The 60,948-nt window shown below is 56.9% G+C and overlaps 5 protein-coding genes across 15 annotated transcripts in view; 2 read left to right on the top strand and 3 right to left on the bottom strand.

Annotated features, from left to right (window-relative positions):
• Positions 1–1,382: 1,382 nt before the first annotated feature.
• On the top strand, positions 1,383–8,238 carry CTSW (cathepsin W). Of its 4 annotated transcripts, none has more exons than XM_073351656.1 (11): positions 1,383–1,431; positions 3,655–3,721; positions 4,195–4,308; positions 4,523–4,656; positions 4,907–5,006; positions 5,602–5,682; positions 6,246–6,368; positions 6,825–6,889; positions 7,015–7,105; positions 7,253–7,311; positions 7,877–8,238. In XM_073351656.1, exons 2-11 carry the CDS (start codon positions 3,670–3,672, stop codon positions 7,988–7,990), a joined length of 933 nt encoding a protein of 310 aa, XP_073207757.1. In that variant the 5' UTR covers positions 1,383–1,431; positions 3,655–3,669; the 3' UTR covers positions 7,991–8,238. The 4 variants fall into 4 exon arrangements, with proteins under 4 accessions (XP_073207757.1, XP_073207754.1, XP_073207756.1 ...); XM_073351653.1 differs by lacking the exon at positions 1,383–1,431 and adding an exon at positions 2,767–2,988; XM_073351655.1 differs by lacking the exons at positions 1,383–1,431; positions 5,602–5,682 and adding an exon at positions 2,767–2,988.
• BBS1 (Bardet-Biedl syndrome 1) lies at positions 7,490–19,395 on the bottom strand. Of its 6 annotated transcripts, none has more exons than XM_073351646.1 (17): positions 19,276–19,395; positions 18,217–18,293; positions 16,213–16,247; positions 15,595–15,867; positions 15,323–15,369; positions 14,920–14,958; positions 14,089–14,161; positions 13,688–13,819; positions 13,424–13,530; positions 12,881–13,001; positions 12,411–12,569; positions 12,067–12,136; positions 11,613–11,771; positions 10,898–11,031; positions 9,200–9,334; positions 9,035–9,121; positions 7,490–8,825 (listed from the first exon to the last, which is right to left on the bottom strand). In XM_073351646.1, exons 1-17 carry the CDS (start codon positions 19,308–19,310, stop codon positions 8,739–8,741), a joined length of 1,770 nt encoding a protein of 589 aa, XP_073207747.1. In that variant the 5' UTR covers positions 19,311–19,395; the 3' UTR covers positions 7,490–8,738. The 6 variants fall into 6 exon arrangements, with proteins under 6 accessions (XP_073207747.1, XP_073207749.1, XP_073207748.1 ...); XM_073351647.1 differs by having other exon boundaries at positions 8,738–8,825; positions 9,200–9,467; XM_073351648.1 differs by lacking the exon at positions 9,200–9,334.
• A 2,944-nt stretch (positions 19,396–22,339) lies between these two features.
• DPP3 (dipeptidyl peptidase 3) lies at positions 22,340–37,221 on the bottom strand. Of its 2 annotated transcripts, none has more exons than XM_073351644.1 (18): positions 37,194–37,221; positions 36,230–36,512; positions 35,900–35,989; positions 35,456–35,593; positions 32,363–32,437; positions 31,973–32,066; positions 31,593–31,723; positions 31,103–31,233; positions 30,781–30,839; positions 30,144–30,338; positions 25,942–26,054; positions 25,554–25,646; positions 25,272–25,334; positions 24,814–24,938; positions 23,919–24,039; positions 23,531–23,710; positions 23,122–23,284; positions 22,340–22,561 (listed from the first exon to the last, which is right to left on the bottom strand). In XM_073351644.1, the coding sequence occupies exons 2-18, from the start codon at positions 36,497–36,499 to the stop codon at positions 22,410–22,412; spliced, it is 2,193 nt and encodes a 730-aa protein (XP_073207745.1). In that variant the 5' UTR covers positions 36,500–36,512; positions 37,194–37,221; the 3' UTR covers positions 22,340–22,409. The 2 variants fall into 2 exon arrangements, with proteins under 2 accessions (XP_073207745.1, XP_073207746.1); XM_073351645.1 differs by lacking the exon at positions 37,194–37,221 and adding an exon at positions 37,024–37,167.
• A 10,947-nt stretch (positions 37,222–48,168) lies between these two features.
• Positions 48,169–56,572, bottom strand: PELI3 (pellino E3 ubiquitin protein ligase family member 3). Of its 2 annotated transcripts, none has more exons than XM_073354830.1 (7): positions 56,389–56,572; positions 52,696–52,848; positions 51,813–51,942; positions 51,395–51,496; positions 50,640–50,837; positions 49,780–49,968; positions 48,169–49,214 (listed from the first exon to the last, which is right to left on the bottom strand). In XM_073354830.1, the coding sequence occupies exons 2-7, from the start codon at positions 52,845–52,847 to the stop codon at positions 48,543–48,545; spliced, it is 1,443 nt and encodes a 480-aa protein (XP_073210931.1). In that variant the 5' UTR covers position 52,848; positions 56,389–56,572; the 3' UTR covers positions 48,169–48,542. The 2 variants fall into 2 exon arrangements, with proteins under 2 accessions (XP_073210931.1, XP_073210932.1); XM_073354831.1 differs by having other exon boundaries at positions 48,171–49,141.
• Positions 56,573–59,100: 2,528 nt separating this feature from the next.
• LOC140914251 (actin-related protein 2-B-like) overlaps positions 59,101–60,948 on the top strand; it is a 10,305-nt gene continuing 8,457 nt past the window's right edge. The window contains exon 1 of the mRNA XM_073351643.1: positions 59,101–59,275. Within this exon, the coding sequence (XP_073207744.1) occupies positions 59,228–59,275 (48 nt within the window). The 5' untranslated portion in view covers positions 59,101–59,227. The remainder of the gene's footprint in view (positions 59,276–60,948) is intronic.

Below are 60,948 nucleotides of genomic sequence, written 5' to 3'. Positions count from 1 at the left end.
GGGGTGCAAGGGGGGAGGGTATCACTCCAGTGCTGCCCCCAGGGGGAAGGGACTAGAGGGTGGGGCTGTAGGGTGTGTTCCAGCTGAGAGGGGAGCAGAGGGTGTCACTCAGATGCTATCCACAGGGGATGCTGGGAGCCCTGTGCTGGCCTTGACCCAGGCCATCTGCAGCTGCCCCCCCCCTCAGGCCCTGGGATCTGGGGGGCTCAGTCCAGTCACAGCAGCCAGAGAAGTGAAGCCCCTTAGACAACACAACAGTACTACAAAGCAACATAACACGATCTCCTGCACTACAACACTGCTACACAACTGCACACCACAACAACACAACACTGCTACACAACATACCACAGCTACACAACATACCACAGCTACACAACAAAAACACCACAACACGAGAACCTACCACAGTACTACTACACAACATAAACAATCCTGTGCAACACACCATGGCTACAAACAGTGCAACATAACTACACACCACAACCACCACACAGCCTTGCTACATGACTACACACCACAACACTATTATACAACATACCACAATACACAACACAACAGTTCTGTACCATAACCCCCTACACAACATCACAGTACTGCTATACAACATCATCCTCATGGGGTGAGGGCCTACCCCCTGCAGCTGGAGAATGACAACATAACACTGCTACACAACTACACACCATAATGCCCCTACACAACACAATACAGCACAGCTACATAAAAAAACAACTACTCAGCACCCCCCGCCCAGCACATCTCTGCTACATAAAAACACAATACCCCCACCAGCTGGGGAGAGAAAACTGTGACAACACAAACACACCAGAACTCCCTACACAACACAACATTCCCCCCCCCCACACACACACACACTTGGGCCTGCTCCCTGCAGCTGGGCAGACAACACAAGAACAGATGTCCCTCAATCCCACCCCCGATCCCAGCCTTGGGATCCCCCCACTACCTCTGCTGGTGCCCCTCTATCCTGACCCGCAGCCCACCCTGCTTCAGTGTTAGAGGCTCTTTCTGAGTCCAAAATGCCCCTAAAGCTATAAGCTCAGCACCACTCCCTGCTCCCCGATCAGGAGGTGCCCTGGCACTGAGCCCTGGGAGAAGGGAGTACCAGAGCACTGCTGTCTCTGGGGGCAGGAAGGGAGGAGGGAGTGTAGGACTGAGTGATCTGGGCCCTGCAGAGATGGCGATTGGGACCCTGAGGAGATTGCTCTGCCCCACAGGGATTGTGACCCATGTTGGGCTGCAGCAGCAGGAAACAGACTCATCACAATCAGCTGAGACTGGAGTCCCTTGGCTCTGACAACACTTCCCTCCCAGAGCTGGGCTAGAACCCAGGAGTCCTGGCTCCCAGAATTGAACCCAAGCTCCTGGGAGCACCAAGCCATTCCCATCCCCCTTCACCTGCAGTTGAGGGTCAGGATGCTGATATCTGATGGGGCCCCCTGGTCCTGGTCCATGTGGGGAGGGGCGCAGCAGGTAGACCAGATGGCCCTGCACAGCAGAAGAGTGAGCAGGGGCATCATGGGGAGCAGTGGGTACGTGTCCTGGGGGATGGAGAGCAGCCAGGGACAGGGTGTAGGGGAATCTGGGAGTGGGGCAACTGGGCTGGATGAAACCCTTTTATAAGCCACTTCCAGCACGGACAGACCTGACCTTGGCATATTTCACACAGGACTCCCCCACTCCAATAGGGCCATGAAGGGAACATCTGTCCCAGCACTGCTGAACACACCCACCTCCATCCCAACCCACAGGCCCCTGCTCTCCCAGCCCCAGGCCCAATCCTGACCCACAGCCCCCTGCTCTCCAAGCCCTGGGCTCCCCATTCACTGGTGAATCAGGCACCATGTTTCCTGAAGTGACTGAGATTTCAGACCTTTCACACTAATAATCCCTCTACCTTCCCGCACAGGCCTGGGTCTGGGACCCTTAAAACACAGCAGCTGCTCAACTAAATGAGCCCAAGTGGGGAGCAGGAGGAGGGATTGGGAGCCTGGGGTTCTGGGGATAAATGGGGTCTGAAGCTGAGGAGTTGTCACGGGGGGGCAGTGGCAGAGTCAGGGGGAACCCAGGGCTGGGATAGCAGGGGGCTGCTTGTGTCAGGATGAAGCACAGAGCCCTGTGGTGCTGGGTACAATGAATGAAATCTGTCAGGTGATTAGCTGTTTGGAAGCTCAGTACCTGCACCTGTTCAAGGCTGCAGTGGGGTGGGGTGGACTCAGTCACGTCTCTGATCAAGTCCTGCCTGGCTAGCTAGGGTGGGGATTCAATAGGGGACACTTTCCCCTCACAATCAGTGCTGACCCCAGTGCCCTAGTAGACCTGACGGGTCGCTGAGCTGCAGGGGGGCTCAGTAGGGGGTGCTATGTGCCTCATTTCTCCAGTGCAGTGTTACCTGGAGGTCATGGCTGATCCTTTTCCCTGGACTCAGGGTGCAGACCCAGGCATCCAGGCTGGATTCCAGCATGGCCAGGCCAGCCCCTGACAGAGGTTCTGTGCTGTGGCTGCCATAAGCATCTTTGTTCCTGAGGTCCCTGGATTCTGGAGGACTGGTACCTCCCATGGGGGTGGGAGGTCACCAGGAGATGGGTCCTTGGGCTTAATGTAGCAGAGCAGATGAGTGATAGGAATGGATGGAACAATACCCCATTGTCCCCAAATCTGTCCCCCTCCGTGGTGCAGACCCTGAGGGCACAGGAGCAGGTTTGATGCTGCTTGGGGGTCTGAAACCCAACCCCCACCCCCCATCTCTCCCCGTCCCCGGATCTCACACCTGCAGCTCCTCTGCTCTGTGGTTTCCGTCATTCTTCTGCCTGCCCTTGCCTATATAACCCCCCCACAGGATGCCTGGGCAGGCACAGAGCAGCTACTGCCATGGGGCCTGGAGTCCTGAGTCCCTGCCTCCTGCTGCTGGGGGTCTGGGTCTGTGCCCTCCCAGCTGGCTCTGTCCTGCCCCCTGAACTCAGCAAGGTAAGGGATGGAGGACACACCTGGAGGGAGTAGTTTTGGGGCGGAGTGGGCCTGAAAGCCAGAGAAGAACAGAGAAGACACCGCGTGTCTGTGCCAAGAGCCATTGGCTACTGTGCTGAGACCCAGCACCTTGGTGCATGCATGGCGAATCCAAGGACAGGAATTGGAGCCAGCACCCTCGGGACAGGAAGGTCCTTTAGCCATTCCCCACCACTATAGGCCAGTCTGTGCCTCATGCTCCTTGCACACTCACATGCCATCCTCCGCACTCTCCCCCGTGCTCCACGTGCTACCCCCCCAGACACCAACACACACTCACCCAGATGGGTATGTGCCCCCATCCATCCCAGACATCAGTGGGCTCCACTCTACACCCCAAAGCAGGGATAGCCAGGGGCTGGGGATTGAGGGCCATGGGCAGAGCTTGGAGCAAGCGCAGAGCCCAGGGTTAGGCTAACAGGGGGCTGGGGGAGAGGATTGGGGGGCACTAGCAGGGCTGTGGGTGGGGGGAGCCCAGTGGTAGGATAGCAAGGGGCTGTGGGTGCAGACTGGGGGGCACCAGAAGGGCTGTGGGTAGCCGGGGCTGGGAGTGGGGGTTGAGGCAGGGGCACTGGCTGCTGGGATGCCCCTTTGCTGCCCACCATCCTGCTGGTTTGTCCATTTCAGGCTGAAGTGACTGGAATGTTCAAGGATTTTATGATTCAGTTCAACAGAACCTACAGGAGCCCCGCAGGTGACGGACAGGGAGGGGGGGGGGCTGTCGGTGTGGGGGGCAGGCAGCTCTTCCTGGAGGCTGTTACCACGGGGAGAAGGCGGGGGGCAGCAGAGGGATGGATGGGGCTGAGGCGGGAGTGCACAGACCAGCCCGATCCCCTTCTCCACGCCTCTGTGAGCAGCCACCTCTGAGTCTGGCCTGCCCGCGGCTGGTGTGAGCTGCCTACCCTGTGGCCGCATGCTCCCCTCCCTCCAAGTCCCAGGGCCGCGTGAGGGCGGGGGTGCTGCTGTGTCGCTCTTTCCGTCCCTCTGCTTTCACACCCAGCTCCCTGTGGCTCGGCTCTGCAGCTAGCAGCGGAAAGAGGCGCTGGACGGGTGGAAAATTCACGCCCCCGATTTGTGCTGGGGGGTGGGAGGGGCAGGATGTCCGATGCCACTGGCTGGAGTTGTCATGCCCCCCAGTACTCGTGACCCCCCCCCATCTCCCTCCAGAGCAGCACAGACGCTTCGGGATCTTCACGCGGAGCCTGCTTGCGGCGCGGCAGCTGCAGGAGACGGAGCGGGGCACAGGGCAGTACGGGGTGACCCGCTTCAGCGACTGGACAGGTGGGGAGTGACCCCCGACGCCCAGCACCTAACCAAGCGCCGCACCCCTCTCCCCTGCAGCTGTGTACCCCTCCCTTCCCCTGACCCCCACTGCTCTGCACCCCCTTCCCCTGCCCCCCTACTCTGCACTCCTTCCTTCCCTGCCCCCACTGCTCTGCACTCCTCACTCCCCCTTCCAGCACCCCCTCAGCACCATCTTCCTCTGTCTCCCCAGATGAGGAGTTCCGGGGGATGTTCTGGAGCCCCCCGCCCCATACCATGCACCAGGACCCCCGGCGCCCGAGGAAGAAATTCCCTAAGTCCTGCGATTGGAGGAAGACGGGGGCTGTGACCGCCGTGAAGAACCAGGTAGTTGTGGGACGGGTGGGTTGGGAATCCCCCAGACAGACAGTTAGATGGGGCAGGACAGGGGGTGCCATGGGGGGCTTAGTAATGACAAAATCATTCCACGTCCCCTTCCCCACTGCTCACCCCAGTTGTCGTCCCCTCCCTCAGCTGGGGCATTAGGGACAGCGCAGAGGCTGGGGAGAGCGCCCCTTCCTGCCCCACAGCACAGCGCCTCCTAGTGCCACGTAGGGCCTCATCCCTCTCTCCGCAGGGCCAGGAGTGCCGCTCCTGCTGGGCCTTTGCTGCCGTCGCCAACATCGAGTCCCTCTGGAACATCCACTTCCACCAGCCCCGGAACCTCTCGGTGCAAGGTAGGGACTGGGGGGTGCCCCACCCCCTCGACTGGAACAGGGCAGGGCACCCCAGCACTGCTCTGCTGTGTGCAGGTGAATGGGGCACAGAGGAGGGGGCACCTGGGGATGTTCTAAGCGCCTCCCCCTTCCCAGCCCAGAATCCCTCTGTGTGTGTGTAAAGTACCCCCTTCGTTTCCTGTCCCAAACTGGGAGCTTGTAACCCTTGAGGGACCTGGGAGCAGGCTGGGTGTGTGGGGTTTACAGGGACCATGACCCCATGCATTGGGTTTCGTATATTTGCACCCCATCTGCAATCACTGGGGTGGGGGCCTGGGGACAGCCCCACCACAGACTTGCCTCCCTGTAGGCCCGGATCCCCTCCCCAATCCCCAGTCTACTGGACGCTGAGCCCTGCCTGTGGAACTCTCCCCCACCAGATGTTAAAGCAGGGGGTGGCAGGTGCTGAGTCTCTCCATCCAGAGGTGGGTTGATCACCCCACTGGGAGCCGCTGTGGGATGAGCCTGTGTGCGCCACCCAGCAGGAGCAGGATCCCAAGGTCTGACTGGGGTGAGGGGGAGATGGCTTGGTGCTCACCCACTACTTCCCTTGCAGAGGTGTTGGACTGCAGCTGGTGCGGAGTGGGGTGCAACGGGGGCTACGTGTGGGATGCCTTCACTACGGTGCTACACAAGCGTATGTAGGCACTGGAGGGATGTGTGGGCCTTTGCCCTGCAGGCAATAAACCCCCCACATTCCCCTGGACTGTCCCCTATTCACCCCTCACAACTGTTTACTGTGAGGATATTTTAGTGCATGGAGACTCACTCTGACTCAGACTGGGGCCCCGCATCGTGCCAGGCACTGCACAGACCCTTAACCAGATTCGGGCCTGTCACCACAGGTGCTGCACAGACCCCTTGACTGAGATTGGGGCCCCCAGCATTGTGCAGACCTCAGCCCAGTCTGCAGTCCCCATCACCAGACACTGCGCAGACCCTGACCGAGATTGGGGGCCCACATCATGCTAGGTGCTGCATGGACCCTGACCCAGACCAGGAGCAATCTTCCCAATACTGTATATGGAAGGGAGACCCCTCCTCATTCCAAGACCCTGCTGTGGCCCCACTCTTTGTGACAGGTTGAATTTGGGGGGAGGGGGTTTACTCTGATCCTTGAATCCAGAACAGGGGAAGGATGGAGCAGGGAATGAGGCACTCTGGGCCCATCCCAGACCTTTCACATACACTCCCTCCCAGGCGGACTGACCCATGAGACTGCCTACCCCTACACAGGGAGACAGGAGAAATGCCACAACCTCAATAAGTATGAGCCGGCTGCCTATATCCAGGGCTTCCAGACACTTCCTGGAGATGAGGAGGGTGAGGCCTGTGGAGAGAGGGGTTGGGGTGGGGCCAGCACTGGGGACAGGGGGGAGTGGGCCATCTAGGATGGAGTGGTGGGGGCAAAGGGAGCAAGTGAGGGGAGTGGAACAGGATTAGGGGGTAACAAAGGGGACTGGGTGGGAGGGGGAGAAGCAGGGCCTGGGTGGGGGCAGAACTGATCAAGACCTGGCCAGTTTCCAGGCAGCTGTGCCTGGGGTGATGTGTGTGAAACCTACAAGGGGCTGGTTAGTTTCATGCTTCCCCCTGGGGGAGCTCTGAGCAGCAGAGGGGGAATGTGAGGGATGCAGAGGGCCCAGAGGACACAGGGAGGGGCAAGGGCCAATGTAGCCAGTGTGTGGGGACAGCAGCAGCCTGGTAGGGCCATGCCTGGGTCAGGGGTGTTTGTTCCTGGGTCCTCCTCCCCACCTAGTACATTTGGGTTTCCTCTTGTAGAAATAGCTGCACACGTCGCAACTGAGGGCCCAATCACAGTTACCCTGAACTCAGCTGCCATGAAGGTACGTGCCTCCCAGTTGTAGCAATGCGGGAGAAGCCTTCTGGCTACTCAGCCCATCCCATGGTGACCTGCCCACTAACCCCCCTCCCCCCGACTCACTTTCTGCTCATTTTTGTGCCTCTGCAGCATTATAAAAAGGGCATCTCACAGCCCTTGGTGAAGAACTGCAATCCAGACCAGGTGGATCATGTTGCCCTGCTGGTTGGCTACGGGGATGGTGAGTGGAGATGGGCTGTACAAGGGTTTGGATTTGGGTGAGATGGGGTTAAATGAACTGGGGGCTTGGCAGGGGGCTCGGCAGGGGGCTCAGCTGTCAAAAGCACTCTAAGACCACTGTGCCTTTCTCTTCATCAATTAATTGCAGTAAAGGGAAGGCAGTACTGGGTCATCAAGAACTCCTGGGGGGAAGACTGGGGAGAGAAGGTGAGTGGGGAGTGTATGTGGCTGCCCACAGGGCGGTGCTGTCTGTGGGTGCGTGGGCTGGTTTTGTCTGAAGGAGGCTGTGCTGTGGGATCCTACAGAGATGGCCTCTGGGTGGGGTGCAGGGACCATTTAAACAGGGATCTCCTGCCTAACACTAAGACACAGCCACCACTGGGGTGAGATGTGGGCTTTTATTATACACTCCCTGTCCAGGTTCAGACCTCGTTCCAGTTTGATGCAAAGGCTGAGTGAGCGTATGTCTACACTTAAACCACTACCACGACACAGTTGCACGGCCACCTCCACCAATGGCAGGGGTTCTCCTGTCACTGAAGTTCATCCACCTCCCGAGAGGCAAGAGCTAGGCTGATGGAAGAATTCTTCCATCCACCTAGCACAGGCTACTGCAGGGGTAGGTCGGCACTGCTACGTCTCTCAGGGTGTGTGGATTTTTACTCCCCCGAGAGATAGAGCTATGCCAATGTAAGTTCCCAGTGTAGAGCAGCCCTGGGTGAGGAAAGGCTGTACAGCACCATCTGTCCCTAACTGCGTGTCCCCTCGGCAGGGCTATTACCGTCTCTATCGCGGCAGGAACGCCTGTGGCATCACCATGTTCCCTGTAACAGCCACCGTCAACCGCATTGGGGTCCTGGGACATAAAGTCCACTGCCCCCCCTGAAGGGGATGCTGCTGCTGCAGAGATCCTGCTGACTCCCCTGCCACCACCAAGATAGAAATAACTGGGGCCATGGGCCTTCGCTGTGTGATGGGGGAATAAATTCGATACTCAGACTGCTATAGCTTCATACCCACAGGTACCCAGAGCTGGACTTGGCCCTTCCAGCAACACTGCCTCCAAGTGAATGCTCCTTCCCTTTGCTGCAGCAGCAAAAGGGGCCTACGAAACTGTCATTAAACTGATTTTATGTGCTATGTGTGTGGCCCCTTTGACTGGGGGAGGTTGCTGAATTGTTAACCTGAGAGTACTACCCCTGACTCCTCCCACGCTGCACACTCCACACACCAGCACCCTCGGTACAGCAACTGTCCTGGCTTTATTGGGATGCTACGATCACAGCTAAGGGGGTTTCTAGGTGCTACCCCCAGGGCTGTGGATGGGAGAGAAACACCCCATCCTCCAGCAGCTCTTGATACCAAACCAGGCATAAGTCCTCCCCCCGCCCCCCCTGCTGTAAGGAGCTGGCCTGATCCCGGACAAAGCAGCTGGGTCTGCACCCCAGGCTGGGGTGGGGACGGCAGCCCCAACACCCCCTCTACATGGTCCCACATCAGCAGTGTGCACCCTGGGGGCAGCTTGTGGTTCACTGCACAGCAGGGGGCCTCGGCTCCCAGTCCTGGCTCTGATCCAGTGAGGGTTCCTATGGGATCTACTGCAGCTCTGGTCTCCATTGCCCCTCAGAGGCGGTTCAGGCAGCAGCCAGGCCCTCACTCACTGGCATGTTGATATGGGCAGTCAGCAAGGGCATGCTCTGGCCCTCCCGCAACACAAACACCTGCAAGAGAGGAGACAGAGAGCCCCACGCTGAGATGCAGCCACCTCTGGGGTGGGGTGCAGGGACTCTTTATACACAGATCCTTCCCTTGGCACTGAGATGCAGCCACCTCTGGGTCCTACCCCCCCACACACACACACAGCAGGAGGGAGGTGGGAGCATTTTAAAGGGTCAGGCATCTCTCTGGGATGGGGTGTCCCTGTACAAACCTTGATGACGTCCGAGATCCCCTTGTCACTCAGACACTCCACAAAGGTTTCAATGGGGTAGTTCAGTCCCGGGACCAGCATAGGGGCCTGTAGGGAGACAAAGCTGAGTTAGTCAGAGTGCAGGAGCCCATAGGAGCGGTCAGAGGTGTTGTGGAGTGGGGGTACCTTGAAGAAGGCTCTCTTCATAGCATAGAGGCTCTGGTCGTAAAGGAAGCTCACCAGCAGGTTGATGGAAGGGCGCCCAGCTGACGTGTTCTGAATGTGGAGGGTCAGTTTGAAGGTGGGGCCGATGCCCTGGACCTGGGGGTGGGGTGGGGAGGGGGTAGATCCTGAGCACAAGTTCAGTGCAAGGGGGAGAGGAGTCCTTGATCCCACAGCCTGGGGTTGGGGGGTTCTCCATCACAGGAGCCACAAGAAAGGTCCCCCTGGAAATCTAAAGAGATGATTGAATCCCAAATCTCACCCTCTCCGTTCCCGACTTCAGCCCAGATCTGCTCAGTGAGTTAGAGGCACATCGCCTCTGGATTGGAAGCCCCCAAGCGATGGAGAGTTCCCTGCTCCCGTTGTTCGAAGGGCAAATCCCTCTCCCTGTTAAACACTGGCTGTGGCTGATGGTGGCTCCTGGCTCTTGCTCAGACTGTGTCTGCGACCTTCATGAACCCCCTGCTCCCATAAATCCCCCCACCATGCAGAGAGACCGGAATCAAGCCCCCCCCAGGACCTTCTCTCAGAGGAACTCTTCCACCAGGGCTCCCTGAGGCCCAGGGTTTCCAGTCTGGCATTGTTCGCATGGCTCCTCGCTGACCCCTCCCCAGTGGGTCAGTAACCTCGTGGAAGAGCAGCCCCCCAAGTACATGCAGCATCCTGTAGTGGCCTTGCAGGCGCTGTCTGCTGCGCTCCCAAAACCTCCGCCTTGGGCAGCAGAGAAATCAGATGCTTCTCTCCCACCAGTGACCTGCCAAAGCAGGCAGCTTAGTCTAGTGATTAGACCATGAGCTTCAACCTAGAGCCCTGCAGCGGGACTGGGATCCCGAGGGTCCCGCTGCCATAACAGCGGGAGCGGGAGAAAAATTCAAGAAACAATATGGGGGGCAGGATTAAAAAGATATTCCTTCCACACTGCAAACAACATGAATGCCCCGGCCAGCAGGCACCGCTCTCTGGCCGCCCAGCTCTGAAGGCAGCGCTGCCGACAGCAGCAGCGTAGAGCTAAGGGTGGCAGTGGGAACTCTCCCTGCCTGTGCCTGGGGATGGCTTCCAGTCCCCTTTGCATGATGATGCAGGGGCTCTCCAGCCATATGCATGGAGGGTTAGAGGTTTCTAATCCCTGTGTGTGGGGAAGGGGAGATGCAGGGGCTGTTCATCCCCTTGTAGGGATGAGGATTCCGATCCTTCTAAATGGGGGAGTTGAGAGGGTCAGGGGGTTCCCATCCCATTGCACGGGGTACAGGGACTAGAAGGGTGCTGGGGGGGAGACATTTGCTGAAAGCAGCACGTTCAGCCATTGCTGGGGCAATTTTAGAGCCCTGCAGCGGGACTGGGATCCCATGGGTCCCACTGCCATAATAGCAGGAGCAGGATAAAAATTCAAGAAACAAGGCGGGAGCGGGCAGGAGTGAGTATTGCAGGGCAGGATGGGAGCAGGATTTAAAAAATAGTCCACACAGGGACAACCCACAGCAGGGAAAACAGCCCAGCCCCACGCCCGCTAGGCCCCGCCCCCAAGCTGTGGAGAACCCAGGATTCCTGGCTCCCAGCCTCCGCTTGCACAATCCTAAATTTTCTCACCCCGTCTCCTGGCTCCCTCCAAATGCCCCATACCCTTCTCATTCCAAGGGTCTGGTGTCCCCATGACCCACTCACCACTGCATTCATCTTAATGGGCTCCTGCAGTGTGGATGTGATGGGCGCCAGGCTGGACTCCAGCGCCTTGACATAGGCCCGGGCTGCCATGAGCCGCAGCCGGTACAGGTCCATCTGGAACACATGGTGCATGGCTGGTGAGGGATGAAGGGACAGTGAGGACAGAAAGTCAGCCTGCAGCAAGCAGCCAATCAACAAGAGGGATCTCTACCAATCACAATGGATCTTGGTTTTACGCCTTATCTACAGCACAGTGCCCCTTAGTGTGGCACTGCGGCATCAGGGTCAGCACCCGGATTGAGCCCCCAACCCTGCTCCCTGCAGCGCAGCGCCCCCTGGGGCATTGGGGCAGCACTGACTGCGGGAAGAGTGCCTGCCACTGAGTCCCCATCCTGCTCCCTGCAGCACAGCACCCCCGAGTGGCTGGCTCGTGCATTTGCACTAACATGCTGAGTTGGTAAGTAAATCCCAGGCCAGTGGCTTCTATCTTTCCTATAGTGGATGCTCAGAGTGGGACTGGTGGCTCTATGGCTGGGCGCATAGGAAGAGACCCATGTTCGGGGGGGCATGGAAAATGTAGTGGGAGATGCCCCACCTCGCCTCCCACCCCCAATCTCCGCTCCTCCCACTCATTCCCCTACACTCCCAGCTGCTCCCTCCCCAATCTGCCCACAAGCAGTCCCCCTCCTCAACCCACCATTCCTGCCCCACTCACCCACAGCATTCTCGCGTTCCCGCAGAGTCTGGTCCACGTAAAGCCTGGTCTTCTTGGGCACACTGAGTCGGATGCTCTGGGCCACAGGAGGGCCTAGTGACATGTCCTTCTCCTCAAACACGGCTGTGCGCTTCAGGATCTTGATGATCAGCCCCCCGCCTGGGCAGTGGGATAACCAGGATACAGTACAAATGGGCACAAAGCTCCTGAATCCCCTCTTCCTAGATCAGACCCATGGGCCCATCCCCCGTGGTGTACTGTCTCCAATAGTGGCTGGTCCCGTTAATGCCCCTCGCTGCACCGCACTGTCCCACAGGAGTTGAATTCCTTCCTGACCCATCAGCTGGAGCCCAGCTGATGCCTACAGCCAACAGCATCCCCTGCAGGGTGCATTCAGTATTGCACAGCAGCACATGGAACTGAATGGTGCCCACCCAGCACGCCCCTTGCCCACCTTTACTCGTCATGATCAGGGTGTTGTCCTCACGCCCATAGCGGCCAAAGCAAATACTGGTGACCACATCCTGTGGGGGAGCAAAGGGGAGGGGGTAATGGGGTATCAGGCAGCTCGGCCAGTGTCCATAACCACCAGACCCACAATTCTGGCTCCTAGCCTCCTCACTCTAACCCACTAGATCCCATTCCCTTCTCAGAATTAGGGATAGAACCCAAGAGGCCTGGCTCCCAGCTCCCTGCTCTAACCCATGAGACCCTACTCTCCTCCCAAAGCTGGGACAGAGTCCTGCATTAAGAGTCCTGCATTACCCCAGCACTGGCTTTGCCTGATGGGGAAATTACCTGGGTGCGGATGACGTCCACAAGGTTTTTATCCCGGTACATGTGCACCTCCTGGTTGGCCAGACCTACCATCACAGCCTGGAAGCCGCGTGATTTATGATCTAGGAGGCTCATGGTCATCAGTGGGGCTGGCAGATAGACTGTCCACAGCTTCTTCCCCTGTAAGAGAAAGAGATCTGGCACTCAAATGTAGCCATCTCTGGGGTGAGATGCAAGGCTGTTTATCTGACTCTGGGGTGGGGCAGAGGGGCTATTTATACAAGGATCCCTTGTGTGGCACCCCTGTGACACTGGCCCCCTAAGCAGACTAGACTTAGAATAGAGCCATGGAGATCTCCCACTGGCCCCCAGGGAGAGGCGCCTTGGTAACAGGTGGTGTAGGGAGTAGATCTAGGGGCACACAGGTTCCAAGACTTGCCCAGCTGCCCCACCCCTAGTGCCCCGTAGGGGGTGCCCTCACCCACTCCCACCTTCTGTGTATAGCCCTGCAGGGTTTCGTCGGAGCAGCCAGCCACGATATTCTTGTGTACCCGCACCAGCCCCATGGGCTGGGCACTCAGTTCGATGCAGTACTTGGGCCGCTTGGACTCCCTGGAGTGGGAAGGGAGGGCAGACAGGTCAGTGCCAGCCCCCCACTGTGCTTGCTGCCCCACCCAATCCCCTCCTCCAACTCCTGCCTTGTGGGCTCCAGTCACCCTCCCCACCCCCTGCGCCAAGGGAATGGGCACAGACAGGCCTCACCAGCAGGAATGTTACAGCAAAACTAAACCTTCAGGCACTGGGGCCTGGCACTCGTGGCTGTTGGGCAGTGGGGCAGCAGGGAGGCAGAGTATTGGGATGGGCCCATGGATCTGATTGGAGAGAGAAGGGAATACCAAGCTGGAAAGGACCATAGATCTGATCTGGTGGGAGGGGGAGACATAGCAGGTTCCTTATCTGATGTTCCTCAGCACTCCCCTGCCTTCCCCTTTGTCCCATTCCAGCCCCAAGCACCCCTCACGGCTGGCTGTCACCTGCGGAGGATGTAGATGCTCCCATCCCGGCAGGCCACCGTGACCCGGTACTCCACATCGAACTGCCCCATCACGTCCAGGAAGGCTGGCACGCTTGGCAACGTCATCTGCAACAGCAAATGGAAAGCTGGGGCAGCCCCACACCCGTGGGAACGAGCTATATATGAGCAGGGGTCCCTCGCCTGGTGCTGAGATGCAGCCACCTCTGGGGTGGGATGCGGGGACTGTTTATATAGGGACCCCCTCACCTGGCACCCAACTCACCTTGGCCAGGATAGTGAAGGCTTCAGGGTCCAGGATGAGGACATCGGCGCTCTCCGTCCCAATCACCAGGCAGCTGACCGCGTCCTCATCTGCCATGTTCTTCTTCAGTGTGCTCATGCACGTGATGACAGTCTGGATAGGGAGATGGTCATGAGAGGGGTATGGACCTCTCCCCCTTCCCCAGTCTCCCTCTCTACCCAGGAAGGGCAGTGCCAGTCTCCCCAGAGGGTATGCTGGGAAGGAAGGGTACCTGGAAGGCCCTGCTGGGACCCACAAGTCGTCGGTGGGGAACTGGAAATGCTAGAATACTCCCTTTCTCCAACCCCCATCCCCCTGAGTCCCTTACTCTTGGAGGATCCACTGGGGAGTTTCCCGCAGACCTAGGGCAGGGCAGGACCCACCTGGCGCTTGATCGGTTGCCCCTTATGTAGGTTTACAAAATTCTCCATCTCTGGTACATCTTGGGCCAGGAACCTGGGGGTTGGGGAGACAGAGAAGGGGATTGTGGGATAGTGACACAGCTTGCTCTGGTCCACGGTGTCCTCTGTACCACTTAAAACAGGAGCTCTGCTGCTGAGAGCCTTCCAAGCTTTGGGACAATGTCCCCCCACCCGGCCTATGCTCCCTACACCACCTGCCTCCCCCACTGCCGAAATCCCTCCCCGATCACCCAGCCCCCCGGCTTGTGGTCCCTACACCACCTGTCTCCCCCACAGCCGAGGTCCCTCCCAGATCCCCCCCAACTCGGCTTGTGCTCCCCACACCACCTGCCTCCCCCACTGCCAAAATCCCTCCCCGATCCCCGCGCCATGGCTTGTGCTCCCCACGCAACCCGTCCCCCCCACTGCCAAGATCCCTCCCCGATCCCTACCCCGCGGCTTGTGCTCCCCACACCACCCATCCCCCACACTGCCAAGTTCCCTCCCAGATCCCCACCCACCCTTGGCTTGTGCTCCCCACTCCCCCTGCCTCCCCACTGCCAAGATCCCTCCCTGATTCCCACCCCTCCAGCCTGTGCTCCCTACAACACCGGGCTTCTCTGCTGCCAGGATCCATCCCTGACCCCTGCACACCCTCTCCCTTGGCCACCAGCCTCAAGCTTCCTGCTCCAATCCCTGAAAAAGCTGGGTTCCTAGAGCTCCCAGCCCAGGGTTTTGGTGCTAGCCAGGAAATCGCTGGAGGGTGAGGTGCTCATGCCACTCCCTGCCCTCAGTGGTACCATATGGTCTTACCTCAGTGATCGTACCGACAGGGGGATCTCCGCCTTGTCCCTGACACATGAAGATGTTGAACAGAGAGGAAGACATTGGACAGAAACTCAGTATGATACATTCACCATCACAGACCCTACCATCCACAACCCAGAACAGAACACAGGAGTCCTGATTTCTCACCCACTTTACCGTAACCACTAGATCCCACTCCACTCCCAGAGCTGGGGATAGAACCCGGGAGACCTGGCTTTCAGCATGTCCAGCTCTAACCTCAAGGATCTCCCCAATGTCCACACCCAGGGATCGAATGTTAAATGCCTCTGGCATTAGCTCCCATCACTTGCTAAGCCAGGGACCAGGATGGAGTTTCTGGGCGGTGTGGTGATGTGACAGTCCATGGTGGAAAGGAAGAGCCACTCACCGGATCCCCTCCAGCATTTCCTTCAGAGTCAGGGGGTCGATCATGTCCTGGAACGAGATGCAGACAGAGAGAGATGGGAAGGCACATGACTACAAGCTGGGAATAGAACCCAGGCATCCTGGCTCCCAGACTCTGTATTCTAACCACTGGACCCCACTCCCAGAGCTGGGTCTGATGTGGAGTGCCAGGGAGGGGTGGGCCCATTGGTTTGATGTGGGGCAGGGGTGCGGACAGGTACCTTGGGCTGGCCATGCCACCCCCAACCTGCTCACCTCTTTGGCCTGCTCCCAGACATCCTGCTCCAGGGGGTTGGCATCCAGGGGGGGCAGGGTGAATTTGAAGTAGGGCCGCAGGTTCTTGTAGACATAGATGAATGGTCCGGAGGCCACGGCCACGGCAGGCGTGCGTGGCTCATTCTGGTCCATTAGGAAGGTGGTCACGGCAGCCGGCAGGTCCAACAAGGTGCTCTCGCTAGCCAGCCCCGTGCCCCGGTACACCTTCAGCCTCATGGTGTGTCCAGCCATGCCCAGGTCACCCACCACCAGCTGGGGGGTAGACAGAGACAGAAGGGTAGTGCTGGGGGGTCCTCACCCCCCACCCCAGGGCAGCTCCCACCTGCTGGGCTGGGCATGGACACCCTCACTACCCCTTGCCCAGAGAGGCAACTGGCCCAGAATGCTCACCCCCACCCTGAATGCTTTCCCCCACCCCGCCCCAAGAGACACACTCCCCATCCAGATGCTGTTTGCCCCTGGGGGGTTAGCCAAAGCCAGGGTGGAGTATGGGGGATACCAGGCCCAGGGGGCTGATCTGGGAGGTGGTGGAGGGGTGAGATACCAGGTTGGGTAGGCCCATTGCCTGGGGTGGGCAGGCAGGCCATCCTTCCTCACCTTGTACTCTCCATCGCCATGCAGGTCAGCCAGGGCTGGAACAAAAGAGAGATGTGGAGTCAGCATCCCTGATAACCTCCCCCCGGCTCAGCAGGTCCAGCCATGCCCAGTATCTGCATGGGAGACCAAGGGGATGCTCTCCCCTCCCAGTGAATACTAACCACAGTGCCCCAGCATGATGCCAGGGGGCACTGTGCTGCAGGGAGTTTGTGGGGGTGGGAGTAGTAGGAGGTGTTCTCTCCTCGCAGATGTGCTGGCTCATTCCATACCAACTGTGGAGGCTTGTGCTCCAGAGCCATGTAATAATTTGAAGGACTTTGAGGTAAAAGGGGCTCTGGAACCATGGAGTGTAAAAGCATCACTGCGAGCCAGGACTCCTGGGTTCTATCCTCAACTCAAGAAGGCAGACCATCTAGCCACTATGCTCAGTGCTCTGTAACCACAGGGCTGTGTCTATCACTGCTGTGTGTCCGGTTCCCCTCTGGAATGCTCTCAGCAAGGTCCCACAAATGTCCATAGTGGCATGGAAAGTTGGGGGATATGCCCTAGGGGAGAGTGTCTGAGACCTCTGTAATGGGTGGCCCTCCACTGGTCCTAGCTAGCGTGAGCCCAACAGTATTAGTCATTATCCCTAGCAGCACAGCTTCCATCTATCTCCCCTTCCCAGGGATGTTAGTGGTGGACAGGAGGAAGACAAGGTGCCATAGAATTGATTAGAGAGACAAGGTATTGGACCAACTTCTGTTGGTGTGAGAGACAAGTTTTCAAGCTACACAGAGCTCTTCCTCCGGTGTGGGAAAGGTACTCTGAAAGCGTGTCTCTCTCTCTCACCAGCAGAAGTTGGTCCAATAAAAAAATATTCCCTCCCCTACCTTGTCTCGCTAATATCCTGGGACTGACACAGCTACATCTACACTGCATACAACAATTAGAAGGGATTACACAGGGCCCTGGCAGCCGGGGCTGCTTGCTATGCGCTACAGTTAGTTATTTAATTGGAATCCGAGGCAGGCTGGGAACCAAGCTTCTAACCTCAGCTTTGGGAGGTGAGTGGAGTCCAGGAGGTTAGAGCTCGGGGCTAGAACACGTGGCTAAGGGGGGTCCAGTGGTTAGCATACGGGAGGGACTGGGAGCCAGGACTGGGAGCCAGAAGACGTGACCGTCTTCCCAGTTCTGGGAAGGGATAATGTAGACAGTTATAAGGTTTTCTTCCCAGCATTATCAGGAAGGCAACAGCTGCTTTCCAGTGAGTTCTCCTTGGAGGACCTAGAGATGTGGAGCTGGGGTTCTGTCACTGAAGAGAGGGAGGGGGTTAAATCTTTAACGGAGAACACTTTCCTGCCAACCTGGCATCAGGCCTCAGACTTAAATAAGCTTCAGACCATCCCCTTCATTGCCTTTCCCTGCGTTTGTAAGTTCCACATCCTGTTTGCTGTGGCTAGGTGTTTCACACACTCACTGTGAGAGAGAGGCGACTATGGAGAGAACAAGAGCTCCCATCCCCATGAGTGTTAACAAACCTGGGTGGGAGGGAGGGGAGAGTTTACTTCGTATTCCCAGGGTTGAGATCCCATGTATCTGTACATAACTATGCTTTGCCATCTGCCAGCACCACATGAGCTTAAGTGACCTTGAGAAGAGCTTCCTTTGCGAGGTACCTCACTAAGTTATTGATGGAGAATGTGGGGGCCAGATAAGGGAAGGGACTTATCTAAGCACCTACAGAGACAATATGGCAGGAACAGAACCCAGCTGTTTGGATTCTCAGCACCCCACCACCCACACATTATAACCACTGGAATAGAAACTAAAAGTCCTGATTCCCAGTCCCCCTCCAATCTAACCACTAGCCCTCATGCATCTCACAGAGCCAGAACTCCGGGCCCTTTTCCCCCTCCCTCCCCACCTCTAACCACTCCATGGGCCTCCACCCAGGAGAATCCCACTGGACCATTCCCCAGCTCTCTCAGCTAAGGGCACTTTATGGGGGGATCCTGGACTTACCGATGCAGGAGGAGAACGTGTAGAGATTGGCCATGGGGTCATAATGGGCATCCAGCCATTTGGAGTTGGCTTCATTACTGGAGGGGGATGTGGACAGGGTGAGGACACAAAGAGACAGGTAGACACAGAGCGACAGTGAGAAACTGGGATAGATTTCAATAAAAAAAAAGGAACAGAAATTCCAGCAGACCCAATCCCTCCCCATCTGCTCTCACCACGGGACCCCACTCTCCTCCTGGAGCTGGGATAGATCCCACGAGTCCTGGCTCCCAGCCCCTCCCCTATGCTAACCACTAGTCCCCTCTCTCCTCCCAGAGCTGGGATAGAACCCAGGAGTTCTGGCTCCCAGCCCCTCCCCTATGCTAACCACTGGACCCCACTCCCCTCTCAGAGCTGGGATAGAACCCAGGAGTTCTGGCTCCCAGTCCCTCCCGTATGCTAACCACTGGACCCCACTCTCCTCCCAGAGCTGGGATAGAACCCAGGAGTTCTGGCTCCCAGCCCCTCCCCTATGCTAACCACTGGACCCCACTCTCCTCCCAGAGCTGGGATAGAACCCAGGAGTTCTGGCTCCCAGCCCCTCCCCTATGCTAACCACTGGACCCCACTCTCCTCCCAGAGCTGGGATAGAACCCAGGAGTTCTGGCTCCCAGCCCCTCCCCTATGCTAACCACTGGACCCCACTCTCCTCCCAGAGCTGGGATAGAACCCAGGAGTTCTGGCTCCCAGCCCCTCCCCTATGCTAACCACTGGACCCCACTCCCCTCCCAGAGCTGGGAGGAGATCCAGGAGTTCTGGCTCCCAGCCCCTCCCCTATGCTAACCACTGGACCCCACTCCCCTCCCAGAGCTGGGATAGAACCCAGGAGTTCTGGCTCCCAGCCCCTCCCCTATGCTAACCACTGGACCCCACTCCCCTCCCAGAGCTGGGAGGAGATCCAGGAGTCCTGGCTCCCAGCCCCAGCCCGTCCCCCGCTGGGAAGAGGATCACAGTCATTGCCACCCCCAGCTAACCAGGCCCAGGAAAGAGGGGTTCAAGGGTCACCAACACCCCCCTCACCTCTCGCTGCTGGAGGAGGAGGAGGTGGCCGCCATATCCTGCTCTAGGACGGGCAGGATCTGTTGCTACGGCAACCAACGGCTGTGGATGGGAGTTACTGGAAAACAGTCCCCTAGCCAGATACGGTGTCTCACTCAAAAGGGCCCTTCCGGGGGAGACCAACCCTAGCAACTCAGGGTTCCGGATGTGTGGGGACTGTCTCCGCCCCGCCTCCCACCCCACATCTACCCCCAGTGAATCTGGGGCGCGCGGCGACACGGGGCGGGAAGACAGCAGAGCAGCTCCTGCAAGGGAGGAGTCACCCCAAGAGCCTGACTTCCACCTGGATCCAGCCTCCAAGGGAGATGGTCCCCCTAGGAGCTGTGCTGGGACCCCCAACTTGACTGCCCCACAGTACAGGCTCCAGTGCCAGCGTCCCCAGGAGGGGAAAGGCCCTGTAACCCATACCCCTGCACCAGCCAGTCCCTCCCACAGCCCTGGGCTCTGGTCAGAGCCAGCAGCCCCTTCCCCTTCCCCCTTAGCCAGCCAGGCCACTCTCTGAAACCGAGAGGCTGAAATGCACTGGTCTGGCCCCTGGAGATCCCAGCTGAGCTGAGTCCTGGGCCCAGATGCTTCTGCAGGAAGAGGATCACGCCCTGTGACATGATAGGAAAGGGACATGCAGGAGATATTAACCATCCTTTGGGAGGGGAGTGGGGTCTGATGGGTTAGAGCAGGGGTAGGGCATGCTGGGATCCAGAGTCAATAGAATTTAGGGCCAGAAGGGACTAGCACAGAGGTGGGCAAACTACGGCCCGCGGGCCACATCCAGCCCACAGGACCGTCTTGCCCGGCCCTTGAGCTCCGGGCCGGAGAGGCTAGAGCCCGGCTTCTCCCCTGCTGCCTCCCCGCCCCAGCCTCAGCTTGCCGCCATCGCTCTGGCCCGCTACTCCTGCCGGGCAGCTTGGTGGCATGGCTGGCTCTGGCCAGGCAGCGAGCTCCTGCTGCTCTGAGCAGCACGATAAGGGGGCAGGGGACCCCGGGGGCAGGCAGGGGACAGGGAGTGGTTGGGGCGGGGGGCAGTCATGGGACGGGGAACAGAGAGGGTTGGACAGGCATGGGAGTCCATGGGGGCCTGTCAGGGGGCAAGAGTGTGGATAGGGGTTGGGGCAGTCAGGAGCCGGGGTGGAGGGGTTAGGGGCGGCAGTGTGGATAGGGGTTAGGGGGAATCAGGGAGCAGGGGGAGTTGGATGGGAGTGGGGTCCCAGGGGGACAGGCAGGGGGCAGGCAGGGGACAAGGAGCGGGGGGGGGGGGTTGGATGGGGCAGAAGCTGAGTGGGGCAGTAAGTGGGAGGGGGCAGATAAGGAGCGGGGGCCAGGCTGTCTGGGCAGGCACAGCCTTCCCTACCCGGCCCTCCATACAGTTTCACAACCCTGATGTGGACCTCGGGCCAAAGTTTGCCCATCCCTGGACTAGCAGATCATGTAGTCTGACTTCCTGTCTATCACAGGCTGTTAAATCTCACCCAGTTTCTCCTGTATGAGGCCCCAAGATTTGAGAGAGACTAAAGCATTTCAGCCATCAGGAGACTAACCTGTTGTAAGCCCCAGAGAACCAGTGAGGCCCCCCCAATACGCAAATTCCCTGTGATGACAGGGAATTGCTGAGATGAGCCATGCCCAGCTGATCCCAGGAGGCGACCCGTGCCCTATGCTGCAGCCGAAGGTGGAAAAGCCCCAAGGTTCCTGCCAATCTGACTGGTAGAAATCCCTTCCTGACCCCAAAAATGATGATCAGCTGCACCCCAAACATCTGGGTAAGACCCTCAGTCAAGCATCTGAACAAGATTCTCAGAGCCCAGGCCACCCATCCGCTGTCCCATCTTCAGCTGTGGCCACTCCCTGACACATCAGAGGAAAGCGGGGGAAAAAAACCCAGATAAATCTGTCCACTTGTGCATGGAAGAAAAAATTCCTTCTTGATCTACTACTTGATCGACTGGCTGAATCCCTGATTACAGTAATTTAACTGCAGACCTGCAAACATTAGGGGTGTGTTGCAGGCAAGGCTGCTCTCCCCGTAGTCCCTGAAGAAAAGGAATGAACAGGGGGATTCAGAGATTCCATGGCCAAAACTGACTACCATACCCTTCCAGCACACAACGGCTGTATCATTTCTCCCAGGTGCTGGATTAAAGTAAGATGTCCCGTTAAAGCCTCCAAGCAATGGTGAATCCCTCCACTTCCCCAGGGAAGCCCTTCGAATGGCTGTGGAAATTGCTTCTGAGATCAAAGTTAAATCTGTCTAAATTCAACTTCCAGCCATTGGGTCTTGCTAGATCTTTGCAGCAGTGGTGAAAAGCTTCCACTACTTGCTCTCTTTTCCAAGTGTAAGTACCTACTACACAGAGCGATCAAGTCAGCTCTTGCCCTTCACTTTGATCAGCTGAATAGACTGAGCTCATCATGCATCCCCTCATGAGGCATGTTGTGCAACCCTGGCTCATTTTTGTGGCCCTCCTTTGAACGTTCCACACCCTACTGGAAGTGTGTATATCGGAGCCGGACACAGCATTCGAGCAGCAGTTACACTGACACTGGGGGCACAGGCAAGACCATTCCCTGCTACTCGCGATCACGTTAGCCCTTTTGGGCACAGGGCTGCATTGGGAGCTCATATTGAGGCAATTATCTGTGATGCCAGCTACGTCCTTCTGAGTCCCTTCCTGAACCTGCATTGTTGGCTCCCAGACATACTACCTTGAATTTGTATGTACTGAAACTTCTCAGGGTTCTCTGGGAGGGGAGGGGTCAAGTGGTTAGGGCAGGGGGAACTGGGAGCCAGGACTCTTGGGTTCTATGCCCAACTCTGGGAAGGAACTTGTTTTGGTGGCTTGTGTGGGTGGAGGGGAATGGGAGCCAGGACTCCTGGTAGAAAAGTTGTGGGGAGGGAGTCAGACACTAAGGCCCATTAAACCATGTGCCATTTTGCTGAGGCTGTGATGAGGAGCCCCATTAATGCTCATTTGGGACGAGCTCCCCAACTCTTGTTTGACACATCAGACGCAGCAGAAAGAGATGAGAGGCAGGTACAAAAGCTGAGTGTATTGAGTTTCCGGTGCAGTGTGCGGGGCCGGGGTTGGGTCTCCCTGTTCTCAGCCCTGGCTTGCCCAGAAGTGGGCGTCGCTGTCCGACAGCTCCAGCAGATGGCGCTCCAAGAGCTCAGTATCCTCAGGGAATCGCTCAGAGAAGGAGCGGATCAATCCGGCCGCGGTACCCTCGTACTGCACCAGGGTCACATCCTCGCCTGGGAAGAAGCGGGGGAGACAGGGTCATGGCATTGCCCTCATCACAGCCCCCCACCTAACCTTCACTCCCCCCCCCTCTCACACACAGGTCATGTCTCATGTCCTTGCCTCCTGAGGGAAAGGGGGGTAAGACGAGGTCCCAGTGTTTCCCTCACAGCCCTCTGTATTGCACCCACTCCAGCTCCTGTACCCTTCCACCTGCCGCTGCCTTGTCACTCCACGTCGGTCACCCCTCACTGGCTCCAATCTTAGCCCACCATGCCTTCTCGGAGCCCTCTCCACCTGCACCTGGCACCAAGGCCCCACGGGTCTGAACTCCCAGCTGGCACAGGACTGGGGTAAACCAGGGCTCAGCCTGGCCTGCAGCCCAGGGGTCTAGTTACCCGAAGGGGGCAGCAGGGGTGGGAGTTGTGGGGCAGAACTGTACCCACCACGTGAGTGTCACCCCAGAGCAGGGTGCACGGGGCACTGGGGGGACTCCATACCCTCCAGGCAGTGTTACCCCATAGGGGGGGTGGATAAAAACCTGGGGAGTGCCGAGGGCAGGGGGATTCCATACCTTCCAGGCGGGTGTTGGCCTGCACAAACATTTTGCGTGCCTCCTTGCGTAGCAGCACGGTGTCCCGCAGGCTCAGGAATCTCTCAGGCCCCTCGTCTGTCACGGCTGAGAAACCCTCGTAGAGCGCCCGGCCCCCCGCCACATCCGCCGTCGACTTCAGCACCTGCAACACAAAGGGGGCTGAGACCCAGCCAGCCTTCCCCCCCCCAGCGGAACCCCCCCGTACACCCACAACACAGCCACAGTCCCACCACCCCTACCATGATCCCCCTCACAGCAACAGCACTGCCTCATTGAGCCCCCCGTCGAGTAGCGCAGCACCCCTATTGGGGCCAGCACTGACTGTGAGAGGAGAGAGCCCCCTACCGAGCCCCCAGCTTGCGCCCTGCAGCCCCGCCCCGCCCCTCACCTGCAGCCTGCGCAGGAAGCGCTCAATGGCCGGCTTCCCCACAGGCAGGATCTTGTTGCGGTTGAGAGTGATGAGTGCATCGGGTTTGCCGTCAGCGCCCGTGGTGTGTTGCAGCGACACCAGCCCCTCGCCCGCCTCCAGCAGCACCCGCAGGATCACGAAGCGCGCCTGCATGTGAGCCTGGGGGAGAGCAGCAAGGTGCCATGATGAGCCCAGGACTCCTGGCTCCCAGCCCCCCTCCGCTCTAATCCACTAGATTCCACTCCCCACCCAGGGCTCAGATAGAACCCTGGCTCCCCCGAGCCCTGCCACACCCCCCCAGAGGAAGAGTCAAAGGCTGTCCTGCCTCCTTTTAAAGGGCCAGTGCCCCCCTCCACCCCCAGCTCACCTGGCGCCAGGTGCCAGTCTCAGGGGTGTAGAACTCCAGCCCTAGCAGCCCAGCCCGCACCATGTTCAGCCAGTTGATGTAGATCACATCTTCCGCATCCTCGCCTTCCAGCTCAAAAATCCTGTCGGGGGCAGGAGGAGGGAGTGAGGAAGGCCCACTGGGGAACCCCCAAACTCCCCCCCCCACACTTCTAGATAAATCTCTGTATTAAGTATCTTCACATAACTCTCATATGCCTTTGTATTATGCCTCTCCATATAACCTTGTATTAAGCTATTTTCATACAACTTTGTATGAAGTCCTTTGATATTGGAACTTTGTAGCAGATCCCTATATAGAAAACTTTGTATTAAGTCTTGGTCTAATGTTATAGCCCCTAAGGATAGTTAAAGTAGAAGAAAAATGTCTTTTTGCTAGGAGTAGAATAAGATTTCCCCCCCGACTCTTTTTGCCCTGTTGAATGAATGAGGTGTGAATGAGTAAGGCATGAAGGCAAGCATCTCCAGACAGCTGCAACCGTTGGAGAAAGAAAAGGAGTACTTGTGGCACCTTAGAGACTAAAAAATTTATTTGAGCATAAGCTTTTGTGAGCTACAGCTCAGAGGGGGACTTGCTGACAGTGGGGGGCAGCAACAAGTGCAAGGACACCCCCCCCATGGTATCTGCAGGACTGCAGCATTATCCTGAGCCCCAGACCCTGCCATCCCCCCGCCCCCCCGCCACTCTCTCAGTCCCCAGGGACAGCCGCCACCTCCCTACTCACCACCCCCTCCGTACCCAGGTAAAATGAATCCCCCCTATGACAGCCACCCCCACCACTCAGGTGACCCTCCCCATCCACCTGCTGTCCCCAGCCCCTGGCAATAGGCCTTGTCCCCCCACCCAGGCCCCTCACCGGAGCACGTCCTTGTTGAGGCAGAGGTAGAGCCCCACGCACTCAGCCCGACACTCCTCGTAGCTCGACGCGATGGTGGAGAACTTGCTGTCCCATGTCTCACCACCCCGGTACCAGCTCTGGATCTGGGGGGGGGAGGGGAGGAGGGGAGAGAAGACAAAGTTAGGGGGCAAGGCTGGCACCTGAGGGAACCCCAAAGGCAATGTGGGGGTCAGGGCTAGGGGGCTGGGACTGATACCCAATGGGATCCGATAGGTAATGTGGGGAGGAGGGGTCTGGGGAAGACATGCATGGGGATATTATAGGGGTTGGGGTGCAGGGCTGGCAGGTGGGGGGCACCCCAAGGCGATCACAGATGTTCAGTGTAAGCTGGCCCTCCCACTTCCCTTCCCCCATTAAAGATCATTTCTCTCCCCACCCTCCCCCATCGCCACCACTTCCCCTCTCAGCCCCCTTACCAATTCCCCCGTCTCCGGGTTGATCACAGCCTCCCTGTCGAAGTTACAGGTGCCCTTCTCCTCCTGTGGAATGGGGGAGACGTTAGCATCCACCCTCAGCCAGCACTGCCGCGCTGCACCAGCCGTGCTAACCCATGGGGAGAAGCATCATCCCCAACACTGTGTACAGGGATCCCTCGCCTGGAGCGGAGAGGCAGCCTCCTCTGGGGTAGAGCGCAGGGGCTGTTTATATAGGGATCCTTTCCCCCCCCCCCCCCATCCCCTGCCAAGGCGGGTGCTTACCTGCACAAAGAGCTTCCCACTGCCATGCCCCAGCAGCTCGTGCAGCCCGACCTGCACCTCAAATGATGGCCCCTTCCACTTAATGTACAGGTCCTGCAAGAGACCCACAGCCTCAGCCAGCCATGGTGTGCGGTGCCCCTTCCTCCCGACGCAGAGTCCATGCTGTCCCAGCCTTGGCCTTCTCCCAAACTCCCACAGCTCTGCCAGTGCCCCTCAATCCTGACCCACTGGCCCCCTGCTATCCCAGCCATGGGCTCCTGACCAACTCTCCCAGTGCCCCTTAGTCCCAACCCACAACCACAGCTATCCCAGCCCTGGCCTTCCCTCAATCCCTACAGCTCTGCCGATGCCCCTCAACCCTGACCTACAGCTCTGGGCTCCCACACACCTTGTCCTCCTCAGCGAGGAAGGTCAGTTTGTCCTTCTGGGTGGCATAGGCCACTGACAGCACGTTGCCCAGGGACACATTCTTGAAACCTTCGGTCTGGCGGATGTCGTCATCTGGAGAGATGGGGGAAGCAGACACTTGGCTGAGCCCCACCTGCCCCACACTGTGGCCCCAAACCTTCTCCCTGCAGCACAGCGCCCCCTAACACTGCACTAGGGCACTGGGGTCAGCAGTGACTAGGAGAGGGGAGAGTTACACTCCCAGCCCCGAGAGGCTGAACTGTAGTGATCTGACCTCTCCAGGAGATGAACCTCCCTAGAAGCTGCTTTAAACTGTTCCAGGGAAAGCTGCCAGGGAAGATTTCCTTATTTACAAACTCTTTGGCTGGGAGAGCATTAGAGGACCGTCACATGGAGATAAGAGGACTTTTATACTAGCCAAAGGATGGTCTGCGACTCTCTGGGCATTTCTGGGACAAATCGCAGTGAAACTGCAGCAAAATGTCGACTTGCTTTAATCATATGCGTAAGCCATTGCAGGAAGAGTTGGATGATCAGGGACTGTCTGCGTTGTTGGCATTACAAGATAAGAGCATACATTGCTGCAGCAAACGGGGAGCAAATGGAAACAACTGAAGAGGAGAGAGTTCAGACCCAGAGTGCTGAAAAATTTAAATGGCTTGAAATACAGTTTCAGGAAAGCATGAAAGAAATTAACAAGCCAAACCGCTGTGGAAAATCTGCCACTGCCAGCCCAGAAAATAGAACCAGTTCTAAGGAAAGATTTTAAAACAACAGGACAGACTGCGAATGCCAACCAAGAGGACAGGCTAAGCCTAAAGAGTCTGGCTTCTCAAACTGAACGTGGAATTCCAAAGGAGTACGCTGAGGCAGAGACAATGGAAGCAGTGATCAAGGCAGTTTGCCCGGGACTGAGCTTCAGAAGTTACTTGGAGGGGAAAACTAATCAGAGCCTGCCAAAACCGAGGGTATATTAAGATCTTATTACCAGGAAAAGGATGCAACTGAACTTCCCCTGCAGCTCTCAAGAGTAGCACAAGAGGACGTTTCAGGATGTGCTAGTCCCAGCCCTTGATCTGAGACAGAAAGTACCGTCTGCCTCACAAGAAGCTGATTCTAACTGAAGATATGATGCAGTGCTACAGAGAAGGCTTTACTGGAAACCAAGCTACCTGGTATTACCTGAAAAATCCAAAAGCAGGTACATCAAGAATCACACACAGAGATGGGACTTTGAAGAGCAGAGCAAGTAACCAGTCTTGCAAGAGATCAGTTTTATTGGCCACAGACGAAGAGAGACATCAGACATTGTCACTAGAGTCTGTCCACTAGACAAGCAAAAGAACCCTCACCAGCCTACCAGAGCGCCATTAACTCACAATTACAACAGAACCATTTGGGCTTGTATCAAGAGAAGTCTTGCATCTAGACAGATGCAAAGGAGGATATGAATACATCTTAGTCGTAAGGAATCACTTCACTGAGCATGTCCAAGCCTACCCTCCCACCACTGAGTCAGGAAACACCGTGGCAGATGAGATCTTCGGTGACTTTGTTTTAAAATTTGGTTTCCCCAAAAGGATCCAAGAGGCAGAGTTTGAAAATCATTTATTCCAAAGGTCACTGGACTACAGTAAAACTGAAACACCTTGCACAACTACAAACCATCCACGGGGCAAAGGCACATGGAAAGCCTGAATCAGGCTCTGCTGGGTAGGTTGAAAACCTTGCCGGAAGAACAAAAGTCAAATTGGAAGCCTTCCCTTAATAAAGTGATTTTTGCCTATAACTGTACATGAAATGAGCAACACGGTTCTCACCCTTCTGTTTATTATATGGAAGTTCAGCACATTTGCCCACTGACATTGCATTTGGTTGACCTACAAACTCTCAGTCTGCACCTGCGAACCGTAAAGATTATGTTGAGAAATGGAACCAGCAGATGAAAGAAGCTTAGAAACCAGCATCAACATGTTCTCAAAAATCTGCTACTCACAAAGGGAATCACTGTGATTAGAAAGTGCATGGTGCTGCCCTCCTGCCAGCTGCACCAGTACTTGTCCAGAGTCTCCCACAGAGAGGGGGACCAGACAAATTAAGATTGTAGTGGGAAGATAAAAAATCATGTAGTACTTCACAGGGAAGGGGACAGTCTAGTCCAGAAGTAATCAATTATATTTTGGTCAAGGTCCAAATTTCTTGGTCAAGGTATAGTCAAGGTCCAGACTCCAGGGAAAATAATAAAACCCAACAACGATGATAACAACAACAAGTAAATAAAAAGATGTTGGGGTCTGTTCAAAAGCATCTGGCGATCTGGATTGGGCCCGTGATCTGCCTATTGACTATCCCTGGTCTAGTCTATGAAGCACAAGCAGAAGACAGGAAAGGAGGTGTTTGCAGTGAAGAACCCTATCTTCCACTTCCCTATGACTTCCCCTTGGATGTAACACCACTACAGAAGACACACAGGACAAGGCAAACTAGCACCGAAGGAAATCAAAATGAGGACAGGAATTTGGACTCCAGGGACTCTGAAAGCGAGAGTGAAGATGAACTACATTGCTGATGGTATCCGATGCTGCCCATGGCACAGAGACTCTGAATCCACAGATATTTCTTCCCCAGCTGGGAAATGAGGATGCTGTTGACTATGTACGTTTGGAAACTGCTGATCACATTGATGGGACATTTGCAACAGCCATTGAAAGACGGGATTATCAAAATGTGACCACGGAACCTGAAACCAGCAGTGCCCCAGAAGACAAATCACTGACACACGAGGTCGGCTGACAAGGAAGAGTCCTGCAGATGCTGACATAGGAACAGTTAGGGCACCTACTTATCAATATCTAAATCCAACTATTGGACCGGTGAATGCACCAGGAGGGTGTCCTCATATTTGTCACATGCCATATCCAGTGTCTATTCCTGCACCGTATCCGGCATTCTATCCAAGGCTGATGTAAGGGATACTGAATTACACTGTGGATGTTGATCTACAGCGGTTTATGCTTCTGGATAGTTTGTAATTCTGTTCATTTAGTACGTTTTTCTAAGTAGCTTGCCATATGCCCAGTGACTTGGGAGTTACTTGTGATGCCACTGATCACATAGGAACTGTTATTCCATAAGATATGAACATCTTTGGGGACTGAATGTAGGATGACCAGCCAGCAAGTGTGAAAAATTGGGACAGAGGGTGGGGAGTAACAGGCATATATATAAAACAAAGCCCCAAATACCAGGACTGTCCCTGAAATCGGGACATCTGGTCACCCTAATTGAAGGTGTTCAGAACTGACTATTCTGTTGGACAGTGGAACTAAAATTCCCACAGAAACTTTCTGCTGAATTTGAAATAAATGGGAGAGAGCTGCAGAAGGTCCCACCGTCAGTCCCAGAACTTGTGACAGATGAGAGGCTCAAATGACAACGACAGTGATGTGCTGGGACTATTGCTAATAACTCAAATGGATGGACTGGATTAGATTTTGCTCGGGAAGACATTACATGAACTGCGGGGAGCGTAGTACTCCAAAGGGAACGTCAGGGTTAGATTTGCCTGTGCGTGTCCCTTTAAGGATTGAAGGACTGCCGAGGGGGTCCAAAGGGGAAGCTCTGGATGTAGCAATAGCGTCATCTGTGCTCTGAAAGCACTGAGCAGTAATGGGGCTTGTGCAACGTGTGTGGGTGTGTTTGGGTTTTGATACAAAGCTTAATAAAACTCCAGTTTTAAAACTGCTCCCGGACTGGAAGCGTAACAAGAGTGCCTATGGTACCCTCCACTCTGCTCGCTGCAGCACAGTGCCTGCTAGTGCGGCATTGGGATCAGCACTGACTGCAAGGGCAAAGCACCCCCTACTGAATCCTCCCTGCAGCACAGCACCCCATAGGGCCTTGCTAGGGCATTGAGGCCAGCACTCATCATGAGGGGAGAGCAGGTCAAGGGGACAGACCAGTGGGCCTTACATGGGGTCTGGTCTCCCGTGCCAATGGCTGGGATGCAGATGCAGGGGATTCTGGATAGTGCCAGGGTGGAAGAGGATTGTGGATAGCTCCTGAGAGGCACACAGGATTCTGAGAAGGGATGCAGACAGAGAGGATTCTGGGTAGCCCCTGGGGAGGTGCAGAGCACTGTGGACAGGGGCGCAGGCACAGAGGATTGTGGGTATTGCTCACAGTTGGGGATGTTGATGCCAGCCGGGATCCCACTGCCTGCGAATGTCAGCACATCCAGCGAGGTGAAGTCCGGCGTGAGGAAGGTGTCCTTCTCGAAGGCACGGGGCCAGGGCAGCTCCAGCAGCAGCTGCTCAGCTGACTCCACCAGCCGCGCAAACTTGGCGCTCATGGCCTTGTTCACAACGGCCACAAATCCTGGGGGGAGAAAGCGGGTGCTGTGGACGGGGCTGGCTAGTACTGCCCTGCCCCAGCTAGCCAGCCACCCTCTGCCCAACACCACCACAACCCCCCCCCCACTGCAGAATGCAACCCCCCACAAAACACCCCAACAATGACACAAAACTACACTCCTCCCCTACAACTCCCCCAAAGCAATTACAATATATGACCACCATCTGCAAAACACACCTACAGTACACAGTTGCAAGGGACACACAACCACACACCCCCAATGACACTACACGACTACACAACCAACTCCCCTCAGCAGTCAGCCACACCCAAACACGACAGTACAAAAGCACACCCAGAAAAAAACACACACACCCCCGTCCACAGCCAACCCATCCCCTCCCTCCCACTACTGCAACCCCTCCCAGTTCCCCAGGGTTCCTTTGAGGGAACCAGCGTGTTTTACCTTCAAACTCCCCCCGGGAGCCATAGGGGTCTCGGTAGCTTTCAATAAAGCCGATGTAACTGTGGAGGGAGAGAGCACATTAAATGGCCTGGCCTGCCCTGGACAAGAGACAAGCCTCTGGTTCGCTGATCCCAGGAGGCGAATGTCCCTATCAACAAACCCCTCTCCTTTCCTCTCCCAGCTGCCCCCCCGCCTCCCCCAGCTAGCACCTGACTTCTCTCAAAACGCCTGGATGCCAGCCCTCTCTGCTCAAACCCACTGAACCCCACTTCCCTCCCACAGCTGGGGACAGAACCCAGAAGTCCCGGTTCCCAGTTCCCACCTTTCGACAATAGGCCCCTTGTCACGGATCCAGCTGCGGGAACCTTCCTTGTGGGCCGCAATGGAGCCCTGCGTGAAGCTACGGATGTAATGCTCCAGCATGTGCTCCTGGTTGGTGTTGGCAGCATGAGCCTGGGAGAGAAGAGGGGCAGACACCTAGCTCATCAACGACTATTCATCTGGCTTCAGCCATTCCTCTCCCCACCCCACAATAAATTCCTCCTCCCCCATCACCATCTCAACTCCAGGAAGTGAGAACCTAGGGGTCCTGGCTCCCAGCCCTCCTCCCAGAACTGGGAACAGAACCCAGGAGTCCAGGCTCTCAGTCTTTTGGCCCTAAGACTATCTTCTCTCTCTGAAAATAAAAATAAGATTTCCCTTTGGTGGCAGAGTTAGGGTTTAAAACCTACAAAAGCCACTGGGAGAGACACCCCCCCCCGCACACACAACTCAGTGCACACGCAGAGCAGGGGCGGCAGGGACACACATGCCTTGGTGCGCTGTAGGTTTTCCACCACTCTCTCCAGCAGGGGTGCGTAGTCCCCGCGGGTCACGCGGAACGTGCAGCCCTCAAACTCAAAGCAACGCAGCTTGGGGGCCAGCTCATGGTCGACGGGTGCATCTGGGGGAAGAGAGAGATAATTCAATGTGGGGGAAGAGAGTGGGGAGCGCAGGCAGGGAGCTAAGCATGGGGGTGAGATCCAGGCAGCAGGTGAGGGGGGGTGGCATAGGGAGTACGGGTTGGGGGATTGGGGGGAGATCCAGGTAGCATGGGGAGCACAGGTCAGAGGAGCTCAGGGAGGTGGGCAGTGTGGGGAGCACAGACCAGGGGGATCCAAGCACTGAAGGGGCAGAGAAGGGGGAGTCTTACCAGTGCCCAGCACTGATGCCAGCCGCACCTCATAGCATGTCTGCCCTGCCTTGTCCTTCTCCTTGAAGAGCCGCGTGTTGTAGGCACTGATGTTCTGAAAGAGATGAGATGGTGCTGGAGGGGGTGGGATATTTACCCCATCTGACCCCCCCTTCAGTGGGCCCCCTACAATCCTATGCAGAGACACTGGGATCAGAGTGGGGGATGGGAAACCTGGAGGGCGCAGACCGCAGGAGGCCTGATGCTGGCCTTGCCCTATGGGCACAAGGTCCGTAGCAATGCAGATGCAGCAGACACATCCCACGGAGGTGGTCAGGCTTGGGGCTGCCCTGTGCGGGGCTGTCTGGGGGGACCCGGGGAGATGTCCTATGTCAGCACGCCAGCAGGTACCTGCGAGTCGAGGAATTTCTGGGCTAGCTGGGCATCCTCCAAACAGCAGTTCCCGGAGAAATAGGTCGTGGTGCCCTGAGGGGGAGGGCAGAGTGTCACAGAGAGACTGCTAACCCCCTCTTCCCGCCACCAACCGAGACTGCTCATACAGCCCCTCCCCGCCGCCAGCCACACCCACTGACCCCCCAACCTCCCCGCCATGCCCACAGAGACACACACACACCCCCCGCCGCCAGCCACTGACACACACCCCCGCCGCCAGCCACGCCCACTGACACACACCCCCCCGCCGCCAGCCACGCCCACTGACCCCCCCAACCTCCCCGCCATGCCCACAGAGACAAACACACACCCCCCGCCGCCAGCCACGCCCACTGACACACAGACACACCCCCGCCACCAGCCACACCCACTGACACACCCCCGCCGCCAGCCACACCCACTGACACACAGACACACCCCCGCCGCCAGCCATGCCCACTGACACACACACCCCCCGCCGCCAGCCATGCCCACTGACCCCCCAACCTCCCCGCCATGCCCACAGAGACACACACACACCCTGCCGCCAGCCACGCCCACTGACACACCCCCCCCGCCGACAGCCACGCCCACAGAGACACACACCCCCCGCCGCCAGCCATGCCCACTGACCCCCCAACCTCCCCGCCATGCCCACAGAGACACACACACACCCTGCCGCCAGCCACGCCCACTGACACACCCCCCCCGCCGACAGCCACGCCCACTGACACACAGACACACCCCCGCCGCCAGCCACACCCACTGACCCCCCCAACCTCCCCGCCATGCCCACAGAGACACACACCCCCCGCCGCCAGCCACGCCCACTGACACACAGACACACCCCCGCCGCCAGCCACACCCACTGACACACAGACACACCCCCGCCGCCAGCCATGCCCACTGACACACACACCCCCCGCCGCCAGCCATGCCCACTGACCCCCCAACCTCCCCGCCATGCCCACAGAGACACACACACACCCCGCCGCCAGCCACGCCCACTGACACCCCCCCTGCCGACAGCCACGCCCACTGAGACACACACACCCCGCCACCAGCCACACCCACTGACACCCCGCCACCCCCACTGACACACACACAAACACACACCGCCAGCCACGCCCACTGAGACACACACACCCCCCGCCACCAGCCACGCCCACTGTCACACAGGCACACCCCGCTGCCAGCCACGCCCACTGACACACACACAAACACACACCACCAGCCACGCCCACTGACACACAACACACACCCCGCCGCCAGCCAAGCCCACTGACACACACACACCCCGCCGCCAGCCATGCCCACTGAGACACACACACACCTGCCGCCAGCCACGCCCACTGAGACACACACACACCTGCCGCCAGCCACGCCCACTGAGACACACACACACACACACACACACACACACACACCCAATTGTCCAGTGGCCCCACTGGTTCATAGAATCATAGAATATCAGGGTTGGAAGGGACCTCAGGAGATCATCTAGTCCAACCCTCTGCTCAAAGCAGGACCAATCCCCAATTTTTGCCCCAATCCCTAAATGGCCCCCTCAAGGATTGAACTCACAACCCTAAGTTTAGCAGGCCAATGCTCAAACCATGTACTTTTAAAAAAAAGTGCTATTAACTTTTTGATTCTTTGGCTAACTGTTCTTCAATGTGTTTTAAATTCAGTTTGAACTCCGACAGGCTCTGGCGAGGCCAAACCTTACTGCAAACCATTAGAAACACTGAAAGAAATACACAATAATATAATATGCTGCATGGATGAGCCCTCAAATCTTGAAGGGGGGGAAGTGCATGGCTTGTGTAATTATATGAGCAATCGGGGCTAAACCATCTTTAATGGCTGAGGACGAATCAAGCTTTATACATGTCACAATGGCCTGGTGTCCTGAGGGTGGAGCAGAGTGAGACCTAGGCCCTCCATTAGTTTGACATTGAGCAAACCTTGCTATCTGCATGATCTCAAACCACAGTTCTTTCAGTTTCTGTTCTGCACAAAAGCTTCCGCCTTAATTTAGTGCTCTAGTTCAGCGTTTTTCAAAGTTCAGGTCAGGTCGCAGCATAGAAGGCACTGGGTCGCTCTGGTCAGCACTGCTGACCAGGACATTAGAAGTCCCGTCGGCAGTCCTGCCCAGCTAAGGCAGGCTAGTGCCTACCTGTTCCGACACCACTCTGCGCCCTGGAAGCGGCCAGCAGCGGGTCCAACTTCTAGGCAGGGGGGCCACGGGGCTCCACGTGCTGCCCCCACCCCAAGCACCAGCTCCGCACTCCCACTGGCCGGTTCCCAGCCAATGGGAGCTGGGGGGGAGGGGTTGGGCGGTGCCTGGAGGCAAGAGCTGCGCAAAGCTGCTTGCGGGCCTCCGCCTAGGAGCTGGACCTGTTGCTGGCCTCTTCAGGCAGAGCACCGTCCACAGTGCCAGGACAGGCGGGAAGCCTGCCTCTGCACCCTGGCTGTGCCGTTGACTGGGAGCCGCAGGAGGTAAGTCCATGCCCCAATCCCCTTCCCCAGCCCTGAGCCCGACCCCAAACCTGGAACCCCTTCCTGCACCCTACACCCCTCATCCCCAGCCCCACCCCAGAGCCCTGACCCACTGCTGCACCCCAAACCCCGCATCCCCAGCTCCACTGGGTCGCGGGCATCAACAGTTTTCTTCAACTGGGTCCCCTGAAAAAAAGTTTGAAAACCACTGTTCTAATTCAACCAGGAATTAATTCAGGGCAGTTGTATGGCTGTGTTATACAGGAGATCAGACTAGATGACTGCAGTGGTTCCTCATAGCCTTAGAATTCATGAATCTATAAATCAACCTGTTTGACTGGTTTATACCAACCAATGAGAATAAACCTTTCTTTAGGAAAAAAACTAAAAAGTACAAAGGCAAAACAAGATGACAATAGATGATATAAATCAAGGTTTCCTGCTGACTGATTTAAATCATAATTCAAATCAGTGGTTTAATCACTAATTTAAATCAATCCATTCTGGTTGCTCCCAAACCCTACCCCTCCCCAGGCTAGAATCATCATGTGTGTATGTGTGGGGCATTACCTTCTCTCTGAGCCCCAGCTGTCTCTGTTGCGGGTCCAGCGAGAACATCAGCTCCCCACACCTATCCCACAGCGACTCCATCTCCTCTGGCCGCTCCTGGAATGCCTGGCTCTGCCAGATCAGCTGCCGGAGCTTGTCCTAGGGGAGAAAGGGACTGAGCTGTGACGGAGAGGGGGATAAGCGGGCTGGAGACATGGGGTGAGGGAGGGCCAAACAGCCTCCCCTCCACGGAACATTTAACTTAGTCAGGGACCTGCCCCATAGCCAATGAGAGGGAAGGAAAGTGATGGTTGGCTGGGGAAGACGGCTGGCACAGAGCTCTTGGCAAGAGGATGATGCTGTGTCTAGGGAGCAGTGCCTCCCCATGGAGACTCCAAAACACATTCCATCCCCGTGACACTGGCATGTGGCCCCTCCCTCCGCCCCCTGCGACCACAGACTCACCTTGGGCAAGTTGGGCACAAACTTGGTGTCCCCAAAAGATTTGTAGTTCCCCATGTTGGAAAAGATGCCAGCAGCGTAAACCAGGAACGCCTACGGGGAGAGAGGAATGATCAGGGTCCAGGCAGGCACTCCAGTGCCAGGGAGAACCTAGGAGTCCTGGCTCCCAACCTCCCTTCCCCCCACTCTAACCTACTAACACCCAATCCTCTCCCAGAGCTAAAGAAACCCAGGAGACCAGCCTCCCAGCCCCTCCCCAGTGCTCTAACCCACTAGACCCCACTCCCCTTCTAGAGCTGGAGACAGAGCCCAGGTATCTGGGTATGATGGTACCTGGTACTCCAGGTCAGTGAGGCCAGCGGAGCGTGCCAATTCCCCCAGCTGGTCAGGGTCCTGGGCACGGAAGAGCCGAGAGAGCAGCACATAGATGGCTGGTGCCTCAGGTGAGGTCTGGAGCAGCACAATCAGCCCCCCATACCAGCAGGCACGTGACAGATAGTGGGCGTAGAGCCGCTCGCCCCGCAGCAGCAGCCGGAAGGCCTCGCTGCAGTCCAGGAGCGCCAGCCCCACATCGTTGGGCAGCACATACTGTGAGTCAACCATCTTGCTGGCCAGCCTGTGGGGAGAGCATGGGTGCCCCTCAGTCCCAACCCACAGCCCATGTTCTAATCCAGAGACCCCACTCCCCTTCCACTTCCATATTCATCCCTAGGCTGGTTATTGTCCACCCCCCACACAATAGCTACAGCAGACTGTCAGCAAGGACAGGCAGGGCTATTGCCCCACAGCTGAGCCAAAGTGGCATAAGCACAACCAGGGACACAACCACCCACTCATGCAATGGCCTACCTGACTGACCTACACAACCACACAATTGCCCTCCCTAGCACGACTGTACAAAGACACTTCCACTCCAGGATGCAGCACCCCAGGGGAGGCTAGGTAAGGGATCCTGTATAAACTGCCCCCACGCCTCACCCTAGAGGCGGCTGCATCTCAGCATCACTCCCCCCCGCGACACTGCCCTCACTGCACCCTTGTATTGCAGCAACATCTGCACCCACAAGTGCCTGCACCCCCCCAGTGCATCCGCTCCCACTCTCCCTGTGCCCAGCCCCCCAACTCACACCTGGTGCCTCCCCAGTCCGTGCAAGGCCTCTGCCCCCTGCACCGCGGGGGGGGTCTTCACCACCCCCCAGAACCCCCACTGCTCTGAGGATTGCCCCTCCGCCCGTGCGGGGCTGCACGAGACCCGCCCCGCACCCAACTCGAGCAAGCACGCGCCCAGAGCCCCCACCTGCCGCCAATGCCCACTTCCTGCTTGCGGCCCCTCCCCCCAGCGCCTTTCCATTCATAACCTCGGTCCTCGCCCACCCACCAATCCGTGCCCTCTGCCAGAGAGACGGACGCTCTTTGCAGCCAATCGTGCTTCAGCATGGGCAGGCCTTCGCCTTCCGAGGTTCTCCGCTGCCACACGCGTTACCCCAAAGGGCCGGCCCGTGCTCTGGCGCCTCGGGGGCCGTTGTCATGTCACTAACGGGAGGGGAAGGTCCCAAATCCCATGGCCCACCCCCGAGCCTGCCAGTCCACCTGCCCTGGGGCTGAATCGGGGCTGGTGCCCCGAGCGGGGCAAGGCCCCGGCTCCCGTTCCCTGACAAACCAGATTGGATCCGGCTTTACTTTCCCAGAGGGTCACAGGCTGCCCTGCTCCTGGAGGCCGGGGTGGGGCCTGGGGTGGGGGTGGGGGTGGGGGTGGGGGTGGGGGCAACCTGGGTATTTTTTTTGGTTTGTTTTTTTTGCGATTTTCCAGAAAACTCACAACCAAACCATGCAGAGAGATTCTCTAGCCAGCCTGTGTCTGCTGGCAATTTTGCAGGATTGTGATTATTTATTATGTGTATTACAGCAGCGCCTAGGAGCATGATTCCCAGAGAGGACCCGATTGTGCTAGGCATTGTACAAATGCAGAACGCACAGACCCTGCTCCAGAGCGCCTACAATCAAAGTACAAGCCGGGAGACAACAGGGGTAGAGAGATGGGGGAGCACAAGGAACCAGTGAGACAGTTGTGGTCAGCATGAGAGGCTGTCTGGGCTCAGCACACCTGCAGGCTCACTGCTGTCAAGTTGTTTCTAGGTGTCACGGCAAAGGAGAGATGCCACCGCCACCAAAAGTACCTCTGTTTGGGGAGTCATCCAAGCCATGCCTCTTGGTGTCTTCACTGGTTCCTTAGTTTCATCTTCTTTCTAGTTTGTATTGCTTGATATCCGAATCCAGGGTCTAGTGTAATCCCATCACATCTTTGGGTCCTGGAAAGGGCTCCATATGGATTATGCATCTGGCTGCAGGGTCACATTGGCCAATGTCAGTGACAACTTTGGATAACAGGAGCCCCTGCGACTCCTGAACTGGCCCAGCCCAAGCCCAAAGCAAAAGAAAGTGGCTCTTAGCTCCATTTCTGGTCTTCCAGCCCCAGTGATGGAGCTCCCAGGAATTGGTGCTCTGGGGACTATATGAAGTTGGTCTAGTGTACTCATCAAATGCAACACAAACTCCTGCCACTGTTCTGTTCACCTGCTCCATCAGTGCCCATACCAAGAGCAGTATCAACCAGGCCTTTTCCTCCCCACAAATCCGTTTTCAGCATAATGCTGCTACCAATACCAAGATATAGTTTAGCTTCTACTCCTTGGGGTATCATCCACTATATCATATCCCCTTTATATATAATATAAGTTTGAGTTATAAAATAATCCATAACTCTTATAAAGCACTTTCAATCCATGGATCTCAAAGCACTGTACAAAGGTGGTCAGTATCATTATCCCCATATTACAGATGGAGAAACTGAGGCACAGACCAAAGACATGAAGAGGATGGGTCTATGACAGAGCAAGGACCAGAACTCAAGTTTCTTAAGTTGCAGTCTAGTGTTCTAGCCAGTGTTCCACCCTGACTTTCAGGGCTGCAGGGAACCTCTATCCAAATATCATAATTAATTTAATTAACATCCCCTTTAACTCCTCCCACCACTCCTCTTCCAGATCCAGGAATAGAATCCAGGAGTCCTAACTACCAGCCCCTGCCCACCCCCAACACACTATATCTAGGGCTGTGAGTCTGTCACAGAGGTCATGGATTCTGTGACTTTCTGGGACCTCTGTGACTTCTGCATTGGGTGGTGTGGCTGGCCTGGGGGCCACCCAAGCAGCTTGGGCAGCCCCCGGGCCAGCCACACCAGCCGCTGCTAGGGCAGTCTCGGGACACTGTGCACCCACCCCCACCGGTAGCAGCGTGGGTCCTGGGCTGCACGCCGCTGTCTCCCCGCAGAACACCTGCACACTCCTGAACAGCTCCCCCTCCCCCCATCAGAGCACCCAACATTTACTCAGGGGTATATAGTACAAGTCATGGACAGGTCATGGGCCATGAATTCTTGTTTACTGCCCATGATCTGTCCATGACTTTTACTAAAAATACCCATGGCTAAAACGTAGCCTTAACAATACCCCATTCTCCTCCCAGAGCCAGGGACAGAACTCAGGTGAAGGGAGTGGAATCTAGTGGTTAGAGGAGATGGGGCTGGGAGCCAGGACTGAATACAGCAACCCTGGAAGAGAAAGTGATTATAGAGAGATACCTTTTTTAACCTGGAACCAAGAAGCAGAAGGGGAAAAAGATAATTATGTTATAGAGCTGAGAAGACAGGCATCCATATGTAATGCTGGAGACATTAAAGATTCCCTAATTAGAGACAGGATCATTTGTGGGACACATGATTCCAGCTTACTGGAAAGATTGTGGAAAGAAACAGATCTAACCCTAGAGAAATGCCTCCAAACAGCAAGGGCAACTAAACTGTCTGGGGAAGGAGCAAAACAGTGACAGTCACTAGTGAAGACCAAGTACACAGGCTCAAGATAAAGGAACCCAGGAAGCAGGACAGAGACATACCAGCCAAGAATGCAGGCATCATGGTCCAGTGAGTGGCATGAAAGGCAGAAAGGAAAATGCCCAGCCTATGGACAATGGTGCAAGGGTTGTGGAATATAGAACCACTTTATGTCTCAATGCCAGTACATGAAGTGACTGAGGATGTAGCAACTTCCAGTGGGAAAGAGGAGATCTCTTTAACAGATCCAGAGACACTCACTCAATGTCCATGCACTGCAGGAGAAAGCTGCCCACCATTAAACTACCATATTTGCAACTATGCTATTGGATCGACAACCAACAATGTAATCCCAGCAACAATGATGAGCACCAGTATTAGACTGGAGGAATGTGACTAAGTGCTGGTGATATTCATTCTGAGGCTAGTGAGCAGCTGGGCAGGACAAGCCATGGATCTGATAATAACACAACACAAGAACACCTTCAACGTGAGAGAGAAGGGAGAACAGTCACTGTGAGCCCTATCCAGCACTATATCAGAATATCTATATAATAAGATCCCACAATTGTCACCTGTTCGAGTGTCACTCAGAGACCTAGACTGTCTGTGGAGTCAGTGTGAAGTGATGGAAGCAGCTACAAGCATGGCTGTGAGCTCTTTTGGTTCAGAATATCACCAGGTTCGATCATCACTGGGTTTCGCCGTTTGTTACTGTCCATTCTTTACGTTCTCAGCCATTTTGACTTTACAGATTACACCTGTGTTGTGTACAGCTACAGTAAGGCATTTATCCACGCCAGGCCAAGAGTTCTAGACCATTGTGAGATCAGAGGTAACTCAACCAATCACCACCCTTGCTCTACAGCTAACTTGCATGCAACAGTTTCATTGGTCATATGAGGGAGACAGCGCAGGTGGTGAATTACTTGGCCCACCTGCCACACCTATGTGACAGCATGGGCTTTCGGCAATTAGGAAAGACCTATCTCATGGAGACGGACACCAAGAGGACAAGCTGAAAATAGAAACAGACCCTCATGTGCAGCTTGTGAGACAACCATAATGCAGAGACCACCTTCTGTAGGTAAAAGAGACAAGCTTTCAAGCCACATTTGTGTATCTCAACACTTGTCTCTCTCACCAACAGAAGTGGTTCCAATAAAAGATATGACCTCACCCACCTTGTCTCTCTAATATCCTGGGCCCAACACAGCTACACCAACACTGCGTGGGATGTTACAAATGGGTTCTGCTGTGTTGAGCTCAATGAGCCATCCTGCCACCTTTTGGCGGGCACTGCAGAATCTGAATGCCACTGGCATCAGCCCCGGAGGTGTTCCACCTTACACAGATAAAGATGAATGAGTCACTGGCCTGGAAGTTGCTGGTTGCTTAGGGACCAGAGATCATGACACGATTACATTCAAAATGGGCAAACAGAAAACAGTCCCAATCAGTAACATAGACTTGATTCTTCAGAAGGGCTAATTTCCCAAAGTTGAGGAAAATTATATGTGAAATTGATTGGGAGGAAAAATGTAAATGGAAAAAATGTGAACAAAAACTGGAAGCTCTTTAAGAAGAGCAGATCTTTTAGAAAAACATCCAGTCTTGATTTTAAAATTGTCAGTGACGGAGAATCCACCACAGTCCTTAATAAATTGTCCTAACGGCTAATTACTCTCACCATTAAATATGTATGGCTGATTTCCAGTCTGAATTAGTCTAGCTTCAACTTCCAGCCATTGGCTTATATTATACCTTTCTTTGATAGATTGAAGAGCCCATTATTAAATATTTATTCTACATGTAGGTGACTGAGATCAAGTCACCCTTTGACCTTCACTTTGTTAAGCTAAACAGATTCAGCTCCTGGAGTCTCTCACTCTAAGGCACGTTTTCTAATCCTTAAACCATTCTTGTGATTCTTCTCTAAACCCTCTTCTATTTATCAACATCCTTCTTGAATTGTGGGCACCAGAACTGGATACAGGATTCCAGCAGCAATCTCACCAGTGTCCAATACAGAGGTAAAACCACCTCTTTACTCCTACTCAGAATTCCCCTGTTTATGCATCCCAAGATCGGATTAGCTATTTTGACCACAGCTTCACACTGGTAGCTCATGTGAGGTTGATTACCCACCACGACCCCCACATCTTTTGCAGAGTCACTGCTTGCCAGGATAGAGAACCCATCCTGTAAGCTTGGCCCACGTTTTTTGTTCCCAGATGTATACATAGGGTTACCATATGTCCGTATTTTCCCGGAAATGTCCAGCTTTTTGGTTCTTAAATTGCCACCTGGGAGGAATTTTAAAAAATCTAAAAACATCCGGGATTTTGCCATTATTATTTTTCCCCAAAGAAGAGTTGATCATTCAAGAAAGAGAGTGAATGTTGATCATTCGAGAAAGAAAGTGAATGTTGATCACTCAAGAGAGTGCCCACTTTTCCCCCCTAGCTCCCAGCACTTGCAGCGCGAAACAGCTGTTTTGCGTAGCTGGGAGGGAGAGGGGAGGAGGGGGAACGCAGCGCGCTCAGGGGAGGAGGTGGGGCCGGAGCAGGGATTTGGGGAAGGGGTCCAACGGGGCAGGGAGGGGGCGGAGTTGGGGCGGGGACTTTGGGGAAGGGGTTGGAATGGGGGCGGGGAAGGGGTGGAGTTGGAGCAGGGCAGGGGGGCATGAGCAAATACCACCCACCATGGAGTGTCCTCTTTTTTGAATGCTCAAATATGGTAACCTGATATACATTAACATTTAGCTGTACTAAAACACAATTTGTTTGCTTACGCCCAGTTTACCCAGCAATCTAGATCACTCGGAATCAGTGACTTGTCTTCTTCGTTACTTACCTCTCCCCCAATTTGTGTGTCATCCGCAAACTTGATCAAGTCCAGGAACAAGGGCTACAGGCCATGCCTACAGAATGGGGACTCTATCCTGGAGAGCAGTGACTCTGGAAGGATTTAGGGGTCTCAGTGTACAAGCAATTCAACATGAGCTCCCAGTGCCATGCTGTGGCAAAAACGGCCAGTGCAACCCTTAACTGTGCAGACTGGGGCATAGTGAGTAGGAGCAGGGAGGGGATTTTACCTTTGCATACCGCACTAGGGAGACCAGAGCTGGAATGGTGTGTTCAGCTCAGGAGGAGGGGCCACTATTTAAAAAGGGTGTTGAACAATTGGAGAAGGTGCAGAGAAGAGCCACAAAAATGATCCAGGGGCTGGAGAAAGAGTCTTAGAATGTGACTTAAAGAACTCCATCCACTGAGCTTCTCAAAGAGAAAGTAGAGAGGTGGCTTGATGACAGTGTCACAGGGAGACAATACTTGTTACTAAAGGGCTCTTTAGGCTAGTGGAGAAAGGCAGAACAAGAACCAAGAGCTGGAAGCTGAAGCCGGCCACATTCCACTGAGAAATAAGACGCCCGTTTTTAACCATGAGGATGATTCACCATTGGAACAAACCCTCAATGCAAGTGGTGGCTTCTCCTTTCCTTGATGTCCTCAAATCCAGACTGGCTGCTAGCTGGCAAGATGCTTGAGACAAATCCAAGTGACTGGGCTCAGAATGTGGTGACATTGTCTGGCCTGTGCTATCCAGGATGTCAGATGAAGTGATCTAATGGGCCCTTCTGGTAAGAATCTATGTCTCTATGAACCAAGCCTCAGACGGGCTCTCGAGCATCAAGACTGGTACTGATGGCATTCTTCTTGGAGGAGAAGGAGATGTCAAAGAGGAGACAACCCAGACCGTGATACAAAGCTGCAACAACCTTCACACCGGTGTCGGGAGCAGAAAATTAGGCTGGATGCCAACAAGCTGAAGAGCATTGAAGTCCCCTACTACATCAGGCATCTGTTGCCTTCTGATGAACTCCAGCTGGACCCTAAGAAGCCGAGAGCCATTAAGGACAGCCCAGAGTGAAAGATGTGAAGGGAATCCAGCAATTTATAGGGATGGGCCTGCTGTCTTTTCAGATTCTGTGCACACCTCTCAGAAGCCAGTGAGGCTGTGATGCACTCCCACACTGATGCAGCACAGGGAAGGTTGGAGACACAAGAACAGGCTTTGAAAGAGTAAAGAAAATCCTAAGTAAGGTACCAAAAATAAAGTCCTAAAACTCTGCATAGCAGCAAGAGTTGCAGGGCATTGCCTCAGAAGGAGACTAGGAGCAGTACTGATGCACAGCCAGCAGCCCAGAGCATTAGCTAGCAGACCCCTGACAGATGCGCTAGACAGAAAGGAAGAAACTGGAAAGAAACGCTTCCATTAGTTCACCCTGGGACAAGGGCGTCTCTAGCCATTTTGCCAGCCAGGGTGGAAAATGTTTTTGCTCCCCCCGCCCGCCACATGCAAGCGTGGCTGAGAATAAAAAAAGCCCAACGGCTGGCCAGTCCGAGATCAGAGTGGAGGGGAAAAAACCCCAAACCCAGTGGCGCAGTGGTACAGCACCCCCTGGAAGTTGGTGCCCAGGGCGACTGCCCTGCTTGCCCGCTCCTAGAACCAGCCCTCTCTTTGGGCACAAGGCGGAGGTGCCGTCTGATCACAGGCCATTAGAAAGTGTCAGGAAGAAGCCACCGCTGAGCACACCCAAGCAACTACAATGCATGCTATTGAGACTCCAATGCGATGAGGTGAGGATAAGGTACTGCCCGGCTGAGGAAGGTCACTGTTGGTGGCAGATACACTGAGCAGGGCAGACTTTCCAGCGTCCCTGCCCCCGATGGCTCTGTGGGACAGGAGACGGAGTCTATTCACAGGCTTCAATACCTCCACATCTCCAATGGGAAGCTCCAGGCAGTCCAAGAAAGCTTTGAACAGGATGGGGCAGGAAAATGATTCAGACGCCCAGGGGCCAGATGACAAGAAGCAACGCCCCAGGAGGTTATACCTCACCAGCCAGTGAGGATGAGCTGGGTGTGCAAGGCAGGATTTTGTTTAACAGACTAAGCAGTAATTCCAGCCAAGTTAAGAGCTGATATAAAAGAATCTAAGGCCAGAAGGCCCACTGTGATCATGGGTTTCAGAGTAGCAGCCGTGTTAGTCTGTATTCGCAAAAAGAAAAGGAGTACTTGTGGCACCTTAGAGACTAACCAATTTATTTGAGCATAAGCTTTCGTGAGCTACAGCTCACTTCATCGGATGCATTCCGAAAGCTTATGCTCAAATAAATTAGTTAGTCTCTAAGGTGCCACAAGTACTCCTTCACTGTGATCATGTAGTTTGACCCCTCATGTAACACAGGCCCTAGGGCTGCCCTGAATTAATTACCATTTACACAAGAGCAGAGCAGTTAGAAAAACATCCAACCTTGGTTTAAGAATTGCCAGTGATGGAGAATCCACTCCAGCCCCTGGGAAGTTGTTCCAGGGGTTAATTCCTCTCACTGGTACAAATGTGCACTTTAGGTCATGCTGAATTTCCAGCCAATGGCTTTTGTTAGACCTTGGTCTGCTAGATGGTAGAGCCCATCATCAGATGTTGTTCCCAATGTAGGTACTTATAGCCTGGGGTCAAGTGACCTCTTAACCTTCTCTTGGTTAAGCCAAACACAACGAGCTCCTCCGCTCCGGGAGTCTCTCACTAGAAGGCTTGTTTTCCAACCCTTTAACCATTCTCATGGCTCTTCTCCTGGGATGGCCACATGCTCCCCATGTGGGGCTAGAGGCATGCCTGAGCTGAGCCAAGGAGAGAATGCCCAGCTGAGACCATGCATGGACCAGTGTGAATGTGCAGAGCATCCGAGCCTCTACGGGCCTCATGAAACCCCCTCCCTGGGAAAAGGCCAGACCCATTCACTCATGATGACAGGACCCGTCTGCTCACAGTGGATTGTAACACTCGGGTCTGGCAGGCAGACTCTCTGGAGGTACTGGGGTAAGATCTGTGATCAGGAACCTGAAGGCACATTTTGTAAAGGTATTGTGGGGGTTCTGGCCTGCTGAGTGCAGCCAACGGCCACAGCACACTGCTGCAGAATTCAAAGGATCCAGCCCCATATGGGAGTGGGAGCACAAGCCATCTTCCCCTGGGTAGCCACAAAGCAGCCAGGAAGGCAGCCAGCTGGTAAGACAGCCAAGAGACTGATAGCAAAGGCAAAGCAGATGGGAAGTGCTCCCTACTTGGCAATGTTGCACCATCGCAGTACCACCCCCCAGGGACCAGATAGGGGCCCCCAAGCAGACACTGATGGGCTGGAGAACCAAGAATCCACCCAGGCACAATCTGAATGGGCCAGGGGGTCTGCGCTAGGGAAGTGCGGGGGAGGGAGCTGCACCCTGGGATATGGGATATGGAATCTGTGCATGACTCCACCACCACTCCAGTGGGAGAGGGACGGGAACTCCAGCTGTCCCCTCCCCACCTCGGGCCTCTGCCACAAATCCCAAGAGGAGGGGGCTGTGCCATGTCCCTGGGGAAGTAGGGATCCTGCATGGCCACCACAATGTTGCAAAGACCCCTCAGAGGTGCTGCTGCTGCTCCCCAGCCAGGATTCAAACTGAGGTCTCTCCTCACAGTCCAAAGCCCCCAACTTCCACCACAGCTTACAAATTTACTTGTGGACACGGGTCAGCTTCCCCCTCCCATTACTCCTGGGGATGCACTGCCCCCATCCCAAGGGACAGCCCTGGGGCGGGCTTTGGGCCCAGGGGCAGGTAGCCATTCAGTCCTCAGCTTCTCTATTGGGCTGCCCATAAAGGACAGGGTCCTGCCCACCTGAACCAGCCAGTTCCCCACCCTGGGGCCAGACTGAAGCTGGTACCCCCTTGAGGGGCAAGCTCCCGTGTCCCATTCCCAGACAAATCCGGTGCTCCAGTTTACTTCAATAAAGGGACACACAGGTCATTGCTCAGGGAGGCTGAGCGCTGTGTTATCCAGCTTTTAAAATGTAAATAGAGGCCTGGCTGGGCGATCTGGGTGGAATGGGGTGTGGGGCTGACCATAGTGGGGTTGAGGGTATGGCCTTGCTTTGCATGCCCAATAATCAGAATCCCAGACATGGCTCTTTGGGGCTGGGACTGTCTCTCACCCTGTGTCTGGGCAGCTCCCAGCGTGAGGATGCCCTTATCTCTGCTGGGGTCTGTGCAGTATGGTGGGGTCCCTGATCTCAGTCTGGGTCTGCGCAGCACCCGGCCCGACGGGGCTCCGATCTCGGTCGGGGTCTGCGCAGCACCCGGCATGACAAGGCCCCAGTCTCGGTCGGGGTCTGCGCAGCTCCCGGCACGACGGGGCCCTGGGCTCGGTCGGGGTCTGCGCATCACCTGGCACGACGGGGCTGGTTTGAGCCTCTAGCTGTCGGAGAATAAATGGGAAGTGCTCCCTAATAAATGGATAACGCACCCCCCTCCCTCCCCCGAAGCATCTCAGGGACTGAGCCCAAGATCCCTGCAGGTACAAGCAGCTTCCTGGTTCTGAGCTAAAGGAGCGGCTATGGCCGCTCCAAGGCTACAGGCCACTCACAAACCTCTTGATGGCTGTGACCACTAGGAGGAGCTGGAGAGCCACACACAGGGTTCGCGTGGGTCACACCAGTGACAGCAGGAGTCAGTTGTCCCCAAGAACTTCTTATTCCATATCTCCCGCTCCACAGATTTCAAGGCCAGAAGCAACTGCTCTGACCCCTGCATCACCCAGCCTGGCAATGCCCCCCAGCCCCCAAGTGATGGAGAGTCAGCTCTTCCCCCTCCACCCCTCCGTTCCAGGCCAAATGTGATCAGCGTCAGCTCCTGGCCCTGGAGTCTGGCTCAGCTTTTGTCTGTGGGATGGAGGAACCCGCTGCTCCCAGAAGGGGAGGGGCAGAGTGACTGGGATTGAGCCCCTTTGGGATCCTCCTTCAGAGGAGCTCTTCCAAGGGGCTCCCTGAGTCTTGGGGTATCCAGACTGGCCTTTTTCTCATGGCTCCTCTCTGACCCGCCATGACCCACAACTGGGTGCAGTCTCCTCACTGCAGTATGCAGAGGGGACCTCCCTCTCCCCACTGGTTATACACCCAGGGCTGCCTTAGTCCTCAGCCCGTGTCCTGCAGGGAGCACCCAGCCAGCTGGTTTCCTCCAGGACTCCTGGGTCCTTGCTAGGACAGCTGCATCTAGTGGGCTGCCCATGTGAGCCAAGTTCGCTAGCAGGAGCTGGGCTGACACCGCTGCCCCAGTCTGTGTCTCAGGACCCTTGGGCACTAGACTTAGGGACCCTGAGGAGCTGAGTCACCTGTTCCTGGCGCCAGTCAGTGCCCCCATTTCTCCTCACCTGTGGGACTTCCTGCAGCAGGGGGCATTGGCTGGGATAACAGCCTGCAGGGGGCACACCCTGGCCCATGCTGGGGCTGGGATGGATACTGGGCTGGATGGGGGGGAGACGGGAACGTGCAAAGAAGGAAAGGGCAGTTGCGTCCATATGTCCATCTGGGGGCAGGCAGCAACAGACACACGGACACGCCCCAGTTTAGTCTTTGTAGATAGCTTCCCCCCCAGGTTTTTTGCTGTTTTATTGGTCACTCATACTCAGTCCATGGGCACCCCCGCGCTCCCTGCCTCACCTACCACTCTGTCCACAGAGCCATGCCATATTCCCCGGCTCAGGCCACAGGCTTCACCCCACCACACGCAAACGCACGCTTCGGCCACAGGCTCCTCCTCCATTTACACTCCTGCCTGGCCCCCCATTCAGTCCACGGCCCCTGCCAGGTACCCCAGGCTCAGTCCATGGGCCCTGCCCCTGCTGAGTCCCCGGGCCCTGCCCCACCCCATCTGCTCAGTCCATGTCCCCCTGCTGAGTCCCTGGGCTCAGTCCATGGGGCCCTGGAAGATAAGGCGCACAAATCCCCGCTCGCCTGTGAGCCAGGTGCCACAGAAGGGGCAGGCGGCATGGAAGGCATGGGTGCCATGGGGCAGCGGGATCTGGGCCCAGTACTGCACAGTCTTCTGGGAACAGACGTGGCCGCAGGGGCAGAAGGCGTGGGTGGGCCGGCCTGTGTCCAGGTACAACCCAGCCTCGCAGCCCAGCCAGAGCGGCACGTAGGGTCCGGCTCGGCGGCACATGGGGCACTCCCGCTCCAGCCCCCCCTTCTCCTTGCGGAAGCCCCAGTTGTGGTAGCCGTGGACGTGGCCGCAGTTGACGTAGACCCAGGGCTGCTGTTTGTCCACCACGCCGCGCTGGGCCAGGCTGGGGAAGGCCAGCGTGTTGAAGCCCACAGGGCACTGGGGGCGGGCGGCATTCGTCTCCTGGCGCAGCGCCTCCAGCTGCTTGAGGGTGGGTGTCAGCAGCAGCCCCGCGGTGGTCCGCCACAGCAGCGTGGCCCCGCACAGGTCGATGAGCGAGCCGTCCTGCAGCACGTTGGACTCGCTCTGCACCTGCAGGACATGGGAGTTGGAGGCGGGGAGCTGGGCGTGTCAGAGCATCAGTTCCAAGGGAGGGGGGTTGGGGCTGGGGAGGGGAAAGGGGGAAGTCAGGCTGGAGAGGACGGACCAAGGGAGGGAGATATGTGCTCCAGACAGGTGTGGGAGGGGGTCAAGTTGGAGGGGCGTTGGGGGAAGGATCACCAGACTGGGAGTGTGTGGGGGAGAGGGCTCAGGCTAGGGGCCAGGGGGCATGACACATGGGGCTGGGAGGATTGCTCCTGAGAGGGCAAGAGCACCAGGCCAAAGGGCTGGGGGTTTGTTCCAAACCAGGGGCACCCCTCTGGGCACTGAGTCCTTTCTGGATTGGCAGGGGGGAGGTTCCCCCTATGACCACCATGGGGGCCAGGCCTCCCTGCTGCCAGACCTATAGTCATGTCCCTGTAACCCCCTAGCTGGGTGTGGGGGCACCCCCTGGGCAGGAGGAACCCCCTGGAGGGGTGGACCAGGAGCCCTCCTATGGCAGTGAACAGGGCCCCCCAGGAGGGTATTGGGGGCCCCACGTACCAGCTTGCCACGGTACAGGTTGGAGCTCCCTGGGGCAGTGCAGGGAATGGGGGACCCCCAGGAGGGATGACGTGGGCCCCACGTACCAGTTTGCCCCGCTGCTGCGCGGAACGACTGTCACGCAGGGCATACACATTCCCGCACACTGAGATCTCGCGCCACACGCCAGGTGCCGAGTCCTCACTGAAGCCCCCTGTGGGGTGCATCACCAGCACCCCATTGGTCGTCAACCCATCCATCAGCCCGTCCGGCGTCCTCCACTTGGCTGCCCTCTCCTGCCAATGAGAGCAGTCAGGGGTCATGGCAATGCATGGGCGGAGGAGTGGGGGAGGGCTCCTTACAGCTCCTCCCCTGAATCCCTGCATCTGGACCCAGCTCCTTGTTCACTCCCCAAGAGGGACATCTGCCCCATCCTCCTCCATGCCCAACACACGCACCCAGCACCCTCCAGGACCTAGAGGGTCCCAGTACCTTCACGAGGGCCCAGTCACCCTGCTACCCATGGGTCCCAACCCCCTGCATTATTCCCAGTGATCCAGGGCAAAGGTGCCCCTTACAGTTCATTCCCCAGGGCTTGAAACTTGCTGTCCCCCATGCTTGGACTCCCACCACACCCAGGAGAAGATCCCCAGATCCCTCAGCCACAGGGCACCAGCCTCCTGTACCAGAACCCAGCCCAGTGATGACCCATGGCTCCTGCTCCCCCTCCAGGATTCCCTTTGGGTTCACAACCACTGAGGGCAGGGACCTCAGGCACCCGCTTCCCTGAACAAGTGTCCCAAGGACCAGCTGCCCTGGGGTTGGATTGAAGCACGACCTAGAGGGAAAGGCCCTGTGTCCCATTCCCTGACCCCTGAGCCAGGCAGTGCCCCTGGTCTGGGGCCGGATTGCAGCCAGCGCCCCTGAGAGGGGAGGTCCCCTCTCGGCACTGTCAGGACTCACTCACTCCAAGGAAGATGTTGCGCGAGGAGTCGAAGCCTGCGGCGTAGATCCGGGCGGTGTAGGGAGGGCTGCGCTCACAAATGATGCGGCAGGCATAGCGGGAGATGGTGCTTTGGGCCGACTGCCCCTCACTGGCGCAGCTGCCCCCAGGCGCCGTGTCCGTCACCACAAAGTCAATCATGTTCTCCGTGGAGCGGCCAATCTGTACAGACACTAGTTCTGAGTGACCAGCTTCCTCCTGCCCCCTCCAAGCTGAGAGGCAGCTACCTTCTGGGGTGGGATGTGGGGGCTGTTTATACAGGGATCCCTCAGGCAATACTGACATGCAGACACCTCTGGAGTAGGGTGTGGGGGCTGTTTATACAGAGATCCCTCACCCACACTGAGATGCAGCCACCTCTGGGGTGGGGCATGGGGGCTGCACAGCAATAATGGCCAACAGACTAGGACAGGATGTGAGTGAGAACTGCAGATGGAGGCTTCGTGGAGGCAAAATGGGATCCATAGAGTCAGTGTCTGGCTCAAAAGGGCCAGACAAGGGCTCTGATGGGCACAAAGGGGAGGCTCTAGCCAAGCCTTGACTCCCAGCCTGTACTGCCTGCTGTTCCCACAAGGGGGCACCCTGACCCCCAGCCTGTGTCAAGCAGTGGTGGAAGGGGCAGTGGCTGAGCTAAGATGTCATGGGCAACTGGCCATTGTGTGTGTGGGGGATGGGGGGGTGGAATCCACAGTGCATTGTGGGTAGCTGCGGTGCGGTACCTGGAACATGTCGGTATCACAGTCATGCGTATATTCCACAATCACCGAGTGGCTGCGGGACAGCGTATAGGAGATGCTGTGCTGGCCCTTGTTACTGAGTGCCTGGGAGAGCAGAGAGCATGACCTGAGCCAGATGGCCCCAGCACCACCCCCATACCCCACTCCCTGTCCCCACAAGCCAGATCAGATCTGGCGCCCCCTAGAGGGGAAAGGGCCCATATCCCATTTCTTCTCTCCCTTCCCCCCACCCCCGAGGCAGCCAGTACCCCCCGCCCTGGGGCCGGATCAGAGCTGGCGCCCCCCAGTGCTGTGTCTTTATGCCGTATCTCCCCTTGGTGGTCAAAGCAGGCAGCAGCACTGCCTGGGAGTCTGCTGGAAGCCATGGCCATGGGGCAGTGGTTGCAGGGGCATGGCTCACCTTGGACACAAGGGGGGTGGAGATGTGGTGTATCACATCCGGCTTCACCCCATTGGCCTTCGGCCTCTTGAAGAGTGCGATGCGGCTGCGGCGTCGGCCCTTGTCCCCACTGGCCAGGGAGCCATTGTATCTGTGGGGTGGGGGGAGGTTAGTCCCATACAGACACTGTTCCGCCCCGGCAGCACCCTCCCCTCCTGAGCCAGCACAAGGCCCAGCCCCCACCCTGCCAGACACTCGACTCTGGGCTCAGGATGGCAACACAAGCAAGAAAAACCAGGTGTCATGGCAGTGCCGAATCCCACCCCCGGGGCCAGCACAGCAACACCAATGAGCAAAGAATTCTGGGATAGCCGGGAGTGGGTCTGGGAGCCCAGCCCTGCCTACTCCCCGACTGGCACCTTAGCAGCATACAAAGGGTTAAACAGTGCTTCTAAGGAAGGCAGCAGTCCCAGCATCACCAAGCACACATGGTGCTGGGTGTTGCACAGACACAGTGAGGGAGAGTCTCTGCCCCAAAGAGTTCACAGTCTGAATAGCCAAGGAGTGGGAGGGAAACTGAGGCTCCAAAAGGGGATGGGACTTGCCGAAGGTCAGTGGCAGACCTGGGAATAGAACTCAGGTACCCTGAGTCCTGTCCAGGCAAGGTGCCCACTGCAGCTGGATCTGTGTTACCAGGGAGGGCTCTTGTTCGCCTCATCCCTCCCTAATAAACCAGCCCCAGCATCCCCAAGAGACCCTACAATAACAAACCAGTGTGCACACTGAGCACCCTGGAGATGCTTCCACAAGCTGGCCCAATGCTCCTAGAGACTCTAGATTAACAAACCAACCTGCATATCCCCAGGGCTCCCCCCATCAGACCTCGTCCCTAGTCCCCACTCACCCCAGCACAATGAGCTCTCCATACTTCACAGCCTCTTTGTTCAGCAGGGAGCCCTCTCCAGCAGAGGGGAAGATCCGGGAGCCCTTGGGGCAGGATCGCCGCAGGTCCAGAGACTGGGAGCTGACGGCCTCGGGGCTGCCCTCCAGCACCATCCTACAAAAAGAGAAGAGGGGGTGAAAGGGAAGTTAATGCAACCCGGGGCTTAGATCCCATCTCTCTATCTATCCTTCTGTTCATCCATCCCCCTTTACCCCCATCTAATTGTTGTTCCAATTGTTAATTACCTTCACTGTTAAAAATCTGCAAAAAGAAAAGGAGTACTTGTGGCACCTTAGAGACTAACCAATTTATTTGAGCATAAGCTTTCGTGAGCTACAGCTCACTTCATCGGATGCCTTTTCTTTTTGCGAATACAGACTAAGATGGCTGTTACTCTGAAACCTGTTAAAAATCTGCACTTTATTTCTGTTCTGAATTTGTCTAGCTTCAACTTCCAGCCCTTGGTTCTTGTTAGATTTTTGGCTGCTAGGCTGAAGAGCTCTCTATTATCACATTGCTGTTCCCCACGTAGGTACTTCTAGACTGGGGTCAAGTCACCCCTTAACCTTCTCTTTGTTAAGCGAAACAGATTCAGCTTCTGGAGCCGCTCACTACGAGGCATGTTTTCCAGCCCTTTATTCCTTCTGGTGGCTCTTCTCTGAGCCCTCTCCAATTTATCAGCATCCCTCTTGCATTGTGGGCACCAGAACTGGCCGCAGGATTCCAGCAGCAGCCACACCAGTGCCACACCCGGAGGTAACAGAACCTCCCTTCTCCTACTTCACACTGCCCTGTTTACACATCCCAGGATCACCTTAGCTCTTTTGAACACAGCATTGCACTGGGAGCTCATGTTCAGCTGATTATCAGCTGTATTTGGATGGGTGGATGGTGTGTGTCTGGGGGGCTGGGGGGGAGGAGGAGGAAGTGGGTCCCAGCCACATGGCAGGTAAAGTGTTAACTTCCCCACCCCTTTCTCCTCCCACCTCCCCTATGTCCAACAGGAACACAGAAAGCTGGGCAGCCCAGGACTCTGCCCCCTCCCTTCTCCATCACTGGGCCCAGCTCCCCAGCCTGACATTGCCATGACAATGCCCCTAACACTTAACCTCGTCACCATGGCAACACTCCTGAGCTCTCCCAACCCAATGTTACCATGGGAACACCCCTGATTTCTGACATCCACTTGTCACCATGGTGACGCTCCAGACCATAACAACCCTATTGTTTCCATGGCAACATTCCTGAACTGGAATCCCTGACACCACAGTGACATTTTAGATCTTTAATGCCCCTCTTGTTACCATGAAAACACTTTTCCTTCAGTCGGTCCCCCCTCACTCAGGCAGGGTCAGAGCCAGCCCCCTAGAAGGGAAAGACCCCACAACCTATTCCCCCTCACCAGCTGATCCTGAAGGCAAAACCCTCCCTGCTCTGAGTTGGCCCTATGGATTGCAATGGGTTGCCCATCTGCAGCGGCGCGTGCAGCCCCCAGATGCTGGCCCTCCGGCCTTCCCCTGCAATGGGATCCATGCCACACAAGGCCAGTTGTGCCAGGCAGTGAAGCATAAGCCAGGCAGGGGAACCTGGGGAAGGGACAAGGATAGCCAGTTTTCTCATCCTCTCAGAGCAGCATAGGACGCAGGAGGGATCGCTGGTCTGTGGGGTTCCCTGGGATGTGGGTAGCTGGGGGATTCATCGGGTACCACAATGCAGTGCCTCCCAACCATCATCCCACCCAGCCCAGGGACAGGAGAGGCCCACTGGCTGGGAGGGAAGGCGAGAGTTTACAGACTGGTTTCTTCAGTCTGTACATATCTGTATGGGGGAAGGAAACGTCTGTTTTCTGATATCCCAACTGTAACATCAACCATCCACACACACACCTGACATGACACACAGACACCCCCGTCACCCCACAGACACTCCCAGCATCACACACAGACACTCCATCACTACACACAGACACACCTGAAATGACGCAGACGCATACCCCTGACACCATACACCTGAAACGGCAGACATAGACACACTTCGCAACACCACTCCCAACACCAGACATACCCATCCCTTACACACACACACACGCAGGATAAACATCCTTCGCCCCACCCCTTTGAAAAGCAAGAAGCCAAACAACCCTCACCAAAACAACATAACACAACAATTCCTGGTGTCATCACATCGAGAGACATTCTAACTCAACAACAACACAACCCTATCCCAACACACTCACCGGGCTGCAAGGGGCTTCCCACACATGCACAAGGACAACACAACCCCCTTTCCCCAAACACAAACTGGCAGGGCAGGGGCTCTCCTTTCCACCCACCCCCCACACCACCCCCTCCCAACACACACACACACACACAAAGGGGGCAAGGGCTGCCCTCCCACACAACACAACTCCCAAACACATACAAATGGCAGGGAATCCCCTTCCAACACAATGCCACCACAACTCCCTCCCAGCACACACAGGAGTGGGGTGAACAGGCACTTCCTTTCCCACCAACACAACCCATATGGAAGAGAGCAAGGGACTCCCCTCCCAGGCACCACCCCCCAGCAACACAACCAGCTCCCCAAACACACACAGGCAGCGAGGGGGCGGTGGCTGTTGCAGGGGCTGGCAGCAATTGCCTGGGAGCCAGGTGATCCCCGCACCTCCTCCAGCCAGACACAGACAGCAGCCCCGGTGTGGGTGCGCAGAGAGGATTTTGGTCCCCAAGTCACAGATGGGTGTGTGTGTCAGGGGTGAGATGGGGGGGCGGGGATCAGGGGCTGGGGATTCAGTGACTGGGGACTGCTGGGAGGTGGGAAGGGGTGTAAGCTGTGGAGGTGTCCCTATCTGACCCTTTGGTTTGGATCTAACACAACATTGTGCAAAAGAAACAACCCCCTTTCCTCCAGGGCAGGCAACAAACCCGTGTGTGAGTGAGACAAGGAGGGGAACCGATGGTGCAATCAGATCTCAAGGAGAAAGAAAAACAGATGGAGTGTATGGGGATAGATAGATCGATAGATAGATGGCTGGGGAGGGAGGGATGGTTACAAGGCTGGGGAGGGTGGGATGTAGGGATGCTTATAGGGCTGTGGAGGGAGGGATGGTTACAGGACTGGGGAGGGAGGGACAGACGGATGGTTACAGGCTGTGGAGGGAGGGATAGAGGGAGGGTTACAGGGCTGTGGACGGAGGGATGGTTACAGGCTGGGGAGGGAGGGATGGAGGGATGGTTACAGGGCTGTAGAGGGAGGGATGGTTACAGGGCTGGGGAGGGAGGGATAGAGGGATGGTTACAGGGTTATGGAAGGAGGGATGGTTACAGGACTGGGGAGGGAGGGATGGTTACAAGGCTGTGGAGGGAGGGATGGTTACAGGCTGGGGAAGGAGGGATGGTTACAGGACTGGGGAGGGAGGGATTGTTACAGGCTGGGGAAGGAGGGATGGTTACAGGACTGGGGAGGGAGGGATTGTTACAGGCTGGGGAAGGAGGGATGGTTACAGGACTGGGGAGGGAGGGATGGTTGCAAAGCTGCGGAGGGAAGGACAGAGAAGATGCCCCTGGCTGACACTGAGGTTCCCATCTCCAGCCGCCCCTCTGCTTCTGTCTCCCCCCACGTAATCCCCAGCAGCCCCGACCCGCCGCTTACCCCTCGGCGCGGCCCCAGCTCCCCCGCAGCCTGGCTCAGCAGCCGCCTGCGTCGCGCGGCCAGGATGAATAGCCCCGCATTGCTGCTGTCTCCGCCGGCAGTGCTGGAGCGGAACTGCCCTCCCCCCGGGGCGGGGTGTGAGCGGGGGCGGCCCCGAGACCACCACGGCCACCGCCGCCCCTCCCTGCCCTGCCCCCGCCTCCCCCCCACCCCATCGCAGGCAGGGATCCCCCCAGCCACGCGTGCACCCCCTGCCCGCAGCCGCTGCGTCACTCGTGGGGGGATGGGGCGAGGCGCTTTTATGACTATGCAGGTGCGAGAAGGGATGGAAAAGGCTAGAACTGGGGGGGGGGGTGGGAAATCGGAGCCAGAGCAGGGGGGCTGAGCTGATCGGGGGGAAGCAGAGCCGGATGGGGGGCACTGAAGCTGGATTAGAGTTGGATTGGGGGGCTGAGCTGATTGGGAGGAGGGAAGCTGGGGGGGGTGGAGCTGTATTGAGGGGACTGAGCTGATCGGAGCTGGATGGGGGGAAGCAGAGCTGGAGTGGGGGCAGAGCGCTTCCAGTGGGTTGGGGGGCAGGAGAGTCTGTGCGTTGGTCCCCCCTACCTGATGAGCAGTGATGCTCATGGGGGGAGAGGGGGAGATGGACCCTCCCCCACACACTAGGAACTCCCCTCCAACTTCCAGCTGGGTTTCTGCCCTATCTCCACTCTGGGGCCTGGGGACACATTGAGGGGCCAGTGGCCTCTGCAAACTCTTGATTGTGCCTCCAAATTTCCTTGGCCTCCTGTATCCTTCTTTATCCATTAGGAGGAGGACGGTGAAGGCTGGTTCAGGGGCCAGGGGACAAGCCTGGGTTCACTTCCCTTCCCCACCAGCCTCCCCTGGTGTCCCCTTGGCCAAGTCACTTTTCTGGCTGATGCACAATGGGCCAGCTCTATTCTGGGTTGGTTGAATGGTTGGCTCCCCTCCTCTTCCTCTGAAGCATCAGGGCTCGGCCACAGCTGGAGACTGGACACCAGAAGGAGGGTGAGGAAAGGTGGGTGCTGGGCTCTGAGCCTGTTCACAGAATCTTTCCTCTAGCTGCCAGGCTAGTGCCTGCTGCCCGGATGCTCAGGGTCCAGCTGATCACCGGGATGGGAAGGAATTTCCCCCAGGTCAGATTGGCAGGGACCTTAGGGGGTTTTCACACACACACGCCCTGCAGCATGGGGCGTGGGTGGCCTACTGGGATCCCCTGGGCACAGCTCACCTCAGCAATTCCTTGCCACTGCAGGACCTGGGGGCATTGGGGGCCCCTCCCCCGTTCTCTGCCTGGGGCTCACAACAAGTCAGTCTCTGGAGACTGAAATGCTTTGGTTTAACTAAAGTCTTGGGGCTCAATTGAGGGGGAATGGGGTGAGACGGTCAGGCCTGTGCTAGACAGATCAGGCTGGATGATCTATGGTCCCTTCTGGCCTTAACCGCTAGGAATCCAGAGCACTGAGGGGATGTCTACACAGCAAGTAGACTCCCACAGGCTGCAGGGCCCTAAACTTGCCGTGCAGACATTCTGACTCCAGCTGGAGCCAGGGGAGCCTCCCCCCTCCTGGGGTCCCAGAGCTTGGGCTCCAGCCCAAACCTGAATGTTTACACAGCAATTCTACAGCCCTGCAACCAGAGCCCCATTAATCCAAGCCAGCTGACATGGGCCAGGCCTCTACAGTAGGGATCACAGCGCTGCCCTGCCTCCTGTAGGGAAGGGGAACTAGAGAGGTGCTGAGCCCCTGCAGTAATGGGGGTAATCCAGACAGTATGGCCTCTCCCCCCTTGACCCAGTGACCCCCACTGTGCCCCAAGATGCAGACCCCTGTCATGACCTGCCAGGTGCCCCCGGACTCTTGCTGTGTGTGTGGCTCTAACACAGAGGTTGGCAAACTACGCCCACGGGCCACATCTGGCCCACGGGACCGTCCTGCCCGGCCCCTGAGTTCCTGGCCCGGGAGGCTAGTCCCTGGCCCCTCTCCTGCTGTCCCCCCTCCCCCACAGCCTCACCTCACCGTGCAATGCTCTGGGCAGCCCGGCCTGATCCGGTGCTCTGTGCTGTGCGGTAAGGGGGCAGGGAGCGGGGGCTGGATAGAGGGCAGGGCGGCTTAGGGGGTGGTCGGGGCATGGATAGCGGTTGGGGCGGTCAAAGGACAGGGACCACGGGAGTTGAATGGGGGCGGGGGTCCCAGGGAGGCAGTCAGGAAGGAGAGGGAGGGTTGGATGGGGTGGTGGCGGGCAGTTAGGGGGTCCGGGGACGATCAGGGAGAAGGGGTGGTTGGATGGGGCTGTAGGGGCACTCAGGAAGGAGAGGGAGGGTTGGATGGGGCTGCGGGTGGCAATCAGGGGCCGGGGGCAGTCAGGGGCCTGAGAGCAGGGGGTGTGTGGATGGGGCAGGGGTCCTTATGGGGCCGTCAGGGGGTGAGAAGCAGAGGGGGGTGGTCGGATAGGGGGCGGGGACTGGGCCACGCCTGGCTGTTTGGGGAGGCAGTCTCCCCTACCCGGCCCTCCATACAATTCAGAAACCCGATGCGGCCCTCAGGCCAAAAAGTTTGCCGGCCCCTGCTCGACCAGCAAGCCGCTGACTAAAGGCAGCTTTTCCCGCGGGGGCCGCGGCAGCGGGGACCCCCTTTTCGGATTCTGCCCAGCAGGGGGCAGCAGCACGTGGCCCACAGCCGCACCACGCCCCCGACGCGGTCCCAGCCCAGGACGTTACATCAGCGGGGCCGGTTTCCTGCGCTGGGAGCCGGGGCGCTGGGCTGGGGCCGGGGTTCCGTGGCTCAGACGGCGCAGGGCAGCGAGAGGCGGAGCCCCCATGGACAGCCAGGGCCGCAGGGTGGTGGTGTGCGACAATGGCACGGGGGTGAGTGTGCAGCCCCGGCCGGCCCCACCCACCCCTGCGCAGGGGCGGCGGCTGGGGGCAAGGGCGGCGGCGAGCCGGGCCTCGGGACCGAGACCCGGCCCAGCCTCGCCGCCAGCGCGGTGGTTTCAGCGGGGTTCGGGGGGGGGGAAGCGGGCCCCGGGAGGAGCAGGGCGGAGCGGGCCTTCCCACTGGCCCCGGCAAGAAGCAATCGGCTTAAAGGGTTCTGCAGCCGCCGGAAGAGCCTCGCCCCGCTCCCCGGGGTGCGGTGCTGGGTTCCCGCTCGCCAGGTGGAGGAGCAGGCGGGGTAACTGCGCGGGCGGCGGCTGCCCCTGTTCCGGCTTGGCCGGCTGCCCCGGGTGGGGAAGGGGCCCAGCGACTCCTCCAGCTTCTCGGCGTTGGCGCTTCCTGCTTGCCCTGGCTCATACACGGGGCCCAGCTCCCCGCAGAGAGCGGGGCAGCCCGGGGAGGCCCAGGGGCAGCCTCGGCCACTGGCACCGGAGCCATTTTTCCAGTCTGAGAAAAGTCCATTTCTGTTTCTTCTTTGCATTACGGTGGAAGCTCTACTCCCAGCCTCAAGTCAAGGGCCCTTGTCGTGCCAGACCCATTGAGCGAGCTCAGAGCCCCCTTGTGCCCAGTGCTGCCCAGCCACCCAGCGAGAGACAGTCCTTGCCCTGCAGAGCTCACCATCTGAATAGACAAAGGGTGGGAAGAGAAACTGAGGCAGGAAAAGGGACTTGCTGGGGGTCACACAGCAGCTCAGTGGCAGAGCCAAGAATAGAACCCAGAAATCTCAGCTGTCACCCCACCCTGACTCATCCCCTCTGCTGAATTGCATTGTGTAGGGGGAACTTTTTATATCCAGTATAAGTAAGGCACCTCCATTAGAGAGCGGGGGAGCATGAAGACTATTAGACAAGGCAGTGGTAAGAGCACATCAGGAATGCTGGGTGCAGTTCTGGTCACCCCCTTCAACAGAGAAGCTGGCTCCTAGGCTGATCAGAGGAATGGAGAGCCAATCTTAGGGGAGGAGCCTGGAAGAGCGGAGTCTCTTCAGCCTGGCCAGAGAAGGGATCTGGTTGCTCCCTCTAAATACACGGGGGAGAACCCCTGAGGGAGAAGAGCTATTGAAGTTTAAGTGGACACAAGAACAAATGGGGTTAAACTGGCCAGGGATCAGCTGAGGCTAGAAGTGAGAAGAAGGGTTGTGCCCCTCAGAGGCAGGAGGATCTGGTACAGCTTCCCCCAGCAGTGGGGGGCAAACGCCCCCCCCAGAGATGGATGCTCGGGGGGAGAGGGGGGCTGTGATAGACTTGCTAGTCAAGGAGCTCCCTTCCAGTCCTGTAGAAGAGTGGGCTCACCCTCGTGCTTGCCCTTGTGGAGAATGGAGAGGTAACAGCTGTTTCCTCACTACTTCCCCTGCCCTTGGTCACACCAACTGTGGTGGAGTTCCTCTTCTCACCACTCGCTTCTACCCCTTTAGCTTCTGGTAGCCAAAACTAACAGTAGTCCCCATTCTTACACTGGATCTTTGGTACTCAACTCCAGGCCCTGTGATTCCCTACAGCCCTTCACACCAGCCTCTCTTTCAGTCACCCTTCTCAGAGGCCTCACACTACCTCTCCCAGGGGCTGCTTGGGGGAGGGTCCAGGCCTACCCTCTATGCTGGGTTCAGT

The sequence above is a fragment of the Lepidochelys kempii genome, chromosome 7, assembly GCF_965140265.1.
Source record: "Lepidochelys kempii isolate rLepKem1 chromosome 7, rLepKem1.hap2, whole genome shotgun sequence".
In the NCBI taxonomy this organism is placed as follows: domain Eukaryota; kingdom Metazoa; phylum Chordata; order Testudines; family Cheloniidae; genus Lepidochelys; species Lepidochelys kempii.
The sequence above is the reverse complement of the archived record's forward strand: the minus strand, read 5'-3'. Positions and strand labels throughout refer to the sequence as shown.

Coding starts and splice junctions, on each gene's coding strand:
- CTSW (XM_073351653.1), top strand. CDS start 2,893: ATGGGGCCTGGAGTCCTGAGTCCCTGCCTCCTGCTGCTGGGGGTCTGG. Junction 2,989..3,654: donor TGCCCCCTGAACTCAGCAAG/GTAAGGGATGGA, acceptor TGTCCATTTCAG/GCTGAAGTGACTGGAATGTT. Junction 3,722..4,194: donor AACCTACAGGAGCCCCGCAG/GTGACGGACAGG, acceptor ATCTCCCTCCAG/AGCAGCACAGACGCTTCGGG.
- BBS1 (XM_073351646.1), bottom strand. CDS start 19,310: ATGGCGGCCACCTCCTCCTCCTCCAGCAGCGAGAG. Junction 12,137..12,410: donor TGGACGTCATCCGCACCCAG/GTAATTTCCCCA, acceptor GCTCCCCCACAG/GATGTGGTCACCAGTATTTG. Junction 9,122..9,199: donor TGAAGAGAGCCTTCTTCAAG/GTACCCCCACTC, acceptor GTCTCCCTACAG/GCCCCTATGCTGGTCCCGGG.
- DPP3 (XM_073351644.1), bottom strand. CDS start 36,499: ATGGTTGACTCACAGTATGTGCTGCCCAACGATGTGGGGCTGGCGCTC. Junction 23,711..23,918: donor AGACTGGCACCTGGCGCCAG/GTGAGCTGGGGG, acceptor GCTCTCCCCCAG/GCTCACATGCAGGCGCGCTT. Junction 23,285..23,530: donor GCTTCCTGCGCAGGCTGCAG/GTGAGGGGCGGG, acceptor TTTGTGTTGCAG/GTGCTGAAGTCGACGGCGGA.
- PELI3 (XM_073354830.1), bottom strand. CDS start 52,847: ATGGTGCTGGAGGGCAGCCCCGAGGCCGTCAGCTCCCAGTCTCTGGAC. Junction 51,497..51,812: donor CCACCCCCCTTGTGTCCAAG/GTGAGCCATGCC, acceptor CTGCTCTCCCAG/GCACTCAGTAACAAGGGCCA. Junction 49,215..49,779: donor CGCAGCAGCGGGGCAAACTG/GTACGTGGGGCC, acceptor TCCCCTCCCCAG/CCCCAACCCCCCTCCCTTGG.